At 42.7% G+C, this 68533-nt stretch overlaps 2 protein-coding genes across 4 annotated transcripts; both read left to right on the top strand.

The window, feature by feature from the left end:
• The first annotated feature begins 8324 nt into the window (after nt 1-8324).
• On the top strand, nt 8325-34258 carry helz2a (helicase with zinc finger 2a). Of its 3 annotated transcripts, XM_021610645.2 has the most exons (20): nt 8325-8566; nt 13912-14530; nt 16649-16835; nt 19503-19610; nt 20455-20966; nt 21095-21748; nt 22071-22863; nt 22979-23054; nt 23158-26701; nt 26807-26889; nt 27807-27947; nt 28038-28199; nt 28571-28715; nt 28930-29046; nt 29195-29384; nt 29478-29612; nt 29800-30012; nt 30101-30257; nt 30369-30536; nt 33663-34258. In XM_021610645.2, exons 2-20 carry the CDS (start codon nt 13932-13934, stop codon nt 33836-33838), a joined length of 8160 nt encoding a protein of 2719 aa, XP_021466320.2. In that variant the 5' UTR covers nt 8325-8566; nt 13912-13931; the 3' UTR covers nt 33839-34258. The 3 variants fall into 3 exon arrangements, with proteins under 3 accessions (XP_021466320.2, XP_036840001.1, XP_021466321.2); XM_021610646.2 differs by lacking the exons at nt 8325-8566; nt 16649-16835; XM_036984106.1 differs by lacking the exons at nt 22071-22863; nt 22979-23054; nt 23158-26701.
• Nucleotides 34259-53144: 18886 nt separating this feature from the next.
• On the top strand, nt 53145-66150 carry LOC110529033 (serine/threonine-protein kinase 35). The gene is made up of 3 exons (XM_021611174.2): nt 53145-53871; nt 56005-56778; nt 63478-66150. Exons 1-2 carry the CDS (start codon nt 53379-53381, stop codon nt 56724-56726), a joined length of 1215 nt encoding a protein of 404 aa, XP_021466849.1. The 5' UTR covers nt 53145-53378; the 3' UTR covers nt 56727-56778; nt 63478-66150.
• The last annotated feature ends 2383 nt before the right edge of the window (nt 66151-68533 follow it).

Genomic DNA, 68533 nt, shown 5'->3' with positions numbered 1-68533 from the left:
TCAGAGAGAATTTTGACAATTTCAGAGTAATCAATTAACCACACTCTACAATAGCCTGTCATTCCCAGCAGTGACAACATCTGTTATTTTGTACTTGGTTTAGGAACCCTGTCCGTAGCCAGACTCCTGCCCCCTGGTGTAATCACATGGCCTAAATACTTAACAGTTTGTTGGATACATTGACATTCGTTGTTTTTTTTTTCAGGCCTTGTGGCCATTATTAGCTAGGAAATTTTAGCAGTGCAACAGTATCAATTTATGATTATTTGTCAGGAGAGCAAAGGAGGAGTTTGTCAATGTACTGAACAAGAGTGCTCCCTTTAGGGGGCACAAATGGCAGCAAGTTGGCGCTCATTGTGGAGGGGCTTGCAACGTAACCTTGGGGCAGAACCGCCCACTGATAGCGCTGTCTTTGAAAAGAAAACACAAACTAGTACTGAGAATCTGGGTGCACAAGAATGCTAAAAAAGGTATTAGCCAAATCAACAACAACAAATCAACAACTGTAAACCAATTTGAACCTGGCGGGACAGAAGAAAGGATAGTGGCTGGACTGGGGCCCTGGTGTACACTACATCGTTAACAGCTCTAAAATCTTGTACCATTCTCCATTCACCAGATGCTTTTCTAACAGGTCAAATTGGCATGTTGCAAGGTGATGACGTACAGGTGACAACAGCCCTCCTGCTCAGAAGAGAGGTGAGGATTTTTGCCAATGCCTGCCTCTGCCTACTTATGCAAGGGGTACTACGCTGTGTGGGGTCAATATGTGCCTTTAGGAGAGACGGTCACAGGCGTTGCTCCTCTCATCTTCCCTGTGTCATATTCCTCCTTTGCCCATAAACAGTCCGGAACCTGAGACAACAGTGCGCTGTCAGGGGCTGGTTAGGTGCAAGGGGAACAGGAACTTTATTGTCCCATCTGTGCACTGCCTGCGTGCCCCAACCACAGAGGAGAATTCTCTCCCATCTGGCTGAGCCTCCCAATGCATTGCCAACCTCAAGCCCCTCACCCATGTACCGAATTCTTCCCATTTGGTATCCTTTATCTTGGAGATAGAGATACGGGGAACTGATTTGGGGCACAGAGAAAAACTGTTGCAGTTCAATGGTTACATCAGCTACCACACCCAAAGTTCCTTCATATAAATAACATATTTTCAACTCTTCCTGCTCTTTCTCATAATGGCAAAGCGATTCAAACAAATGGCCCTTCGACCATGACTAAATTTGGCAGTGCAGTGTAAGTGTTCCCACTTAGTTTGGCCTGGTCGAGCAAATGCATTCAGTGGGTCAAAGGGGTCAGGAAAGTCCCATGAATAATACCAATGGTGGCCTGGTACTTCCAGCGTGGTATAGACACCGATGCTTGGAGTTACAACCAGGTCCTCCTCACTGCAAGAAATGCTAACTCCTAATTTACTCAATAGGTCTCTTCCCATTAGATATACAGGGCAGGTAGGACAATAAACAAAAGTTTTATCACCAAGTTTGACCAAGAGAGGTTTAGTAAGGTTCTCTACCATTGGATTGCCAGATGCCCCAATGGTCTTAATTACATATTTTGACATCAGAACTTTTAAATTGTTACATTTAGATCAAATAGAAATGGTTGGCCCTGAATCGATCAGGAAGGAAATATTCACACCGCCCACACACACATTCCTATTAGGTGAATCTGCACTGTGGCATTGTTGGCTGTCTTTTCCTTCTACTTCCTCCTCATCCTACCTCGAGTTTCCCCCTCTACCCTGCGGGTTAGATGCTGTCACATGTGGTGGTGATGGATAGCAGGTATCATTGTCCTCAGCTTCATCATAACCACCCATAGCACCCCTGTTCTGGGGGCAATTTCTTGAAATGTGGCCAGGCTGTTGACAATTATAACACCTCCATGGCCCTCTTCCTCCTTCACCTCTTCCTCCTCCACGGCCCCTTCCTTTTCTTGCTCTTCCAGCCCCCCTTCCTCTTCCTTTGTCTCCCAAGTTCCCTATGTTCCCTTCCTCATAAAACATCAGCTGGGCACTTGCCAGTTTCTTCTGTTGTTCCTCCCTTCCTGCAGCTTGTGTACAGCATGAGGCCAGACTGTAGTCTGGGGATGAGATTATGGTGGAAAACTGGGTCCACCATTGTGCCCCTCTATGAGGGGGAGGGGGAAGATCCTTCATGATGTCCATCCTTTCTCCAATTTCCCAATTCGGCTGGACTAGGATGGTTGGAGCGGCGTTCGCCTCATGACCCGCCAATGGATGTGGTATTTGACGGGAAACAGTGCGGCAGAGGTTGGTGTGAAAACAGGAGGGGGAGGGGTTGTAAATCTGGATAGAGTTCACAAGTCATTTCGGTGACTAGTCGCTCAGGGGGCTTAGGGTCTTGACAGGGGCGGTCCTGAGGTGTCGGAATTCTACTCTGGAACTCAAGTGTGTATGGTGGTCAGAGGTGTGTGCTGGGGGTCCATGTTGTGGAGGTGGTAGCTGTTGTTGAGGTGGGGAAGCGTAGGGTGTTGGACGATATTGATACAGTTCTTATTTACGTATGTTCCTACTTGCTTTGCCTTTCTTCAGCTTTCATCATTACCTCTGCACCCTTCTATGCACGTTTCCTCTCTCTCTGTCCTTGTCTCTGCTTCAACTTCCTACTTTCTAAAATGATCCCATCGTATATTATTTTTCTTGCCTTTCCCTAGTTTTTCCAACTGTTCTCTGACTAATTTCAACTTAACGACACTGAGGGTGCCTTCTTCTGGAAAGTCTCCATTCGTTAAGCAGGGCCATTGCGACACATCCTCGGCAACACTCAAACCCCACTCAAACCCTGTTGAACCACTGGAGAGCTAGTCCAAATTGGTATCGTGCCTACATAAAAAGTAAACACAGTTTTTCTATGATACTTAGTTTCTTTCAACTGTCCCTAATCTGATATTCTGTTCTAACATTTTCAGTGTATTAAACCGTATAGCCGTATAGATTTGATGATGTTTAATTGTTTAAGTTAAAATGGTGCTGGAATAGAGGAGGCAGTGCTCCTGATGTCTTTGTGCTGACTTGCGGTAACTCTGTGGTTCTAAATCAGTAGTTTAGTAAACTGTCAAACATTAACCATGATGCAGGTCTGTTACATGCAATATTTGCTTTGTGGACAAATGTTCTTCTCCGGTTTTGTGATGAAACAAACATATGTGCAGTTGAATTTATTCCACCACTGTGTGACTGTTGTCTTTTTGTTTCACAGCCTTATTGTCTTTCACGTGGGCTTGTGAACGAATGGGTTATTGAGCAACAACGCAAATACCACAATATGTTTTTTTTACTGGCTTGCCTTCCCCAGTGATTTTACCCAGACACCACTACTACATACATGACCGAAGACATCACAAGGGTCTTAATACGGTACACAAGATGAGATATTCATTTGACAGACATAAATTATGAATATTCCTATGGGAATTCAAATAGGTTGTGCATTCAATTCAATACAACTGTATCAAACCAGTCATGGCAATTATGGTGGCATTGTCAGAGCATCCAATCTTATACTGTACACAATGACATTAATATATTCAACTCAAACCTACTCATACAACTCAAGCTGTGTCTACACTTGACACTCACATGCGACTTCTGCTCTCAGAATACAAAGACCGCGTTGAAAAGACAGGTCTAGACGCACAAGGTTGCATTGTGGATGGATTGTGCTCAGATTTGGCTGACCACTTCAGAAGGTGATCAGGGATGCATTGTGTGCAGATTCATCCTCAATCTGGAAGCAATCAGGCTACCGAAAGCTCATACAGTGGGAAACCTGGTCTCAGAGCATTTTGTATGATTCTGTATGTAAATCTGGAGACACTCCATTTAGTATGATACACTCTTAGAAAAAAAGGTGCTATCTAGAATCTAAATGTTTGTCCGCCACTGTCGTCGTACCTGGAGGAGAGCCCGGTCGGCACTCATCAAGACCACCTCCAGGTATCAACGACAAGCGGGTCGCCATTGGACGCCGGCTGCCCGGTGTCGTCTTGAGTAAAAGGAATGGCTATCCACCCGGGACCTACCCCTCCGGATGGAAACCCGCAAACTCTCCTCCCGGTTTATCGGCTTCTTCCCCATCTCCAAGATCATTACCCTCTGCTGTCCGTCTTCTGTTGCCCCGTATCCTTCGTATACATCCCACCTTTCATGTGTCCAGAGTCAAACCCATGTCTCACAGCTCTTTGTCTCCCATTTCCAGCTCCTGCTTTTTCCAGTCTCTCTTTCCTCGCCCTCCTGGTTGTGACCCTTGCCCTTCCTGACTCCGAGCCCGCATGCCTGACCACTCTGCCTGCCCCTGTTGGTATAGTAAACTATTGTTTATTCCATGTGATCTGCATCTGGGTCTTACTGTAACGGATCTCGTCCTCCTCTTCTGAGGAGGAGTAGCGAGAAGGATCGGAGGACCAATGCGCAGCGTGGTAAGTGTCCATAATGTTTAATGAAACACAACAGAACACTGGAACAAAACAATAAACGTGAATAAACGAAACAGTCCCGTGTGGTAACAAATACTGACACGGAAGACAAACACCCACAACTCAAAAGTGAAACCAGGCTAACTAAGTATGATTCTCAATCAGGGACAACGATTGACAGCTGCCTCTGATTGAGAACCATACTAGGCCGAACCCAGAAATCCCAAATTATAGAAAAACGAACATAGACAATCCACCCAACTCACGCCCTGACCATACTAAAACAAAGACATAACAAAGGAACTAAGGTCAGAACGTGACACTTACCTTCATACCTGATAAATACAACTTATTATGTGACTTGTTAAGCAGCTTTTTACTCTTGAAGTTAGTTAGGCTCGCCATAACAAAGTGGTTGAATTGAATTGAATTGACTCAAAACATTTCATATTTACATTTTTTATTAATTTTGTATTAATTTGTAAAACATAATTCCACTTTGGCCTCCCGAGTGGTGCTGCGGTCTAGGGCACTGCATCAGTAGAGACCGGGGTTCGATCCCAAGCCGTGACCGTGAGACCCATGAGGCGGCGCACAATGGGCCAGTGTCGTCTGGTTTAGGGGAGTGTTTGGCTGGCCAGGGTTTCCTTGTCCCATCGCGCTCTAGCAACTCCTTGTGCTGGGCCGGACACATTGGTGCGGCTGGCTTCCGGGTTAAGCGAGCAGTGTGTCAAGAAGCAGTGCGGCTTGGCTTAGTCGTATTTCGGAGGACGCAAGGCTCTAGACCTTCCCCTCTCCTGAGTCCGTAAGGGACTTGCAGCGATGAGACAAGACTAACTATCAATTAAATATAACGAAATTGTGGAGAAAAGAAAAATCCACTGTGGCATTTTGGGGGTATTGTGTTTAGGCAAGTGACAAATTAATTTTTTTATCAAAATGCTTTCTTTGGAGACGCTTCTGTCTATTTGGGCTGGTAATCCTGTCTAGCACAGCTTCATATATATATATATATATATATATATATATATATTGATAAGTGTTGCTTTCCACTTTCTGGAGGACCGAGTTTTGAAATCAGTGAAATTAGAGTATGATAGCTAAGGAGATTGAGAAAAAATACCGGTCTCCAGATTATATCTTCAAACTAAGGGCAACCATGGAATCCGTGACAGGGAGAAGCATCCATCCATGATGTATACGGGTATGTGTAACGGTTTTCTTGAGTTGAAGGAAAGGCGGACCAAAACGCAGCGTGGTTATTATTCATGGTTCTTTAATAAAGAAACTATACATGAATAGACTAACAAAACAATAAATGTGAGAAAACCTAAACAGCCTATCTGGTGAAAACAGAGACAGGAACAATCACCCACAAAACCCAACACCAAACAGGCTACCTAAATATGGTTCCCAATCAGAGACAATGACTAACACCTGCCTCTGATTGAGAACCATATCAGGCCAAACATAGAAATAGACAAACTAGACATGTAACATAGAATGCCCACTCAGATCACACCCTGACCAAACAAAACATAGAAACATACAAAGCAAACTATGGTCAGGGTGTGACAGTAAGATAGTCCAGCTTGCCACATTTTCAGATATTACACGTTTCTAATTTTGACAATGTCGTTTTCATTTCAAGTTAAAAGTGTACTGTTAGCTAGCTAGCTAACATTAGCTGGCTGGCTCGCTAGCTAACATTACGTGTATGAACTTATGATTCATATCTCAGAGCCATTTGCTCTGCTAGTTATAGCCTAATGTCAGTTAGCTAACATTGAACCTGGTTGGTTAGCGACCTACAGATACATGCAGGGTAGTAAGGTCATGAGTTGGGATTATGGTTCATTGTTTAGCTAGATGTCTTAACAAAAGACTCCAATATGCAAGTAACCATTTCAATAGAATGTCTCTGCGACAACTGTTGATAGACTTAGCTGGTAAATTCGCTCTGGCTATCTACTCTGATTTCAGAGTACTCTCACTGGTATTGCCAGAGCTCAGAAAAACTGACGAAATTATGAACACTCACGAATATGGCCGGTGTCAGTAAGCGTAAATTGTTGCCAGCAGCACAGTTGCAGTCACCAACAGCCTAACCAGCTCTGCTAGGGTGAGTAAAGTGGTCAGTGAGCTGTTTTCTCATTTGTGTCTGGAAGTAGCTAGCAAGCTAGCCAACTTAAGCCAGTTAGCTGGGTGCTTGAATGTTTTGGTACCTACTGGAGAGGTCTGTCAAGGCTGTGGGTAACTGGTGAAAGGAGTCAGGCGCAGGAGAGCTGAGATTTGTGGACAAGGTATTTAATACAAGATAACACCAGTATAAACACAACATTACGATGCGGGAAAAATACCGGTACCACAAAATAACAAAACCCGGCAACAAAATACCAGCCGTCAGTAACAGCCTGAACAATAGAACAAACATGCACACAAACATGGGGGAAACCAGAGGGTTAAATCATTAACATGTAAAGGGGAAATTGAAACCAGGTGAGTAGAAAACAAAGACTAAACAAATGGAAAATGAAAAGTGGATCGGCAATGGCTAGAAGGCCGGTGATGTCGACCGCCGAACGCTGCTCGAACAAGGAGATGGACCGACTCTGGCAGAAGTCGTGACAAGCTCTTCTTTGTCTAAAACCATACAGTATTGTTCACACCCTCTTAAGCTTTAGCCTGTTGTGGCATTGGTAAATAAGATGTTTTATTCATTTTCATAAGTATGCTTATGTGGGAAAAGTTACTTGGGGCCCAGAGAGGTGATAGGTCAGGTTTGTCTTATCTGTGAATGTGTCTGTAACTATTCCTAAACCATGTGAAGGGATGGTGTGATTAATGGGGAACCAGTTAGATGGCTCCACAATCTCTGTGTGCCAGTCACTCCTCTCCGTAAGCTTGTCCAGGAGTGGTTGTATTTTTTATGGGAGTGTCTAGAATTGACAATTGATATATGCCATTGGATAATGTTTTGGTCCTAAGTGGTACCAAGAACGAGATAAGAGCTTAGTCTAAGAGGGCAAACTAAATGATAATTTATAGCCAATGCTGTCTGGCTATGGGATACTCACTCCTCTCTGAAGTAAAATCTTTCTTTGTGTAATGTTCCTAAGATCTGTTATTTGTCATGTGAGTTTAGATGGGTGTGTCTTTGCTATAAAGCATCTCAGTTGCCATTATGTTGACACTCTCAGATAATTAATTTATAGACACTGAATTGATCTGAGAGTCACAGGGCTATGGTGAAGCTCATATAATTAAATATGGACTTTATGATAACTCTGACGTGTGTGTGGTTTGCTCTCTCATGATTTGGTAATACAGGAAATTTCCACAACAAGCCCTGCCCATCTCTTTAAGGATTGATCCGAGCAATCTGCCCTAACAAAAGCAGTCAAGGCCGTTTTCTCAAAAGTTTATCAGCTTCCAACGCAGAATTACTTCCCCATTGCTCCTCAAATGCAGTGTATGATATACCATTGTGTAGCTCTGTCACTGCTTTTATCCAATGTAAAAAACACAATTTCAAATGTTGCTACATAAGACCGAATCAAGGCGGTCGGTCACAAATGTGGAAAAAGTCAAGGGGTGTGAATATTTTCTGAAGGCACCTGATACCACAATGTTATCATGCTGACTTTATGGTTTAATAACAGTGCCTATTTTGCATGTCAGCAAAGTATGACCTCACAATACGTCACTGTTAGACCTTGGTGTGTGCATTCCTTCCTGATAAATGAAACCTGATTTCCCTGCAAAGCCATCCTCCAGCTGTGGTGGTCAGTTATCTCAACAGTTCATCTATGTTCTACGCCCACTTCATAGTGAAACCTACAGTATGTTTTAGGTTTCATTTCAGCATAAAAACGAAACTGACAGAGTAGTGTTGTAATGTTGTTGTTGTTACTAGGGAGGGATCTAGTGGTTGTTGACATACACCATAAATACTGCAGCACTTCCTGAAGTGTTTCTAATCCAATACAAGACATTATGACATTCAGCCTAGAAGTGTGTCGGAACTGTAGTGTAACATGAGCTTATGAATAACTTCACAGATTTTATTTCAAGAGGACAACACATCATAGCCATGGTACATTTCACATTTTCCTAAGAGGCAAGTACATTTTTATATTCCTGTTGTTGTTCATTATGTTGATAGTGGAAAGGTAAATGGTTCATACACATGAAGTAATATAGACAGATGGCCTAATGATGTCTATAACATGTTTTTTAATACTTCATTGAGATTGCTCTGCATTCATGTGTCATACCACATCCAGCTGTAGATGTTGTCAGACAGTGTACAAATTAATCAATTGGCAGTTAATGTTACTATTTTCTTGCTCGCTTAGTGTGACTTACAGTATACCTACAGAGATTTGAATTGAATATCTCAGGAGTCACAGAATGTTTTTTAATGAGATAGGGGGATACCTAGTCAGTTGTACAACTGAATGCATTCAACTGAAATGTGTCTTCTGCATTTAACCCAACCCCTCTGAATCAGAGAGGTGCAAATGGCTGCCTTAATCAACATCAACAGTGCCAGAACGACAGATTTTACCTTGTCAGCTCTGGGATTCAATCCAGCAACCGCCCAATGCACTAACCACACACCTGCAGTTCATAGCTATATCTGTATTGCTTAATGTTAATGTTGTCTGCAATTGGTTAATTGAGACCAGTTAGCCTGTTGAATTGAGAATAGCTTTATAGCTATATTAATTAACAAAAAATATATATGTATACATATTTCTTAATCATATATTTTGCTATTTAGAGGATATTGTTTTGAAGAAACTTTTATTGAGATCATTTGATCATTTTGGTGACAGGTGCAAAGCAAGGTCCAAGTCAAGCAGAGTAAACTTATAGATATTTCTGGTTACAGCCAGTCCTATTTTACAGATACTATAACAATTAAAGGTGCAATATGCAGAAATCGCACCGCCATTTCCTGGTTGCTAAAATTCCATTAGTTTGCCTAATTTCAGTTTATGTGACAAAACAAGCAATGTATAGTGTAGATATTCAATTGCTTCCGGCGCCGACAGAGATGGCCGCCTCGCTTTGCGTTCCTAGGAAACTATGCAGTTTTTTGTTTTTTTACGTGTTATTTCTTACATTAGTACCCCAGGTCATCTTAGGTTTCATTACATACAGTCGAGAAGAACTACTGAATATAAGATCAGCGTCAACTCACCATCAGTACGACCAAGAATATGTTTTTCGCGACGCGGATCCTGTGTTCTGCCTTACAAACAGGACAACGGAGCGGATCCCATGCAGCGACCCAAAAAAACGACTCAGAAAAAGAGGGAAACGAGGCGGTCTTCTGGTCAGACTCCGGAGACGGGCACACCGTGCACCACTCCCTAGCATTCTTCTTGCCAATGTCCAGTCTCTTGACAACAAGGTTGATGAAATCCGAGCAAGGTTAGCATTCCAGAGGGACATCAGAGACTGTGACGTTCTTTGCTTCACGGAAACGTGGCTCACTGGAGAGAAGCTATCCGAGGCGGTGCAGCCAACGGGTTTCTCCACGCATCGCGCAGACAGAAACAAACATCTTTCTGGTAAGAAGAGGGGCGGGGGCGTATGCCTTATGGCTAACGTGACATGGTGTGATGAAAGAAACATACAGGAACTCAAATCCTTCTGTTCACCTGATTTAGAATTCCTCACAATCAAATGTAGACCGCATTATCTACCAAGAGAATTCTCTTCGATTATAATCACAGCCGTATATATCCCCCCCCAAGCAGACACATCGATGGCTCTGAATGAACTTTATTTGACTCTTTGCAAACTGGAAACCATTTATCCGGAGGCTGCATTCATTGTAGCTGGGGATTTTAACAAGGCTAATCTGAAAACAAGACTCCCTACATTTTATCAGCATATCGATTGCGCAACCAGGGGTGGAAAGACCTTGGATCATTGTTACTCTAACTTCCGCGACGCATATAAGGCCCTGCCCCGCCCCCCTTTCGGAAAAGCTGACCACGACTCCATTTTGTTGATCCCTGCCTACAGACAGAAACTAAAACAAGAGGCTCCCACGCTGAGGTCTGTCCAACGCTGGTCCGACCAAGCTGACTCCACACTCCAAGACTGCTTCCATCACGCGGACTGGGACATGTTTCGTATTGCGTCAGACAACAACATTGACGAATACGCTGATTCGGTGTGCGAGTTCATTAGAACGTGCGTTGAAGATGACGTTCCCATAGCAACGATTAAAACATTCCCTAACCAGAAACCGTGGATTGATGGCAGCATTCGCGTGAAACTGAAAGCGCGAACCACTGCTTTTAATCAGGGCAAGGTGTCTGGTAACATGACCGAATACAAACAGTGCAGCTATTCCCTCCGCAAGGTTATCAAACAAGCTAAGCGTCAGTACAGAGACAAAGTAGAATCTCAATTCAACGGCTCAGACACAAGAGGCATGTGGCAGGGTCTACAGTCAATCACGGACTACAGGAAGAAATCCAGCCCAGTCACGGACCAGGATGTCCTGCTCCCAGGCAGACTAAATAACTTTTTTGCCCGCTTTGAGGACAATACAGTGCCACTGACACGGCCTGCAATGAAAACATGCGGTCTCTCCTTCACTGCAGCCGAGGTGAGTAAGACATTTAAACGTGTTAACCCTCGCAAGGCTGCAGGCCCAGACGGCATCCCCAGCCGCGCCCTCAGAGCATGCGCAGGCCAGCTGGTCGGTGTGTTTACGGACATATTCAATCAATCCCTATACCAGTCTGCTGTTCCCACATGCTTCAAGAGGGCCACCATTGTTCCTGTTCCCAAGAAAGCTAAGGTAACTGAGCCAAACAACTACCGCCCCGTAGCACTCACTTCCGTCATCATGAAGTGCTTTGAGAGACTAGTCAAGGACCATATCACCTCCACCCTACCTGACACCCTAGACCCACTCCAATTTGCTTACCGCCCAAATAGGTCCACAGACGATGCAATCTCAACCACACTGCACACTGCCCTAACCCATCTGGACAAGAGGAATACCTATGTGAGAATGCTGTTCATTGACTACAGCTCGGCATTCAACACCATAGTACCCTCCAAGCTCGTCATCAAGCTCGAGACCCTGGGTCTCAACCCCGCCCTGTGCAACTGGGTACTGGACTTCCTGACGGGCCGCCCCCAGGTGGTGAGGGTAGGCAACAACATCTCCTCCCCGCTGATCCTCAACACTGGGGCCCCACAAGGGTGCGTTCTGAGCCCTCTCCTGTACTCCCTGTTCATCCACGACTGCGTGGCCACGCACGCCTCCAACTCATCCTGGCGGGCTGTATCACCGCCTGGTACGGCAACTGCTCCGCCCTCAACCGTAAGGCTCTCCAGAGGGTAGTGAGGTCTGCACAACGCATCACCGGGGGCAAACTACCTGCCCTCCAGGACACCTACACCACCCGATGTCACAGGAAGGCCATAAAGATCATCAAGGACATCAACCACCCGAGCCACTGCCTGTTCACCCCGCTATCATCCAGAAGGCGAGGTCAGTACAGGTGCATCAAAGCTGGGACCGAGAGACTGAAAAACAGCTTCTATCTCAAGGCCATCAGACTGTTAAACAGCCACCACTAACATTGAGTGGCTGCTGCCAACACACTGACACTGACTCAACTCCAGCCACTTTAATAATGGGAATTGATGGGAAATTATGTAAATATATCACTAGCCACTTTAAACAATGCTACCTTATATAATGTTACTTACCCTACATTATTCATCTCATATGCATACGTATATACTGTACTCTATATCATCGACTGTATCCTTATGTAATACATGTATCACTAGCCACTTTAACTATGCCACTTTGTTTACATACTCATCTCATATGTATATACTGTACTCGATACCATCTACTGTATCTTGCCTATGCTGCTCTGTACCATCACTCATTCATATATCCTTATGTACATATTCTTTATCCCCTTACACTGTGTATAAGACAGTAGTTTTGGAATTGTTAGTTAGATTACTTGTTGGTTATTACTACATTGTCGGAACTTGAAGCACAAGCATTTCGCTACACTCATATTAACATCTGCTAACCATGTGTATGTGACAAATAAAATTTGATTTGATTTAGAGAATCATTCTACCATCTAAACCTCTGTGAAAAGTATTTTCAATAACAATGTATAGTGTAGAGAATCATTCTACCATCTAAACCTCTGTGAAAAGTATTTTCAATAACCAAAAATATTGTATTTTCAGCTGTTTGAAGCTGGTGTGCAAAACCGAAAGTAAAAGATCCAAAACTAAACTAAAGAAAGGGAAGCATAGAAATACTGCACAATAGAACAGATCTACCACTTCTTAGACTTGCTTTCAATGAGAATGACTGATCTATAAATAGCGAACACAGGACAGATCTACCGCTTCTTAGACTTGCACTTTGGCAAAGGTTAAAGGCTACAAAACATAGTACACACTGCTCATAACCGATTTTTTGTTTTGGAAACAGAAAACTAAGGTCAAAAGTTTAATCTATGCGAAAATTAGCAGAATGTCGGCCGAGTTTCAGCTTGCTCCATCTTATCCTACTTGCGGTCACTGGTGGGGAGTGGAAGCCCCCACCGTATGCTTCAGATCTTTACCCCTTGTGACACATTTGAGTTTCCCCTTTTATCTGTTGGGAAACAGCTATGGAAACTCCAACTTTATTTGCTATAATGTGCCTCTATGAAAGTAATATAAAGCTAAAGGCACTATTACCTTCTGTTTGCATGATAATTAAATGTGCAGCTAGTGTTAGCCGAGTTACATGGACCAGTAGAAGGAATGTTGCTGGTTCACACTTCAAAGCAATTTTCTAAGCATTTTCACTAGTTTTTGGATCACACTACTCAAATTGCTGTGATTAATTATTAATGTACTTATTACAAGAAAGGTTAAGACATAACTAAACTATCTCTTTAGTAAAAGCTTAGATATGCATGATATCAAGGACTGAAGTGTCACACAACCATTTGCCTCTATTAATAATCAATAATGGACTAAATGAATATTGTCACGCCCTGACCTTAGAGATCCCTGTTTATTCTCTATATTTTGGTTAGGTCAGGGTGTGATTAGGGTGGGTACTCTAGTTTTTGTATATCTATGTTTTCTTTTTCTTTGTTGGCCTAGTAGGGTTCCAAATCAGAGGCAGCCGTCTATCGTTGTCTCTGATTGGGGATCAGACGTAGGCAGCCCTTTTTCCCACCTTCTGTTGTGGGATCTTGTCTTTGTTTGGTTGCATGTGTTTTGCACGACAAAGCTTTTCGTTCGTTGTAAATGTTTTTGTTTTTTTGCTGGTTCACATTTTAAATAAATATGATGAACCCAAATCACGCTGCGCCTTGGTCTCCTTCCAACAACGGACGTTACAAATATTGATATATGTGCAAAAACCTGTCATGCTTTGTCTTTTAATTTCAGAGAAAACCTGGGATCACGCTATGACTACGAAAGAGAGAATTCAGCGCCAGTTCCCTGGCACGTTCATGGAACTCTGCGAAACTTGCTTGCATCACAGACCACAGCAGTTCTCCTGTAAGGGCATCAACTTGAAGTGCAATTCCAGACACAGGCATGTTTGGAAGGCAACTCTAGTTCTTTATGACAAGAAAAATACACGGTTGTATGAGGAAGTCAGGCCGCTGCCCATCCTGCCCCACTTGAACATCAGCTCATGGCTGTACTGTAAGTACGTTGTGAATGGTGAGCCATGCTTGCATGGCGCCCATCGATGCTGGTTTGCACACAGTGAGGTAGAGATGACCGTGTGGACAGCTGAGAGCCAGGAGGGGTTTGTTCGGGCTGAGCTGCTTCAGGCTGTACAGAAACATCAGCCGGTGGTGGCAGCAGCTTCTCGGTCTCTGCCCCAGCATTATTGCAAAGCCTGCGATCTATGGTTTCCATCATGGGGAGATTTCCAGAACCACCTCAACACGTTCAATCACATCAAAAGGACCAACGAGTATAACAATGAGACAACAACTGAGTGGAAGTATCGAGACCCACCTCAAACCAACCAAGCCTACAAATTGTGTGAAAGGTACATTACACCCAGTCAGTATCACACAACACATACATTGAGTATACCAAACATTAGGAACACCTCCCCACCCGCCCCCTTTTTGCCCTCAGAACAGCCTCAATTCGTCGGGGCATGGACTCTACAAGGTGTCAAAAGCGTTCCACAGGGATGCTGGCCCATGTTGACTCCAGTGCTCCCCACAGTACTGTAACCCTTATTTCTTGTTGTAGGTATTTAACCATATCTCAATCGGAGGACTTGTGGGTTCAGCAGAACTTTTTTTAACATGGGTTATAACAGAAAAATATTGCTTGTAGTTTAATTTCTCCTGGACCAAGAGATATAGCCAAGCAGTCTCCTTCCCCCTCTCTCAAAATTCGCAGGTGCTCCTATGAATACTATTGCTTTCACAATAAAAGTCTCCAGGGTACAAAATAACAGTGCCTCAATACATTTAGGCAAAATAAAAGTCATAACAAAAGTAAGGCTGGAGTTGTCAACATAGCTGGATGTCCTTTGGGTGGTGGACCATTCTTGATACAGACAGGAAACTGTTAAGCATGAGAAACCCAGCAGGGATTCAGTTCTTGACACAAACCGGTGCACCTGGCACCTACTACCATACCCCGTTCAAAGGCACTTAAATATTTATCTTGCCCATTTACCGTCTGAATGGCACACATACACAATCTCTCTCTCAATTGTTTCAAGGCTTAAACATCCTTCTTTACCCTGTCTCCTCCCCTTCATCTACACTGTTTGAAGCTGATTTAACCTCTCTGGTACAAGTGGGACGGTAGCGTCCCACCTCGACAACAGCGAGTGAAATTGCAGGGCGCCAAATTCAAAAGAACAGAAATCCCATAATTAAAATTCCTCAAACATACAAGTATTATGCACCATTTTAAAGATAAACTTCTTGTAAATCCAACCACAGTGTCTGTTTTCAAAAAGGCGTTACTGCGAAAGCACACCATGCGATTATGTTAGGTCAGCACCTAGTCACAGAAAACCATACAGCCATTTTCCAGCCAAGGAGAGGGCTCACAAAAGTCAGAATTAATCACTAACCTTTGATGATCTTCATCAGATGGCACTCATAGGACTTCATGTTACACAATACATGTATGTTTTGTTCGATAAAGTTCATATTTATGTCCAAATACCTCCTTTTTGTTCACGTGTTTAGTCCAGTAATCAAAATGCACAAGGCGCGACCACAAAGTCTAGACGAAAAGTCAAAAAAGTTCTATTACAGTTTGTAGAAACATGTCAAACGATGTATAGAATCAATCTTTAGGATGTTTTTTTTAATCATAAATCTGAAATAATATTCCAACCAGACAATTCCTTTGTCTTTAGAAATGAAAAAGAACGGAGCTTGCGCTCAAGGCCGCGCGTGTGACTAAACTAATGGCTTTCAGCCAGACCCCTGATTCAAACAGCTCTTATTTGCTCCCCCTTCATAGTAGAAGCCTGAGACAAAGTTCTAAAGACTGTTGACATCTAGTGTAAGCCTTAGGAAGTGCAATATGAACACATGGACACTATATATTGGATATAAAATCACATGAAAAAGATTTCCCACTTCCTTGTTCGATTTTTCTCAGGTTTTTGCCTGCCAAATGAGTTCTGTTATACTCACAGACATCATTCAAACAGTTTTAAAAACTTCAGAGTGTTTTCTATCCAAATCTACTAATAATATGCATATCCTAGCCTCTGGGCCTAAGTAGCAGGCAGTTTACTCTGGGCACGCTTTTCATCCGGACGTGAAAATACTGCCCCCTACACCAAATAAGTTTTAACAAGGGACATCAATTAGGGATCATAACTTTGACCTGGATTCAGTCTATGTCATGGAAAGAGCAGGTATTCCTAATGTTTTGTATACTAAATGTATATTCCACAGTAGGCCTATATAGCAAACAAATTAGTAAGTAGACAGCACACTGAAAATAAGACAATGCCGTTTTTCAACACAATATACACTAAGTCTCCTCTGACTAGATCACAGCCCAGCATAACCGTGCCAGTGATAAAATGAGTCTGATCCTATTCTTCAGACACTTATAGTTGGATATCTAATGCGATTCATATTTCTAAAACATTAAATGTAATGTAATTTATCCATAGGAGGGCCTCTACATGTGAGCTTGGGAGCAACTGTGTTGATGCTCACTCAGCGGAAGAACTACAGGAGTGGCGCACAAGAGACAAGACTGATCGGAAGACAGTTATTGCTGCTGAAGAGCAGGGTTTACTTTCATACCAGGGCAATCTACTGAGAGAGTACAAGGATATAATTAAAAAGGCTGATATTGTAAGGCCATTTCTATTAAATATATATAAATATATATTTACACTACCGTTCAAAAAATGTCCTTGTTTTTCAAAGAAAAATAAATAATAAATCCATTAAAAAAAAAAAAAAATTGATCAGAAATACAGTGTAGACATTGTTAATGTTGTAAATTACTATTGTAGCTGGACTATTGTAGCTGATTTTTAATGGAATATCTACATAGGCATACATAGGCCCATTATCAGCAACCATCACTCCTGTGTTCCAATGGCACGTTGTGTTAGCTAATCCAAGTTTATCATTTTAAAAGTCTAATTGATCATTAGAAACCCTTTTGCAATTATGTTAGCACAGCTGAAAACTTTTGTGCTGATTAAAGAGGCAATACAACTGGCCTTCTTTAGACTAGTTGAGTATCAGGAGCATCAGCATTTGTGAGTTCGATTACAGGCTCGAACCTCTTTAGTCTATTCTCGTTCTGAGAAATGAAGACTATTCCATGCGATAAATTACCAAGAAATTGAAGATCTCGTAGAACGCTATGTACTACTCCCTTCACAGAACAGCGCAAACGGCCTCTAACCAGAATAGAAAGGAGTGGGAGGCCCCGGTGCACAACTGAGCAAGATGACAAGTACATTAGAGTGTCTAATTTGAGAAACAGATGCCTCACAAGTTCTCAACTGGCAGCTTCATTAAATTGTACCCTCAAAACACCAATCTCAACGTCAACAGTGAAGAGGCGACTCATGACATGCCATTGGAACACAGGAGTGATGGTTGCTGATAATGGACCTATGTACGCCTATGTAGATATTCCATTATAAATCAGCTGTTTCCAGCTACAATAGTAATTTATAACATTAACAATGTCTACACTGTATTTCTGATACATTTTATGTTATTTTAATGGAGAAAAAAGGTGCTTTTCTAAACAAACATTTCAAATTGACTCAACTTTTGAACGGTAGTGTACATTGTTCTGATTATGATTTATGTGTATTTTATTTCTTTGTTTATTCGGTTTTTGTTCATCCGACACTGTGATTGGTTTATACAAAGGGGTGACAACGCATTGAAGTGGGGAAGGACACAACTTGAGTGAAGTCATGATTTTTTTCTTGCACAACTGAACAGTTGTAACACAAATCATAGGAAAGTTATTAGAATCTTATCAACCTACCACATTCAATAAATTATCTAGCTAATGTTGTCAATAGCTAACACAAAGATAGGCCTACTATTGGTTAGCCAGTTTTTTATATTAGTAAAATAATCATTAGCTATCTCAACAAGTTAGCCTACTAGTTGTCAAATCAGATCTAGCCTACTCACCAGCCAGCTAGCTAGATTCAGTTGTTGAGAGATGTGCATTTGCAAGCACTAATTAGTGTTAGCTACATTAGGTAATTTTTCGTGTGAAACATAGCTACTATGAACTAACTTTCTAGACTAGGTATAAAAATGGGCCAACCAAGAACAACACATTGTCTCTGTCGGAAGAAAACCTTGTATCTCCAAAATTGAAATTGTTTTGTAAATTGGATAAAAATGAGCACACAAATTCGAAACTTCAAACACTTTTTTAAATACATGTTCTTTGTCCTAGAATCATGAAATGTGCAGGGTACATTGAGGGGAGGTACTGGGAATTAAGAGATTTTCTTCCGACAGCAACCTTAACATTAGCTAGATTGACTTAGCTAGATAGGTAGGCTGCTTAGTCCAAGAAAGCATGGCTTATTTTCTCTGTACTGCTTTGTATCAACTAATCACAGTGTAGTCAAATAAAATAAATTGAAAAAATTGCTATTTAATAACCTGTTTAATGTTAATATTAATATTAAGTGGTTGGCCATATAAAACATATCTATCTTCATGAGAGGGCCATGAACAGTACCTAGTAATGCCTTATACTCCTAGAAATCTTTACATTTTTATTTGTTAAATATATTATTTATCGATGATTTCTATGGACTTCCAGCTAGCACATTTGGTTCCTTGGACTTATATTTGTGGTGTCCCATTGGTTCTGGGAACAAAGCCATACGTTTCCTGACCGTAAAAGCTATTTTTTTTTTACCCCATTTTTCTCCCAAATTTCATGATATTCAATTGCTAGTTACGATCTTGTCTCACCACTGCAACGGACATGGGAGAGACATGCGTCCTCAGAAACATGACCCGTCAAGCCACACTGCTTCTTAACACACTGCTCGGTTAAACCGAAAGCCAGCCGCACCAATGTGTCAGAGGAAATACTGTTCGACTGATGACCAAAGTCAGCTTGCAGGCACCTGGCCCGCCACAAAGAGCCGCTAGAGCGCGATGAGCCAAGGAAAGCCCCCTCTGCCAAACCCTCCCCTAACCCAGATGGCGCTGGGCTAATTGTGTGCCACCCTATGGGGCTCCCGGTCATGGCCAGCTATGACACAGTCTTGAATCGAACCCAAGGCTGTAGTGGCGCCTCAGCACTGGACCGCTAGACTGCTTCGCCTGGAATGACCCCGGAGTCATTCCAGGTCAACTGATTTGAAGCATGGAAGGGATTTGGTCCAACAGAAGTTGATTTTTAAGCAAATTACCTTGATACAATAATTACATCAACACTGTATAAAATATTGCCAGCTTTTTAACACAAACTGAAACATTCTGTGCCATTGTGATTATACCTTCCATTTTCAGATGTCTGAGGCAGTGTCTGGTGTCAATATCAGCTGTGACAAGGACATGATGATTTCAGGTCAAAGAGAAAATGTGCCGCTGACATGGAAGTTCAGAATACAGTCGGAGGTAAGGCTAACATACCATTATTAACTTGTTGTACTTCAAAGAGTACTCCATGCAAAGTCGCCACTCAGTGCTACAGTACAACTACAGTTATTCTGCAATTACTGCGTCCAAAATACCACAGTTGACTGCATTTACTGCACTTTTACTGCATCTAGGTTGCTCAGTGTTGTCATCGTCGTAGTTGCATTGCATCGCAAGAGATAGAAATCCATCCTATTTCACAGAAATGACTGTATGCAATGTCCAGTCAGCAGGAAAAGGTTTACATGACTCGTCATATCGTTCTGATCGGAACTCTGACCCAGTTGTCATGTCAACACAACTGTCAGTGCTGCTGTAAACCCTGACCAAAGATACATGGCAAAAAAATTATAGACACCATGGCTAGTCATGGTTCATGTACATAGTCTGGCAGTCAATACATTTAATTTGAAAAGTGAACCCAGACCTTTCTCTGTCCAGTTTTAACTGACATTGTTCAACATCAACTGCACTAGCTAGCAAGCTTAGCTCGTCGGTCGCTTGATTAACTAGCTAGCTTGTGAAAACATGATTGGCAATTAGGCAACATTTTGGCTATCTAACTAAATTGTACAGCCAGCATTTTGTCTATATTGATGGTGTTACAATTATCAAATGTTTGGATAAACAAATAATTTATGATACCATGATGTGATGTTGCATGCAATTTCCATTGCATTTGAATTGCTTTGTGTAGCTGCAAAGTTGCTTGAGATGATGTCACTTGCAACTTCCATCTGCAACAGGAATTGTGTCCAAATTGCTTAACTCACAATATTGTAGTAGTGGCACCTAATGAATTGTGTCCAATGCTTTTTTACAGAAACTACTTGCACATGTATCACTACTGAAACAGGAACCTGGAGCCTCTTTCTCCCTGGATGAAAACAGTCCTGAGCCCTGCACTTACTCCACGGGTGAATCGTTCTGTAACTCAGACATGACCTATGACATCACCGTGTCCTTCAAGTCCAACAACCCGGGTCTTTACGAACAGTGGTTGGTGTTCGACTTTGACACAAGGCCAGTGCTCCTGCAGAAACTCAAAGTTAATGTTGGAAAAGAGCCTTCCATTCAGCTAGTGGTGCCACCAGAGGACGACATCCATCCATCTTTAAATCAAGAACGCTGGCATCAGGGGAACAGGGACATCATCCCATATATGGAGAAGACAAAGGCACAGGAAAAGCTGCTTACGGAATACGAGCCTCAGATTTGTACGCCATATGAACCACTTGATGACCGCAACATGCCCATAAATCACCAGAACTACAAAGAGAGAATGCACAGCTTCCTGTACACAGAGGAGCAGGCAGAAGATCAGGTGGTTTCAAGGTAATGAGAGCAATTATAGTATTTATTGAGTACTATATAGTGAAACATTTACAATGGTAAATATACATGAGTTAAAATGGCAATCAACCTACTACAGTAACTCTCTCCACATTCTAATACCTTTTTAGACTCAACGTTCAAACAACCATCACTTTGTCGGTCACCCTAGAGGCCACTGTAGACGACCCTCAGTTTGGGATGAAGATAGCTCCTCTGGGGGAACTATTCTGTGCTGTCTCAGTTCCTTATAATCTCAGCCCAGACACCCCAGAGGGTTTGATGCTGAGACGAAGCATCCAATCAGCTCTCATAGCACCAGTATCTTCAGATAATCAAAGTCACAAGGTCTACGAAGCCATCATCCTCAAAGACGCCACAAGTAAGAATAAAATGCACTTGAAGCTGTCTGAAAGATGCTGCTCTGACCTGAAACTCCAAAACAATGAAACATGTGAAATGGAAGTTCAGTTCCAGCTGAATCGTCTGAGGTTTTGTGAGATGCACAAAGCCATAGATCTCCTTCCAGACACAGAGAGAGTGTTACCAGACTTCAGGAACTGCATTGTCCCTGTGAGCAAAACACAGAAAAATTACAACCTCAATGCAAAGCAGCAAGCAGCTATGGAATTTATCATTGGAGACACTGATGGAGCAGGAAGTGTGTCACCACTCCTCATTTATGGACCGTTTGGAACTGGGAAAACCCTTACTCTAGCTACGGCAGCTAAAGAGCTGGTACGGCAGCCTCACAATAGAGTACTGATCTGCACCCTTACAAACAGGTAGGAGATGATTTGATGTAAGTCACTCTTGATAAGACCTTGTGCTAAATTACTCAAATATAAATGTAATGTAAGTATAATATTGGTTATTCAATGGGTTGAATATACACTATGTGGCCTCCAAATGTTCAATATGTTTATAATCATAACAAGTATTTGTAATTAGAGCCTGTAATAGTACAGTAGAAGTTATGAAAAGTAATAGTATTTTGTATAGTTGGAACATGGTATCCTTATTAAAACCTGGTGAATTATTATTGTTGCAACAAAAGTACATAGCAGGTGAAACCATAGAAGACATTACACTCATTATTTTCTTCAGTTCTGCAGATTTATATGTGAAAGGTCATTTCCATGAGTCTGTCAACTCTGGAGATCTTGAAATCAAACCTCTTAGAATAAAGGCAGAGGAATCATCGGTACAATCTACTGATGTGATCACCTTACAGTACTGTCATCGTTCCAAAAACGGACAATTCTTCTCCCTACCTGACAAAGATACAGTCGACTCCTGTAGGGTGGTCATAACAACCACCTCAATGGCAAGGCACTTACATGACCTGAAGCTCCCTGGCGGCTACTTCACCCACATCCTGATTGACGAAGCGTCCCAGATGCTTGAATGTGAAGCTCTGATGGCCCTTGGTCTGGCTGGGCCAGTAACTCGAGTGGTTCTAGCTGGAGATCACATGCAGATGGGACCAAAGCTCTTTTCAGTGGACGATGACCAACGCTCCAATCATACCTTGCTGAACCGTCTGTTCCACTACTATCAAGCCCAAGAGAGTAGTGCAGCTTTGAAAAGCAGAATCATTTTCAACGAGAACTATCGCTCCACCAAAGAGATAGTAGAATTCGTGTCCACTAACTTCTATGTTGGCAAGTCTGATGCCATCAAGGCTGTAGGTAATGTCCCAGCTCATCCGAACTGCCACCCCCTGAGGTTCCACCATATCAGAGGAGAATCTCACCTGGACAACACATCCATGTCGTGGTTTAATCGTGAAGAGGTTGCATCCGTGGTTGAAGTAGTGCAAAATCTGCTCAGAGATTGGCCACCTGCATGGGGAAATCAGGATCAAAGCTCAATTTGTGTCCTGTCTGAAGGATGCCAGGTAAATTGTCCTTTGAACATACCACCATTTTTATAATGTATATCTTGAGCAAATGATAAACTATCAATAATATTGTATTTGAAGCCTTACATGTCGTAATTTTATTGGTTGATAGGTTTCACTGATCAGGAAAGAGCTTCGGAAAAAAAGACATGGCCAAGTGACTGTGGAAAATATAGCCAATGTTCAAGGTATATTTTTGACTGTAATTTTGACTTTCATATAATCTTTTCCTTGAACATAATAATGGGTTGTATACTTTAAAAACATTGACATATTTTCATTTCTTAACAGGCAAACAGTTCAGGGCAATAGTATTGACAGCCGTTCAAACCCGTGACAGCCTTCTTTCCTCTGACTCACTTTGTCACGAGTTTTTCAACGATGCTCGCGTACTGAACACGGTCATGACTAGGGCTCAATCCCAGGTTGTTGTGGTTGGAGATGCTGCTGCTCTCTGCTACTTTGGGAAAAGCTCAAGGATATGGAAAGCCTACATAGACCACTGCATCAGCAAAAACAGTGCAGATCCACAAACCCTTACTGAAGATTACTTGAAACAAGAAGTAAGAGAGATTTCAAGATTTGTCAAAGGGGACGAGGAGGACAACAGTGATAGTGAGTCATCCATATCTGAGATACCCGACATAGATGACCCAATACTGAGGGAGCTTCTTGACGAGGGTAAAGATGTACGAGTCACTGTAACAGCTGACGGCCTGTTGGGTATCACCCAGGGGGAGCCAATTGTCAACCCATTAAATGGACTTGAGATGAACACAAGCCAAGACAGCTCCCCTTTGTACCTTCAGGCATTGATAAACAGAGACCCGAGTATCTACAAACACTGTCACTTGAGTTTGGAGAGGTTTGACTCAGGCTACGCCATACCTCTTGAAGAGCCCTCCCTCCGCATTTCTATCAAAGGTAGAAAGAATATTGGTCGTTCTTTTCCTGGAGATCAGGTTGTTGTGGAGATCTTGGACAATGAGTGTCATCCCCCAAATGGGAAAGTGCTAGATGTGGTGAAGGATGAAAATGCCTCCTTGGTGTTTGTCTGTACCATTGATAACTATGACAACCAGGTGATGACACCCATCAACAACTGCATCTCCAAAATTTACACCCCAGTTTGGAGGGACAAGCCAAACTACATTGCCGTGCGAAAACTGGAGGATCTGAGAGTTGAAAAATTTGTGAAGATAAATGAGGAATCCAAAAGAAACAATCTCTTTGTTGTCAAAGTCTTGAAGTGGCGAGAGCAATTTCGATACCCTTTAGGAGTTGTCGTAAAAGTCCTTCCCAAAGTGGCCTCTTTAGATAGTGGACTAGAAGTATTGGACATAGAGTATCAACTGACAAGGGCCACTTCTGTTGAGAATGACCAGGAAATTCTCAAGGAACTGAACACAGATACGCAAAAACGAAGGTGTTATCAAGAATTCATAACATTTACAATTGACCCAGCACATTCCAAGGATCTTGATGATGCCATCAGTGTAAGAGATTTAGGTCAACACTACGAGATTGGAGTTCACATTGCTGATGTTGCAAGCCGTGTGACCAAGGGCAGCCTATTGGACAAAGATGCACAACAGAATGGAAGTGCTTTTTATCCCCCTGGAAAGGAGCCTGTTTATATGTTCCCACTTTGTCTGAGCACCGAGCATTTCAGTCTACTCCCTGGATGTGAACGAAATGCCATATCACTGATGGTGCAAATTGACAAGAAAACAGACCGCATCAAGACAAGTAAGTTTAGCCTATCTAAAATAAAGTCTGATAGAAAGTTGTCATATGAGGAAGCTGAAAACATCATCCAAAACTCTGATGATAATGGCCAACGATATGACACTTTAGAGGGCTGCCTCGCCAAAGCATGTCACTTTTCTGAGGTTCACAGAAAGGACAGGAAACAGGAAGACTGGCACTATAAATCCCCTGATGATGATGTAATCGTTGGTAGAAGACGGTCTCATAAGATGGTGGAAGAGCTCATGGTTATGTTTAACCACGCTGTCACTGAACTGTTGCTCAAAGATGCAAAGACAGTCAGCTGCACCCCAGTCAGATGCCAAGACAAGCCAAACACAGAGAAGCTTTGTCAACTAAAAGATAAATACAGTTCTCTGATTCCCCTGTCCATTCATTTCTGCCACTGCATTGATCAGATTGGTAACGTTGATGATAACCAGAGGGATGCGGTTTCTAAACCTTACCCAGATGTGTCCAATCAGATGCTTGCAACGAGAACAGAGAATAAAGACCATCATGGTCAAGTTGTCCAGCCATCTGAGACATTCTCTCTATTAACATCCATTGTGAGGAGTCTTGAGTCAGCATTTCAAGACAAGGATATCCCTAGAATTGTGGACCTGATAGCAACTGATGACATTCATCCCCAGCTACTGCCTTTGATCATTGAACTCAAGAAGACGATCCATAGAGCATATGTTCTACGCTCTAACTCAACATACCTATCTAGAGTTGGCCACTATGACCTTCAGCTTGAAAGCTACACTTGGGCTTCCTCGCCCATTCGTCGGTACGTGGACGTTATTGTTCAGAGGCTCCTGCACTCAGTTCTTGAAAATAAAGCAGTCAGGTACACTTCTCTGGAAATTGACCATGCGTGTCTGAGTTTTTCGAGAAAATCTGAAAAGCAAAAAATGTATGAGAGGAAAGCACGTTGCTTGAGTTTTGCATCGCAGCTGAACAATCAAAGTGCCCAGAAGATAGCCTTTGTCATTGATGCCTCCTCAGCTGGAAACAGTTTAAGAGTGTATTTTCCATTTAATCGATCCTCCATGCCAGAAAATATCCTTATCATGTATAGGGATCTGCAGTTGACAGACCAACCAGAGTTCAATGAACATGACAACCATGTGGTTCTGAAATGGAAGAGAAGAGTATACTCCTTCACAAATGAGAACATCCATGCTGAACTGCAACAACAGTCACCTCATCCATTTGTGACATCAGTGCCAACAGACTTGTGGAAAGGGATGCTGTCAGCTCTGAAGGAGGAGAATTTGGACATCATGTTCCAATCCCTACAGACCATCAGCTCAAGTGTCAAAGATAACCAACAGGTCTGCTCAGGTCTGCTCCAATATACACCAACGGCCAGAACCAATCCAAATCCAGGTCATTACATTGAATTGCCATTGAGGGTAAAGTCTGGTGAAACACTGGAGGTGCAACTGGGCACTGACACACAACGGGGATTATTAGTACCTGTGGTTCAGATGCTGGTTGTACGTAAAAAGTTTGAGATTTGCTTGGAGCACTCAAAAGACCCAACTCTGTGTTTCTCCAAGTATGCATTCCATTCATCGAAGAAAACATACACCACTTACCAGGAGTATCAGAAGATATGGAAACCATTGTGTGAGATGGAGTCAGCCTCCAACGCTGTAACAGAAAATGACAGCATTGTCCTTGAAGATGTGCCTTTGACATGGAAACAGATACAGAAGGAGAGTCAACTCGGTGGATTCTTCCAGTTGTCACTTGAGAAGATGAAACAGTGGGCCATTGAGTATGGTCTCAAACACAGCTTTCTGTGTATCCGCATGAGGTACCAAAATCGAGTGGATTTGCCAAACAATGGCGCTGATGATGATCAGCATGTGGACCTCAGCAATATCCCATCTCTCATTTGGGTTGCTCATGGAATAACCACTGGGGTCACTGATGAGGATGAGGCTAAAAACCTCTCCTATGTCCAGATAGACTTCCGGATTAATCACATGTGCATGGCCAAGATTCCAGACAGGGTCTTCGGGAAAGATACAAGATTCACAGTAGAATTAATTCCAAAGCTGTTACCTGATATGTAAGTATTTGGACTATTTAATATTCAAATACAAATGTGTTTTTTAGAGTCGAAAGAAGATAAAATGTGAAATTTAATGAATTAATGATTCTGTGTTATTTTCAGGCGTAAAGAGGCTGCCGTCGACAACCTCACTCAGGCTAATGAACTTGTGAAGAACATTGCTCTTGGCAAGAGGACAAACTCTGGTAAATACAACTACAGTGCCTTGCAAAAGTATTCATCCCCCTTGGTGTTTTTCCAATTTTGTTGTATTACAACCTGTAATTGAAATTGATTTTTATTTGGATTTCATGTAATGTACATAGACAAAATAGTCCAAATTGGTGTAGTGAAATTAAAAGTATAACTCATTTTAAAAAAATCAAAAAAATTAAAAACAGAAAAGTGGTGTGTGCATATGTAGTCACCCCCTTTGCTATACATGTCTTGGAATGGCCTAGTCAAAGCACAGACCTCAATCCAATTTATGAATCTGTGGTATGACTTAAAGATTGCTGTACACCAGCGGAACCCATCCAACTTGAAAGAGCTGGAGCAGTTTTGCCTTGAAGAATGGGCAAAAATCCCAGTGGCTAGATGTGCCAAGCTTATAGAGACATACCCCAAGAGACTTGCAGCTGTAATTGCTGCAAAAGAAGGCTCTACAAAGTATTGCCTTTGGGGGGGGGCGGGGGGGGGGGGGGGGGGGGTGAATAGTTATGTACGCTCAAGTTTTCCGTTTTTAGGGGGGTCTAATTTCTTGTTGTGGTATATAGGTATATATATAGGTATGTAGTGGTATATGTTGTGTAAATCAAATGATACAAACCCTCCAAAAATCTATTTTTAATTCCAGGTTGTAAGACAACAAAATAGGAAAAATGCCAAGGGGTTGAATACTTTCACAAGCCACTGTAACACATTTTATTTCAGAACACAACACTAGACAAGCCACCATCTACAGTATACCAGCAAATTAGATTTAAGCGCAAATTCAATTTCCGTTGAATTTTTACACATTTTAGTTTTAACTTTGACAAATAGATTCATGGTAAATTCATGTCTCATGTCTGTTGGTAATAAGTGAGGTTGTGAGGATGTTATGTGGTAATATTTTACACAGCACCTGTAACTAAAGAGCTGAGACCTGCCAGGTTTGAGATCAAACTTCCTTCCTCCAAGTTTCCTGATCTGAATATTAGTCAAACCAAAGCTATTAAAGAGGCCCTCGACAACCGATTCACTCTCATTCAGGGGCCACCAGGTAAGCACTTTGATGTTTTACAAAGCCTATATTACCTTTCTCCTCATGAAGTTCAGTTAGAATCTTAATACATTCTAATCATTTTCTTAGGCACTGGGAAGACGGTGGTTGGAGTCCACCTTGTTTATTGGTTCTTTCTGCAAAACCAAAAAGACCCAAACCACCTAAGGCCTAAAGCTGCTGGGGGGTCTTCAAAGAGGAGGTGCATTCTATATTGCGGACCCTCTAATAAATCGGTGGACGTTGTAGCTGGTAAGAATTTACCCCCCTTCTCCTTATCCTTAGATGATGTTAGGTATGCCTGCATCTGCTATTTCAATGTGGGCCTGTGTCGCTGTCTCTTTTTATGAGGTCCCATTGAGTCAGATACATCTGCAGTCAGATTGCCATACCACTGTCACAGCACCAGTACTAAGCTTTGGCAGGTGCTTACCGGAGCTGACTACCGGCACCTCAAATTGTTTTGAGTTCCTGCACCTCTTATAGAATATTAGCTCAGAAGTAGAGGAGTTCCTGCACCAAAATATAAACAGTACTGACACCCAAAATGAGTAACGGCATCCATTTCAGTATAAGTCAAGCACTGCATAGCATTAAAACTTGTCTCATCATATTTGTCAAAGGTCAACTTCTGAAACTCCGGAAGGTGTTGAAGCCACTTCGTGTTTACAGTGAGCAGATGGAGATGTTGGAGTTTCCCTACCCTGGCAGCAACCTGAAGCTATCACGCAGGTCAATCAGGGAGGAGAGACCCAAGAGAGAGCTCAGGTCAGCTAACTTTTATCTAAGTGCAGAGAAAGAACTGTCAGTGTTTATTTTGGTTGTGCCAAGGAAGTGGGACTATAATGAAATTTGAGGCTTTATATTTGCATTGCGCAACTATTTGTTTTATTACTGATCATTACTTGGAATAAACAGTTATGACATGAAGTCAGCATATGCATGTGTAAAGTATGGTTTGCTTTTTTAAAATTGTTTTCAGTTCCATCACATTGCATCATCTTATTCGGATGGCTGAGAACCCATTCTCCAATGAAATTAGAAATTTTGATGCAAGAATTAAAAGGGGAGAGGAACTCACAGACATGGAGATTGAGAGGTAACTTACTTTCATGTAAATAAATAACCACATAGGATTTTATTTGAAGAGAAAACGTTTACCTAATTCATGTATAATTATGAAATACATTTTATGATTTTTCTATCAATTTGGTGTTTTATTTTCCCATATACCTTTTAACTTTAAGCTACAAAGACCTCCTAAGTCAAGCTCGGAATCATGAGTTGATGAGGCATGATGTCATTCTCTGCACTTGTACTGCGGCGTCAAATCCCAACTTCTACAAACTGGACTTGAAACAGATTATCATTGATGAGTGTGCCATGGCAACTGAGCCTGAAGCCTTCATCCCCCTTGTGACACATAAACCTGAACAGGTAATTGATAATCAATTGCTAATTCGTTTCTCAATTTGCAAGCAGGGAAAGGTTATATATAACCTATTTTATGATTATGCATTCTCCTTTCAGATTGTTTTACTCGGCGATCACAAGCAATTGCAGCCCATCACGCACAGTGATCTTTCAGCAAGGTTGGGCATGAGGAAATCTCTGTTTGAGCGTTACATGGAAAAGGCGTTGATGCTTGATACGCAGTACAGAATGGTATGAAGCATGGATTGGTTTGGGAAATATTTCCATGTTCTATTGTAGAAGTTGTGTGGTTTGATTCTTCTCTAACATTCCACATCTGATTAGAAACTTGCACAAACATTCTCTATTCTCTTTGTCATCGTTTGCATTTTGTTCATATAGAACTAGGGAAGCACTCACTGCAATTTTGTCTTTTCAGCAAGAGCGCATTTGTGAGTTTCCTTCAAAGGAGTTCTACAATGGTATTCTCAAGACTGGAGCAACTCGGAAAGACAGTGTCCTGCTCGCTCAGTCTCATCGTCTGACGCCCATCCTTTTTGGACACGTTTACGGAAAAGAGATCAGTCTTGTGGTCTCCACCGAACGGGGGAATGAAAACTCAAAGGCCAACTCGGCAGAGGCTGAGGAATCGGTGAGCAACCACCACCAAGCAATGTTTGGAAACACTGTCAATGCATAATTCCGTGGTAACAGTGAAACATAAACATTTTGTTTGTCAGGTTCGCATCGCCTCTCTGTTGATCAAGCGTGCTGGGGTGGCGGCTAGCGACATAGCTATTCTGACACCATACAATGCCCAGGTAGCCAAGGTGAACGAAACCCTGGAAATGAACCATATCCAGAACGTCAACGTGAATACCATCACAAAGAGTCAAGGTACAGTTATTTTGACCATGAGGCACAAAGTTACAGTATAAAAAAAATACAATATATGGAAGGGAAGGAAAACTGAACTCCAGCTGAGTGTTTATACTTTTTTTTCTACAGGAAGTGAATGGCGTTATGTCATCTTGTCTACTGTGCGCTCTTGTCCCAAGTCGGAAATTGAAACAGAGCCAACCAAAGCATGGCTCACCAAGAAGCTTGGTTTTGTCATGGACCCAAACCAAGTCAATGTGGGCATCACTCGGGCTCAGGAGGGACTGTGCATTATTGGTAAGAAACTGTTCCAGGTGGTATTATATGGCCAATGTCTCTCTGCTCACCTTGTTGACTCATATCAGGCACCTCTGTAGCACACAAAGAGACAATATCCCAGACAGATTTAGTCTAGTCGTGTACTAAAAAGCATTTTAATGAATAAACTCTATTGAACATGCTATTCGGGACTAGCTTTGATCTGTTGCCAGGAAACCGGCCCTTAGAGTCTAAATTAAGATAATAGTGTGCACTGAAAATGTTAAATGTGCAACCAAAGCATGTTAAATGTGCAACCAGGGCCTCCCGGGTGGCGCAGTGGCTCATATTGTACTGTACTGGCACTGTACTGCAGCGCCAGCTGTGCCATCAGAGTCCCTGGGTTCGCGCCCAGGCTCTGTCGTAACCGGCCGCGACCGTGAGGTCCGTGGGGCGACGCACAATTGGCCTAGCGTCGTCCGGGTTAGGGAGGGATTGGTCGGTAGGGATCTCCTTGTCTCATCGCGCACCAGCGACTCCTGTGGTGGGCCGGGCGCAGTGCGCGCTAGCCAAGGTTGCCAGGTGCACGGTGTAGCCTCCGACACATTGGTGCGGCTGGCTTCCGGGTTGGATGCGCCCTGTGTTAAGAAGCAGTACGGCTGGTTGGGTTGTGTATCGGAGGACGCATGACATTCAGCCTTCGTCTCTCCTGAGCCCGTACGGGAGTTGTAGCAATGAGACAAGATAGTAGCTACTACAACAATTGGATACCACGAAATTGGGGAGAAAAAGGGGTAAAATTAAAAAAAAATTAAAAAATGAAAAATAAATAAATTGTGCAACCAGAGCATGTTAAATGTGCAACCAGAGGGGAAAAAACTCTAGACCACCTTTACTCCACACACAGACGCGTACAAAGCTCTCCCTCGCCCTCCATTTGGCAAATCTGACCATAATTCGATGCTCCTGATTCCTGCTTACAAGGAAACATTTAAGCAGGACGCACCTGTGACTCGGTCTATAAAAAACTGGTCAGATGAAGCAGATGATAAACTACAGCACTGTTTTGCTATCATAGACTGGAATATGTTACAGGATTCTTCCGATGGCTTTACCAACAAGTGCATCGATGACGTTGTCCATACAGTGACTGTACGTACATACCCCAACCAGAAGCCATGGATTACTGGCAGCATTCGCACTGAGCTAAAGGCTTGAACTGCAGCTTTCAAGGAGCGGGACTCTAACCCAGAAGTGTATAAGAAATCCCTATATGCCCTCCGATGAGCCATCAAACAGGCAAAGCGTAAATACAGGACTAAGATCGAGTCGTACTACACCGGCTCTAATGCTCGTCGGATGTGGCAGGGCTTGCAAACCATTACAGACTACAAAGGGAAGCACAGCTGAGAGCTGCCCAGTGACCTGAGCCTACCAGACAAGTTAAACAACTTCTATGCTCGCTTCGAGGCAAATAACACTGAAACATGCATGAGAGCACCAGCTGTACCGGAAGACTGTGTGATCACGCTCTCCGCAGCCGATGTGAGTAAGACCTATAGACAGGTCAACATTCACAAGGCCGCAGGGTTAGACGGATTACCAGGATGTGTACTGCGAGCATGGGCTGACCAACTAGCAAGTGTCTTCACTGACATTTTCAACCTCTCCCTGTCTGAGTCTGTAATATCAACATGTTTTAAGTAGACCACCATAGTGCCTGTGCCCAAGAACACTAAGGTAACCTGCCTAAATGACAACCGACCCGTAGCACTCACGTCTGTAGCAATGAAGTGCTTTGAAAGGCTGGCCATTGCTCACATCAACACCATCATCCCAGAAACCCTAGACCCACTCCAATTTGCATACCGCCACAACAGATCCACAGATGATGCAGTCTCTATTGCACTCCACACTGCCCTTTCCCACATGGACAAAAGGAACACCTATGTAAGAATGCTATTCATTGACTACAGCTCAGTGTTAAACACCATAGTGCCCTCAAAGCTCATCAATATGCTAACATCCCTGGGACTAAACACCTCCCTCTGCAACTGGATCCTGGACTTCCTGACGGGCCGCCCCCAGTTGGTAAGGGTAGGTAACAAAACATCCGCCACGCTGATCATCAACACAGGGGCCGCTCAGGGGTGCGTGCTCAGTCCCCTCCTGTACTCCCTGTTCACTCATGACTGCACGACACCAACACCATCATTACATTTGCTGATGACACAACAGTGGTAGGCCTGATCACCGACAACAATGAGACAGCCTATAGGGAGGAGGTCATAGGGAGGAGACCTGGCCGTGTGGTGCCAGGACCGCAACCTCTCCCCAACGTGATCAAGACAAAGGAGATGATTGTGGACTACAGGAAAAAGAGGACCGAGCACACCCCCATTCTCATCGACGGGGCTGTAGTGGAGCAGGTTGAGCGCTTCAAGTTCCTTGGTGTCCACATCACCAACAAACTAACATGGACCAAGACAGTTGGGAAGTGGGCACGACAAAACCTCCCCCTCAGGACACTGAAAAGATTTGTCATGGGTCCTCAGCTGTAGGTTTCTACAGCTGCACCGCACGGCAAGCGGTACCGGAGCGCCAAGTCTAGGTCCAAGAGGCTTCTAAACAGCTTCTACCCCCAAGCCATAAGACTCCTGAACATCTAGTCAAATGGTTACCCAAACCATTTGCATTGCCCCCCCCCCCCCCCAATTCTGTTTTTGTCTTTGCATTGTCACTTTAATAACTCTATCTACAAGTACATATTACCTCAATTACCTCGACACCGGTGCCCCTGCACATTGACTCTGTACCGGTACCCCCTGTATATAGCCTCGCTATTGTTATTTTATTGCTGCTCTTTAATTATTTGTTACCTTTATCTCTTTTTGGGGGGTATTTTCTGAAAACTGCATTGTTGGTTAAGGGCTTGTAAATAAGCATTTCACGGCGCATGTGACAAATTAAATTGGATTTGAAGTGAATTAACAATCTTCCCATGTCTATTGTTAGATTCTCATTCTGTTACATTGTTTTGTACACTTGAATTGAGAAGACTGTAGAACGGGACAAATGTGTTTTATTTTCTAATTCCTCATTCCTTACTGGCAGTGCTTTAACATGCAAATTGGCGGTTTAAATTTGCTCTTCGTTTCCTTTTAGGAAACCAAGAGTTGCTGAGGTGCAGCTCACTGTGGAAGAGTCTGCTGGTTCATTACCAGCAATGTGGCTGTGTGGTGGATCCTGCTAAGGACATTCAAGTTCAAAACCCACACGTCAAAACCAAATCAAAGGACAAAAGAGCCTCAAAGTTTCAAAACAGAAAAAGAAAATGCTAGAGATTCTGCAGTACCCATAATTGACTGCTGGGGATCAGTTAGAAAATTGAGATATGCATTGCTATGGTGCCGCTTGAAATCTTGATCTTTAACGCTTCTGAGAAACTGAAGACTTTTGCACTACTGATGAGAGCTAATGAATTTTTGACAAATGAACATAATATGTACTGTTACACATACAATGTTATTGTAATGATATTTCAGAACTATGTATAAAAGAAAAGCAACAATCATTGCACTGGTAATACAAGACATTTAATATATATTTCTACATGTTTGTTGCTAACCTTGACATTTTACACATTTTTTATTCGCTTTTTAAGTGTCAGACGTGCTTTATACTCAGTCAGATGTTTTGTATGTTTTAGAATGGTTGTGAAATGTTTTAATCATTGTATATTAAACTAGCCATACTATGTATTTACTGTATATTTCACTTCATTATTTACTACTAGAAGGAGATAAGACCTCAGCACACTATATTTTCACCATATCACCCTGAGCCATTATTCATAAGTATACTGCATGTGTGGATGGGAGTGAATGGGAGTTCAACTGTAACCTCACTGACACTCAATTTGATAGAGGCAATGATTCAACTACAGTGATGTCGATCTTGTAGGGATAGTTGAAGATATATATATATATATATATATATATATATATATATATATATATATATATATATATATATATATATATATATATATATATATATATATAGATATACATTCCTCTATCACACATTTGATTTGTAGTAGTTAAAGTCATGCCATGATTAATTTAATAATACACAAAGTTATACATTTTATTGCAATACTAATTACCAATACCATGTACTGTCTGGGTCAACCAACAAGAGCCAAGGCAAGTACAAAATCATGTACAATTTATTATCTGTTAACTATCCCTTTAAGACTGTAGCCTACTTGTATGTGAAGGTATAAGTGTTCTGTTAAGAGGTCTGAAGCTTTATGGCACAGGTGCACTCCCCTTGGCTGTTTCCAGCCCCACTCTGGCTGTTCCCAGACCCACTCTGGCTGTTTCCAGCCCCACTCTGGCTGTTCCCAGCACCACTCTGGCTGTTCCCAGCCCCACTCTGGCTGTTCCCAGACCCACTCTGGCTGTTTCCAGCCCCACTCTGGCTGTTCCCAGCCCCACTCTGGCTGTTCCCAGCCCCACTCTGGCTGTTCCCCTCTCTACACTCTTAGAAAAAAAGGTGCTATCGAGAACCTTAAAGAGTTCTCCGGCTGTCCCCATTAGGATAACCCTTTTAAGAAGCCTTTTTGGTTGCAGGTAGAACCCTTTCTAGAGAGAGTTCTCCATGGAGTCCAAAAGGCTTCTACCTGGAACCAAAAGGGTTATTCTATGGGTATAGCCGAATAACCCTCTTTGAACCCTTTTTTCTAAGAGTGTATCGCTGCTACTACACTCGCTTTTCTAAGAACATAGGACAGTATATAGCATTTAGTTACAAGATACAGACACAATTCACAGAAATAATAATGTTACTGAATAAGATTCAACAAATTATACAAAAGAATAGTCCTGACCACTGTTGACATTTGTTGTAATGCATATTTTAAAACAGAAACAATGGAGCTCAGAGTAACCAATGTCTAGATATAATTTTGTCTCAACACTGATTATGGTGTTCCCCTCACATAGGGAAGAACAGGAAACCACTGAATAAACAGCCATTATCGCTATCGCCATAGAGACTGAAGCTTGAGGGGAGGCGCGTGTAGACCAAGTCTCCCTCTATCTCTAGAATCACTCCATTGGATACACTCACAACATTTCTGTTACTGTTCCACGGATGAGGCCACATTATACTCTGGTCAATCTTGAACAAGCATACTCTCAGGTATTGCGATTTGCGCTTATCTATGGCACTGACCCTGAAGTAGTATACTCCTCTCACTGGTGCTGTGAAGACACCTGCATTAGAGGAAAGGCAGGGTGAGATCAACACTGTTCATCTCTCATAGACGCTGGAGCAGCCTCTTATAGTGATGGTGGACTCTATAGTTGGCCCCTGTGGACACTTGTGTTATACTATATCGAGTGGTGTGTGATCAGTACCTGTAATTGGACTGTAGGCTTATGTGGGTGAGGACTTTGGGGTCAAACAGAGCGGTATCAGTATTGAAGGGTCCAACATTAATACCTTAACCAGCAGAGAATGCCACCTTTGGCCTCTCTGTGAACACATTTTTGTTATTGAACACACTGTACTGCATGCATGCCATCCCCTAGTGCTAAACATTTCAGAACTACACTATATATACAAAAGTATGTGGACACCCCTTGTAATTAGTGGATGTGGCTATTTCAGCCACACCTGTTGCTGACAGGTGTGTAAAATTGAGCACACAGTCATACAATCTCCATAGACAAACATTGGCAGTAGAATGGCCTTACTGAAGAGCTCAGTGACTTTCAACGTGGCACCGTCATAGGATGCCACCTTTCCAACAAGTCAGTTCATCAAATTTCTGTCCTGCTAGAGCTGCCCCGGGCAACTGTGTTGTTATAATGAAGTGGAAACATCTAGGAGCAAGTGGTAGGCCACAAAAGCTCACAGAACGGGACCGCCGAATGCAGAAGCGCATAAATATTGTCTGTCCTTGGTTGCAACACTCACTCCCGAGTTCCAAACTGCCCCTGGAAGCAACGTCAGCACAAGAACTGTTTGCAGGGAGCTTCATGAAATGGGTTTCCATTGCCGAGCAGCCGGACACAAGCCTAAGATCACCATGCGCAATGCAAAGCGTTGGCTGGAGTGGTGTAAAGCTCGCCGCCATGGGACTCTGGAGCAGTGGAAACACGTTCTCTGGAGTGATGAATCACACTTCACCATCTGCCAGTCAGACGGATGAATCTGGGTTCGGTGGAAGCCAGGAAAACAGTACTTGCCCCAATGCACAGTGCCAACTGTAAAGTTTGGTGGAGGAGGAATAATGGTCTGGGGCTGTTTTTCATGGTTCAGGCTAGGCCACTTAGTTCCAGTGAAGGGAAATCTTAACATTACAGCATACAATGACATTCTAGACATTTCTGTGCTTCCAGCTTTGTGGCAACAGTTTGGGGAAGGCCCTTTCTTGTTTCAGCATTCATTTATTTATATTTTTATAGGTAGTTACAGTCTTGTCTCATCGCTGCAACTCCTGTACGGACTCAGGAGAGGCGAAGGTCGTGAGCGAAACACAACCCAACCAAGCCGCACTGCTTCTTGATACAATGCCCACTTAACCCGGAAGCCAGCCGCAACAATGTGTTTGAGGAAACACCGTACACCTGGCGACCGTGTCAGCGTGCACTGCGCCCGGCCCACCACAGGAGTCGCTAGTGCACGATGGGACAAGGACATCCCTGCTGGCTAAACCCTCCCCTAACCCGGACGACGCTGGGCCAATTGTGCGCTGCCCCATGTTTTTCCCAGTTGCGGCCGGCTGCATCAGAGTCTGGACTTTAACCCAGAATCTCTAGTGGCCCTAGTGCCTTAGACCACTGCACCACTCGGGAGGCCCTGGAATGAGATGTTTGACGAGCAGGTGTCCACATACTTTGGTAATGTAGTGTATATTGATCATTGTCTAATATGCTACATTGGAAGAAATAAAATCATAAAATTATTCAATTTTTCTATGTACAAATGTTTGACAACACGTTACATAGTAACAAACTTGACTATTATAATAACAGTATATTATGTAATTAATGTATAGTTAAGAAAAAATAGTAAATGGATTACAAAGCTTAGAATGTCTATTTTCTTATCTGTATTCTCTCTCGTCAGCTCCTCCACCTCTCTTCACTGGCTGTCACTCTGACCCCCATGGCAGACAGTTCTACTAATTCAGCTGGAAAAATACATACAAGAAAAAAGTCTAGAGCACTCAGCCTGATCAAATGATCAATAAAACCCTATTTTATACTTTCATATCCATACCATACCTGCATTCTCTCTCTTCAGCTCTTCCACCTGGCTCTCACTGGCTGTCATGACGTGCCCAAATGTCTATCCTCTGCTTCACTCCATGTTCACCCACGACTGCGTGGCTTTGCACGGCACCAACTCCATCATCAAGTTTGCTGAACAAAACCACAGTTGTAGGCCTGATAACCAACAACAACGAGTCAGCCCATAGGGAGGAGCTGAGTTTACTGGCATTGTGGTGACATGACAACAACCTCTCACTCAACGTCAGCAAAACAGCGAAGTTGATTGTTGACTTCAGGAAGAAGAGGAGAGAACACGTCCGATCCACATCAACGGGACTGCAGTAGAGAGTCATGAGTTTTAAGTTCCTCAGCGTCCACATCACAGAGACTTGTCATGGACCAACACCACCACCACTCTTGTCAACAGGGCACAACAGAGTCTCTACTTCCTAAGGCGGCTGAAGGAATTTGGCATGCTGCCTCTCCAAATATTACCGCTGTACCATTGAGAGCATCCTGACCGGTTGCATCACAGCCTGGTACCGGAATTGCTCCATCCATGACTGCAAGGGCCTCCAGCGAGCATTGAAGATGGCCCAGTATTTCACTGGGACCATGTATCCCACCCATCCAGGACAACCACTCTAAACGGTGCCTGAGGAAGGCACGGATCATCATCAAGGACCTTAAACACCCCAGCCACGGGCTGTTCTCTCCCTTAACGTCAGGCAGATGGTATCGGAGCATGAGGTCTGACACCAACAGTTTCTATCTACAAGCCATCAGACTGTTGAACACTGTTGAACTGGACAGATCACCTGCTCTGATTCTCCACACCTTAGCATACATGCACTCACTCATGCACTCCTCCACACACACACATATACATTCATGCTACACACACACATCACAACTGCTGCTACCAGACTCTTATTATACGGCTCAATTTATACACTTACCCCCCATCCCCAAAACACATGTAAATATTGGACAATATATTGTACCTTCCTGTATTATACTGATGCTAAAATGTTTAATCTATCCTACTAAGGCATTTACTTTATGTTCGTATTCTTATCTTTTATTATTTCTCATTGTTGTTGCATTGTTGAGAAGGAACCTGCAAGAAGGCATTTTGTTGGGCAATGTATCCCATACATACCACTAATAAGACTTAATGAAAACCACTAATAAAACTGACCCTCTGGCCTCCATGGCTGACAGTTCGGCTGCTTGGGCTGAGAAAACATGTATGTCACCTTTGTAAGGTTTGTATACATGCTTTTGTTAGTCTCTTCTCATTTTTGACCTCTTATCTTATTTTAAGAATGTCATAAAAAGCTAGCTGCTGCTATTTATTTTTTGTTCAGCAAGACCAGCTACAGTAGTATTAGGCCTTTCAATTTACAATGAACTGACTGGGGTGACTATGGTGACTGGTGACAGGGGTTACTCTGGATGCAGTTCTTTTGAAGTACACAGGGGGGCATCAAGACCCAATAAGTAGGCTACCATCTCAGTTGGTGAGTGGAACAACAAAGCAAAATATTATTGTTTCAATACCAACGTCGAAGAGGAGATCTGTATGATGTACAACAAAAGAATGAGTCATGTTTAATGAGGATATATTTGAAGACTAATGATATTTTAGCATTTGTATATCTGTCCAATTGCGAGCAAGAACACAAATTAGTGTAGTAGACAAGAATGAACTCCAGGGCCTGTCTACAATCAAAATAATTTGCTATGTTTAGTGCAATAAAATGTAGGTTACGTTGCTTTGTATCACCATGTCAACATGATTTAGCATATTTCCTAATAACTACTAATAACTAGTGATTGCAGGAACAATGTTATGTGAATTGAAATTTAACCAAAATTGGGCCAGTTCAAATAAATGCCTCCTTATTCTGGGAATAATGGGTAGTTTGTTTCCCTCCCTCCCCCCCCCCCCCCCCCCGAGACATTCTCTCACCAGAGACTCATCAGGGTGGAGGGTTGTGGTCATCTGTGGCCATCTTATTTTTGTTTTATAGAGGCTGATGTCAGCAGTGTATAAGGCAAGGCTGTTTTCTAATGAATTACTTCAGCAACCCACATGAAGTTATTGCAGACACGAAGAGGCACATGGGAAATGGGATGGGTTGACTAACCACAGTTCTGCCTTCAACCTACAGGATGGCTGTATTATTATGAATGAATAGTTCTAATCCAAAACATTATTGAAATGTCAGCTAAACATTTTTAATCATTTCCCTAAAATGTACTGTTGCCTTATTTTAAAAGTCAGTGCAGGTTTGATTTTAGCAGGATAGTACCTAATGGCTTCATTGGTCCATATGGAAGAAGCGTTCCCAGTTAAAGGTTTCCCCAACATGCTGTCATATAGCTGTGATATAACTCAACCTTGGTTTCTGGAAATTGAATGTGTATCTGACAGCACAACTGTACTTTGGCCAGTTTGTCACTATACACAGGTACACTCTTAGAAAAAGGGTTGCAAAAAGGTTCTTTGGCTGTCCCCTTAGGAGAACCCTTTTTGGTTCCAAGAAGAACAATTTTAGGTTCCACTTAGAACCCTCTGTGGAAAGGATTCTACATGGATACAAAAATAGTTATATCTGGAATCAAAAAGGGTTCTTCAAAGAGTTATCCTATGGGGCCAGCCAAAGAACCCTTTAAGGTTCTAGATAGCACCTTTTTTTCTAAGAGTGTAGGCCTAACTGTAAGTTTCAGAGAACCCGAATTTGCAGCAACAGGCGGGTCACAAATATGTGCCACCAGAGGGAAAAAAATTCTAGATCACCTGTACTCCACACACAGAGATGCGTACAAAGCTCTCCCTCGCGCTCCATTTAGTAAATCCAACCACAACTCTATCCTCCTGACTCCTGCTTACATGCAAAAATTAAACAGACTGGAACATGTTCCGGGATTCTTCTGATGGCATTGAGGAATACACCACATCAGTCACTGGCTTTATCAATAAGTGCATCGAGGACGTCGTCCCCACAGTGACTGTACGTACATACCCCAACCAGAAGCCATGGATTATAGGCAACATCTGCACTGAGCTAAAGGGTAGAGCTGCCGCTTTCATGGTGCAGGACTCTAACCCGGAAGCTTACAAAAAATCCTACTATGCCCTGCTACGAACCATCAAACAGGCAAAGCGTCAATAGAGGGCTCCGACGCTCGTCTTATGTGGCAGGGCTTGCAAACTATTACAGACTACAAAGGGAGGCACAGCCGATAGCTGCCCAGTGACACGAGCCTACCAGATGAGCTAAATCACTTCTATGCTCGCTTTGAGGCAAGCAACACTGAGGCATGCATGAGAGCATCAGCTGTTCCGGACAACTGTGTGATCATGCTCTCCGTAGCCAACGTGGGTAAGACCTTCAAACAGGCCAACATACACAAGGCTGCGGGGCCAGACAGATTACCAGGACGTGTGCTCCGGGCATGTGCTGACCAACTGGCAGGTGTCTTCACTGACATTTTTAACATGTCCCTGATTGAGTCTGTTATGCCAACATGTTTCAAGCAGACCACCATAGTCCCTGTGCCCAAGAACATACAGGCAACCTGCCTAAATGACTACAGACCCGTAGCACTCACGTCCGTAGCCATGAAGTGCTTTGAAAGGTTGGTAATGGCTCACATCAACACAATTATCCCAGAAACCCTAGACCCACTCAATTTGCATACCGCCCAAACAGATTCACAGATGATGCAATCTCTATTGCACTCCCACACTGCCCTTTCCCACCTGTACAAAAGGAACATTTATGTGAGAATGCTATTCATTGAGTACAGCTCAGCGTTCAACACCATAGTACACTCAAAGCTCATCACTAAGCTAAGGATCCTGGGACTAAACACCTCCCTCTGCAACTGGATCCTGGGCTTCCTGATGGGCCGCTCCCAGGTAGTGAGGGTAGGTAGCAACACATCTGCCACGCTGATCCTCAACACTGGAGCACCCCAGGGGTGCGTGCTCAGCCCCCTCCTGTACTCTCTGTTCACCCACGACTCCAACACCATCATTAAGTTTGCAGATGACAACAGTGGTAGGCCTGATCACCGACAATGACGAGACAGCCTATACGGAGGAGGTCAGAGACCTGGCCATGTGGTGCCAGAATAACAACCTATCCCTCAACGTAACCAAGACTAAGGAGATGATTGTTGACTACAGGAAAAGGAGGACCGAGCACGCCCCCATTCTCATCGACGGGGCTGTAGTGGAGCAGGTTGAGAGCTTCAAGTTCCTTGGTGTCCACATCAACAAAAACTAGAATGTTCCAAACACACCAAGACAGTCGTGAAGAGGGCACAACAAAGCCTATTCCCCCTCAGGAAACTAAAAAGATTTGGCAACATCGAGAGCATCCTGACTGGTTACATCACTGCCTGGTATGGCAATTGCTCGGCCTCTGACCGAAAGGGGGTACGCACTACAGAGGGTAGTGCGTACGGCCCAGTACATCACTGGGGCTAAGCTGCCTGCCATTCTGGACCTCTACACCAGGCGGTGTGGGAAGAAGGCCCTAAAAATTGTCAAAGACTCCAGCCACCCCAGTCATAGACTGTTCTCTCTACTACCGCATGGCAAGCGGTACCGGAATGCCAAGTCTAGGACAAGAAGGCTTCTCAACAGTTTTTACCCCCAAGCCATAAGACTCCTGAACAGGTAATCCAATGGCTACCCGGACTATTTGCATTGTGTCCCCCCCCAACCCCTCTTTTTACACTGCTGCTACTCTCTGTTTATCATATATGCATAGTCGCTTTAACTATACATTCATGTACATACTTCCTCAATTGGGCCGACCAACCGGTGCTCCTGCACATTGGCTAACCGGGCTATCTGCATTGTGTCCCGCCATCCACCATCCACCAACCCCTCTTTTACGCTACTGTTCCTCTCTGTTCATCATATATGAATAGTCACTTTAACCATATCTACATATCTACATACTACCTCAATCAGCCTGACTAACCGGTGTCTGTATATAGCCTTGCTATTTTTATAGCCTCGCTCTGTATATAGCCTGTCTTTTTACTGTAGTTTTATTTCTTTACTTACCTATTGTTCACCCAATACCTTTTTGCACTATTGGTTAGAGCCTGTAAGTAAGCATTTCACTGTAAGGTCTGTTGTATTTGGCCCATGTGACAAATAAACTTTGATTTGTACTGTATTTTATTGCACATTACAACAACAACAAAAAGTTGTCATGGTTTTCAAAACAGTCTTTCCAAAATAGCCTATTATTTCTGTATCATAACACAGACACAAACATACTTCCACATACGTTGCTACAGTCTTATCTATCCTGTTGCCTAGTCACTTTACTCCTACCTACAGTCTATTATCTATCCTGTTGCCTAGTCACTCAATTAGAAGCAGCTGTTTATCGTTGTCTCTGATTGGGGACCATATTTAGGCAGCCATCTTCTTTGGGTATTTTGTGTGTTATTGTCTATGTGATGTTGCCAGCCAGCCAGCCAGCCAGCCAGCCAGCCAGCCAGCCAGCCAGCCAGCCAGCCAGCCAGCCAGCCAGCCAGCCAGCCAGCCAGCCAGCCAGCCAGCCAGCCAGCCAGCCAGCCAGCCAGCCAGCCAGTCTGTCTGTCTTAGTGTATTTCGTGTTCATCAAATCATGCATTCACACCACGCTGCGCTTTGGTCCGCTTCTTACAACGACCGTGACAGAGTCAATACATGTTAGAATCACCTTTGGCAAGGATTACGGCTGTGATTCTTTCTGGGTAAATCTAAACTTTGCACACCTGGAATGTACAATATTTCCTCATTATTCTTTTCAAAATTCTTCAAGCTCTGTCAAATTGGTTGTTGATCATTGCTAGACAACCATTTACAGGTCTTGCCATAGATTTTCAAAGTTAAAGTCAAAACTTTAACTCGGCCACTCAGGAACATTCACTGTCTTCTTGGTAAGTGCAGACTTGACCTTGTTTTGGATTTTGTCCTGGTCTGGTGGAAAGCAGACAGAACCAGATTTTCCTCTAGGACTTTGCCTGTGCCTAGCTCCATTCTGTTTATTTTTTTATCCTGAAAAACTCCCCAGTCAATAATGATTACAAGCATACCCATAACATGATACAGCCACCACTTTGCTTGAAAATATGGAGAGTGGTACACAGTAATGTGATGTATTGGATTTGCCCCAAACATAGTACTTTGTATTCAGGACAAAAAGTGAATTTCTTTGCCACATTTTTTTTTGCAGTATTACTTTAGTGCCTTGTTCCAAACAGGATGTATGTTTTGGAATATTTTTTTATTCTGTACAGACTTTCTTCTTTTTACTCTGTCGAAAAAGCCTTGGTTTCATGCATGTCAACATCAGAAGCCTCCTCCCTAAGTGTGTCTTACTCACTGCTCTAGCACACTCTGCTAACCCTGATGTCCTTGCCGTGTCTGAATCCTGGCTCAGGAAGGCCACCAAAAATTCTGAGATTTCCATACCCAACTATAACATCTTCCGTCAAGATAGAACTGCCAAAGGGGGAGGAGTTGCAGTCTACTGCAGAGATAGCCTGCAAAGTAATGTCATACTCTCCAGGTCCATACCCAAACAGTTCGAACTACTAATTTTGAAAATTACTCTCTCCAGAAATAAGTCTCTCACTGTTGCCGCCTGCTACCGACCCCCCTCAGCTCCCAGCTGTGCCCTGGACACCATTTGTGAATTGATCGCCCCCCATCTAGCTTCAGAGTTTGTTCTGTTAGGTGACCTAAACTGGGATATGCTTAACACCCCGGCAGTCCTACAATCTAAGCTAGATGCCCTCAATCTCACTCAAATCATCAAGGAACCCACCAGGTACAACCCTAACTCTGTAAACAAGGGCACCCTCATTGACGTCATCCTGACCAACTGGCCCTCCAAATACACCTCCGCTGTCTACAACCAGGATCTCAGCGATCACTGCCTCATTGCCTGTATCCGCTACGGAGCCGCAGTCAAACGACCACCCCTCATCACTGTCAAACGCTCCCTAAAACACTTCTGTGAGCAGGCCTTTCTAATCGACCTGGCCCGGGTATCCTGGAAGGACATTGACCTCATCCCGTCAGTTGAGGATGCCTGGTCTTTCTTTAAAAGTAACTTCCTCACCATTTTAGATAAGCATGCTCCGTTCAAAAAATGCAGAACTAAGAACAGATATAGCCCCTGGTTCACTCCAGACCTGACTGCCCTCGACCAGCACAAAAACATCCTGTGGCGGACTGCGCTAACATCGAATAGTCCCCGCGATATGCAACTGTTCAGGGAAGTCAGGAACCAATACACACAGTCAGTCAGGAAAGCTAAAGCCAACTTCTTCAGGCAGAAGTTTGCATCCTGTAGCTCCAACTCCAAAAAGTTCTGGGACACTGTGAAGTCCATGGAGAACAAGAGCACCTCCTCCCAGCTGCCCACTGCACTGAGACTAGGTAACATGGTCACCACCGATAAATCCATGATTATCGAAAACTTCAACAAGCATTTCTCAACGGCTGGCCATGCCTTCCGCCTGGCTACTCCAACCTCGGACAACAGCTCCCCCCCCCCCGCAGCTACTCGCCCAAGCCTCTCCAGGTTCTCCTTTACCCAAATCCAGATAGCAGATGTCCTGAAAGAGCTGCAAAACCTGGACCCGTACAAATCAGCTGGGCTGGACAATCTGGACCCTCTATTCCTGAAACTATCCGCCGCCATTGTCGCAACCCCTATTACCAGCCTGTTCAACCTCTCTTTCATATCGTCTGAGATCCCCAAGGATTGGAAAGCTGCCGCAGTCATCCCCCTCTTCAAATGGGGCGACACCCTGGACCCAAACTGTTACAGACCTATATCCATCCTGCCCTGCCTATCTAAGGTCTTCGAAAGCCAAGTCAACAAACAGGTCACTGACCATCTTGAATCCCACCGTACCTTCTCCGCTGTGCAATCTGGTTTCCGAGCCGGTCACGGGTGTACCTCAGCCACGCTCAAGGTACTAAACGATATCATAACCGCCATCGATAAAAGACAGTACTGTGCAGCCGTCTTCATAGACCTTGCCAAGGCTTTCGACTCTGTCAATCACCGTATTCTTATCGGCAGACTCAGTAGCCTCGGTTTTTCGGATGACTGCCTTGCCTGGTTCACCAATTACTTTGCAGACAGTTCAGTGTGTCAAATCGGAGGGCATGCTGTCCGGTCCTCTGGCAGTCTCTATGGGGGTGCCACAGGGTTCAATTCTCGGGCCGACTCTTTTCTCTGTATATATCAATGATGTTTCTCATGCTGCGGGCGATTCCCTGATCCACCTCTACGCAGACGACACCATTCTATATACTTCCGGCCCGTCCTTGGACACTGTGCTATCTAACCTCCAAACGAGCTTCAATGCCATACAGCACTCCTTCCGTGGCCTCCAACTGCTCTTAAACGCTAGTAAAACCAAATGCATGCTTTTCAACCGTTCGCTGCCTGCACCCGCACGCCTGACCAGCATCACCACCCTGGATGGTTCCGACCTTGAATATGTGGACATCTATAAGTACCTAGGTGTCTGGCTAGACTCTAAACTCTCCTTCCAGACCCATATCAAACATCTCCAATCGAAAATCAAATCAAGAGTCGGCTTTCTATTCCGCAACAAAGCCTCCTTCACTCACGCCGCCAAACTTACCCTAGTAAAACTGACTATACTACCGATCCTCGACTTCGGCGACGTCATCTACAAAATTGCTTCCAACACTCTACTCAGCAAACTGGATGCAGTTTATCACAGTGCCATCCGTTTTGTCACTAAAGCACCTTATACCACCCACCACTGCGACTTGTATGCTCTAGTCGGCTGGCCCTCGCTACATATTCGTCGCCAGACCCACTGGCTCCAGGTCATCTACAAGTCCATGCTAGGTAAAGCTCCGCCTTATCTCAGCTCACTGGTTACGATGGCAACACCCATCCGTAGCACGCGCTCCAGCAGGTGTATCTCACTGATCATCCCTAAAGCCAACACCTCATTTGGCCGCCTTTCGTTCCAGTTCTCTGCTGCCTGTGACTGGAACGAATTGCAAAAATCGCTGAAGTTGGAGACTTTTATCTCCCTCACCAACTTCAAACATCTGCTATCCGAGCAGCTAACCGATCGCTGCAGCTGTACATAGTCTATTGGTAAATAGCCCACCCATTTTCACCTACCTCATCCCCATACTGTTTTTATTTATTTATTTTTATTTTTCTGCTCTTTTGCACACCAATCTCTACCTGTACATCACCATCTGATCATTTATCACTCCAGTGTTAATCTGCATAATTGTAATTATTTGCCTACCTTCTCATGCCTTTTGCACACAATGTATATATAGACTCCCCTTTTTTTCTACTGTGTTATTGACTTGTTAATAGTTTACTCCATGTGTAACTCTGTGTTGTCTGTTCACACTGCTATGCTTTATCTTGGCCAGGTCGCAGTTGCAAATGAGAACTTGTTCTCAACTAGCCTACCTGGTTAAATAAAGGTGAAATAAAAAAAAATAAAAAAAAAATTAGGTTAGTATTGTGGAGTAACTACAATGTTGTTCATCAATCCACAGTTTTCCCCTATCACAGCCACAGGGTTGGGCATGTTACTTTCTGAATGTAATCCGTTACATTTACTAGTTACCTGTCCAAAATTGTAATCTGTAACGTAACTTTTGGATTACTTAAACTCAAAGTAATCTGATTACATTTAGTTACTTCTAGATTACTTTCCCCTTAAAAGGCATTAGAAGAAGACAAAAATGTATGTTGCCAAATGATAAATCTATATATTGCAGGATAAATCAATGTTAAAGTTTACATAGCTGGCAATACATGGATGTTCAATTTTACTTTATGGGTTTGTTATGTAGTCTTCTTCTAAACCATCACTTTCTAATACATTTAATAATACAATTAAATTATGTCTTTAAATTAATTAATTATTCTATAATTTAGAAATCCAAAAATGGATGTAGCAACTACAGATTGCCCCTTTAAGTATATCAAAAGTGTGTGTGTTTGAGCATGTGTCCATTAGGTCTATGGATGTATTTTTTTATCAACATGAATTAGATTGAGAAATAAAAGCCCTACTTTAATTCCATAGGCACTATACAAGTGTTGCAAGAGAGCATTTTTCACTGGCTGTCCACTGGTTTCAAAAACAATGATTGATAGGCAGCTTAAATTTCTTGAAATCAACCATTATTGGGTTCAAATATACATTTAGATTTGTGAACAGACATCCATAACAAGCACAATCCGTAAGGTGCAAATAGCTAAATGAGAGAGCAGCAGTGTGATTCACATCAATGCGCTATGTAGTTATCAATAATAAGTGATATCCTTATTGCCATAGACTACACCATTGCTGTCATCCTTATCTGCAAGCGTTTTTTCAAGTTGGACAATCTTTGGAATGCCGACAGCAGTCACACCATTGGAAGACATGGCTTGGACTGTAGCCTACAAAAGCCCATTCCTGCTCTTTTCCCATGATCCATCAAACACATTTGGTGTGTCATCATAATGTTCTCTGACTTGTGGTCAGACTCATTCCGTGGGAACAAACTTAAATTTGTGCCTTTTTTCAATGCTGATTTGAATGTCATTGAGAAAACATAGAAGTGTCAAATACTTTTTTTGCAAACATCCTTTCTGAATTTAAAAGTAATCCTCGAAGTAATCATCTAGTTTTTCAAAAGTATCTGTAATCTGTTAAGAAGCCTTTTGGACCTAGACTTGGCACTCCAGTACCGCTTGCCGTGCAGTAGCAGAGAGAACTGTCTATGACTAGGGTGGCTGGAGTCTTTGACCATTTTTAGGGCCTTCCTCTGACACCGCCTGGAATAGAGGTCCTGGATGGCAGAAAGCTTGGCCACAGTGATGTACTGGGCCCTACGCACTACCCTCTGTAGTGCCTTGCAACAAGTCAGGATGCTCTCGATGGTGCAGCTGTCGAAACTTTTGAGGATCTGAGGTCTGAGGCCAAGTCTTTTCAGTCTCCTGAGGGGGAATAGGTTTTGTCGTGCCCTCTTCATGACTGTCTTGGTGTGCTTGGATCATGTTAGTTTGTTGGTGATGTGGACACCAACGTGTTCGCTCAACCTGCTCCACTACAGCCCATCGATGAGAATGGGGGCATGCTCGGTCCTCCTTTTCCTGTAGTCCACAATCATCTCCTTTGTCTTGATTACGTTGTGGGAGAGGTTGTTATTCTGGCACCACCCAACCAGGTCTCTGACCTCCTCCCTACAAGCTGTCTCGTTGTTGTCTGTGATCAGGCCTACCACTGTTGCGTCATCTGCAAGCTTAATGATGGTGTTGGAGTTGTACCTGGCCATGCAGTTGCGGGTGAACAGGGAATATAGGAGGGGACTGAGCACACACCCCTGAGGGGCTCAAATGTTGAGGATCAGCGTGGAAGATGTGTTCCTACCTACCCTCACCACCTGGGGGCGGCCCATCAGGAAGTCCAGGATCCAGTTGCAGAGGGAGGTGCTTAGTCCCAGGATCGTTAGCTTAGTGATGAGCTTTGAGGGTACTATGGTGTTGAACGCTGAGCTGTAGTCAATGAATAGCATTCTCACATTGGTGTTCCTTTTGTCCAGGTGGGAAAGGGCAGTGTGGAGTGCAGTAGAGATGTCATCATCTGTGGATCTGTTTGAGCGGTATGCAAATTGGAGTGGGTCTAGAGTTTCCGGGATAATGGTGTTATGCGAGCCATTACCAGCCTTTCAAAGCACTTCAAATAAAGTTTAAATAATAAATAAAATTTTAAAATGTCAGTGAAGACACTTGCCAGTTGGTCACTGCATGCTCACAGTACACGTCCTGGTAATCCATCTTGCCCTGCGGGCTTGTGAATGTGACCTGTTTAAAGGTCTTACTCACATCGGCTGCAGAGAGCTTGATCACACAGTCGTCCGGAATAGCTGGTGCTCTCATGTATGTTTTAGTGTTGTTTGCCTCGAAGCGAGCATAGATGTAGTTTAGCTCATATGGTAGGCTCATGTCACTGGGCAGCTCTTGCCTGTGCTTTCCTTTGTAGTCTGTAATAGTTTGCAAGCCCTGCCACATCCAACGAGCTTCGGAGCCGTTGTAGTACGATTTGATCTTAGTCTTGTATTGCCTGTTTGATGGTTCATCGGAGGGCATAGCGGGATTTCTTATAATTTTCCAGGTTAGAGTCCCTCACCTTGAAAGTAGCTCAGTGCGGATGTTGCCTATAATCCATGGCTTCTGGTTGGGGTATGAACATATGGTCACTGTGGGGATGATGTCATTGATGCACTTATTGATGAAGCCAATGACTGATGTGGTGTACTCCTCAATGCCATCAGAAGAATCCCGGAACATGCCAGTTTGTGCTAGCAAAAAAGTCCTGTAGATTAGCCTCTGCTTCATCTGACCACTTTTTTGTTGACTGAGTCACTGATGCTTCCTGCTTCAATTTTTGCTTGTAGGCAGGAATCAGGAGGATAGAATTATAGTCAGATTTGACAAATGGAGGGCAAGGGAGAGCTTTGTACGCATCTCTCTGTGTGGAGTATAAGTGGTCCAGAGTTATTTTCCCTCTGGTTGCACATTTAACATGCTGATAGAAATTTGGTAAAACTCATTTAAGGTTCCCGGAATTAAAGTCCCCAGCCACTAGGAGTGCCGCCTCTGGATAGGCATTTTCCTGTTTGCTTATGGTGGAATACAGCTCATTGAGTGCAGTCTTAGTGCCAACATCGGTCTGTGGTGGTATGTAGACAGCTACGAAAATTACAGATGAAAACTCTCTAGGTAGATATTGTGGTCTACAGCTTATCATGAGATACTCTACCTCAGGCAAGCAAAACCTTGAGACTTCCTTAGATATCGTGAATCAGCTGTTGTTTACAAATATACATAGTCCGCCCCCCTTGTCTTACCAGACACTGCTGTTCTATCCTGCTGATACAGCATATAACCAGCCAGCTGTATGTTGATAATGTCGTTGTTCATTACGACTCTGTGTAGCATAAGATATTACAGTTTTAATGTCCCTTTGGTAGTTTAATCTTCCTCGCAGGTGATTGCATGTTAGCTAGAAGAACGGAATGCAGTGGGGGGGGGGTTATTTGATTGCCTACGAATTCTCAGAAGCCAGCCAGACCTTCGTCATCTTTTTCTCCATCGTCTTTTTACGCAAATGACAGGGATTTGAGCCTGTTCCCGGTATTCACGTCGGACTCGTTAAAGGAACAAAAAGCTTCTGCCAGTTCGTGGTGAGTAATCGCTCTTCTGATGTCCAGAAGTTATTTTCGGTCATAAGAGACGGTGGCAGCAACATTATGTACAGAATAAGTAAAAAAATAAGTTACAAACAACGCAAAAAAAACCCACAATCGGTTAGGAGCACGTAAAACTTCAGCCATCTTCTTCGGCACCATGATACGAGCAGTTTCCTTCCTCTTCGGGAACTGAGTAAGGAAGGATGCCTGTATCTTTGTAGTGACTGCGTGTATTGATATACTATCCAAAGTGTAATTCATAACTTTCCCATGCTCAAAGGGATATTAAATATCTGCGTTTTTTTACCCATCTACCAATAGGTGGCCATCTTTGTGTTTAATTGGAAAACCTCCCAGGTCTTTGTGGTTGAATCTGTGTTTGAAATGTACTGCTTGACTGAGGGACCTTACAGATAATTGTATGTGTGGGGTACAGAGATGAGGTAGTCATTCAAAAATCATGTTAAACACTATTATTGCACACAGAGTGAGTCCATGCAACTTATTATGTGAGTAGTTAAGCACATTTCTACTCCTGAACTTATTTAGGCTTGCCATAACAAAAGGGGTTGAGATGAGTTTATTTTTACAGGGACAGTTCACATTAATCAACGTTTCAGTGAAAGTGCAGGTTGAATACTTATTAACTCAAGAAATTTCAGCTTTAACAGTATGTGGTATTGTGTGTAGGTCAGTGACAAAAAAAATCTAAATTGAATCCATTATAAATTCAGTCTGTAACACAACAACATTTGGAAAAAGTTATCTGAAGGCATTGTAGCCATGTTGTTTTCTACTCCCTATACAGTATATAGCCATGTTGTTTTCTACTCCCTATACAGTATATAGCCATGTTGTTTTCTACTCCCTATACAGTATATAGCCATGTTTTCTACTCCCTATACAGTATATAGCCATGTTGTTTTCTACTCCCTATACAGTATATAGCCATGTTGTTTTCTACTCCCTATACAGTATATAGCCATGTTATTTTTGCAAATTATTTTTATTCGTTATTCACTATGTATATATTCCTTGTATCACTATTTCAATGATTATTCTTTTTTTTATTGGATAATTTTTTTGGGGGGGGGACTTTTTGTCTTATACAACTCTGCATTGTTGAAAAGGGGCCCATCAGTAAGCGTTTCACTGTTAGTCTACAATCTAAGAAGCATGTAACAAATAACATTTGTCACTACCAGGCTCCAGAGTGGTGCAGCAGCCTAAGGCACTGCCTCTCAGAGCTAGAGGTGTCACTACAGACCCAGGTTCGATTCCAGGCTGTATCACAACCAGCTGTGATTGGGAGTCCCATAGGGTGAAGCACAATTGGCCCAGCGTCGTTAGGGTTTGACCGTCCATTGTAAATAAGAATTTGTTCTTAACTGACTTGCTTAGTTAAAGAAAGGTTAAAAAACAACCCACTTTATATTTGTAAATACATCCCATTATTATATGTATACTACCTCTTCTATTTACTTATATTAGGCCTACTTGTTATTTTGTATTTTACTATTTTACTTATTATTGAAATTGATCAACTGCACTGTACCACAACTCAAATTTGATTTGATTTCCTGTCCAGCTACCCTGGGGCAGGGCTGCGTGTGCTCCCTCACGTGTTCTCCTGCAAGGAGATGCACCCACGTTGAAGACCATGCTGGAAGGAAGAAGCCATATGGGGAAAAGATGAGGGGGGAGAAAAGTACATACATGTGTCCAGGACACTTGGAAAAATGTAAGATTGTCCCGGATGTGCACGCAATTTTCATCCAAAGTATGAGTTCTATTGCGTAATTTAATTGTTGATAAAAGTAGGCTGTTTTAAAGGCATTGGACCTATTTCAAGAAGCCGAATTGAAGAAAGGGCCTCCTGTTAGCAACGCCAGCATCATTCTTATCAATTATAAATAACGTTTGCTGTTGCGCAATTTGTTATGTAGGCCTAGTTTATTGGAGGTTTTATACTGGAAATGCATTCACTGGCAAATGTTGAAACCAGCAACAGTAGAGAAAGCATTGTGTTAATTTCCCATAACCTCATTCCTACACCCCTACTTTAAGAGAATGGTATAGTCTTTAGATTTGCCCTCCCCTCCTTGAATTTTTGCTCCGCTAGGCTCAAATATTGATTGTGTGTGATAACGCCATTGAGCAGTGTAATCAAATCATCCTCACAAACATTGGAAGGTGTATAAATAACAAGCGCTCGTTTGCTTTTTAGTCGAAAGGTATGAAAGGAAAGCAGTGTATACCTCATTTCCTCGTGTATTCGCTTTTAACGTGAAGACATCCATGGATACAGGTGACAACAAACGTAGACGGGCGAGGAGTGTGAGAGGCAAAATAACTGGTACGCAAGATGCGTCTGCGAAAAGGGAAAATGCAAACGTCCTAAGATCTTTGAGTGTTGGGAATACAGACGACAATGATGCCATGGAGGATGACGCTGGCTTTATCAAAAATTGGAGTTTGGAGCGAAAGGTCATGGCTCCGCGGTACAGTTTACTCCGTGAGGTCGGAAGGGGCAGCTATGGCGTGGTCTATGAAGCGATTGCACGGAGGTCGGGTGCAAGCGTTGCAGTAAAGAAACTTCGATGCGATGCACCAGAAAATGTCGAGCTTGCCTTGGCAGAATTCTGGGCCCTGGCTAGCCTTGAGAAACGACACGAGAATGTGGTGCAATTGGAAGAATGTGTGCTACAAAGAAACGGTATGGCTCAGAAAATGAGTCATGGGAACAAGAGATCCAAACAATACTTGCGTTTGGTGGAGACGTCATTAAAAGGTATGCTGCCTATGATTGTGTGGAAATCAAAGTTCCATATAGTTATATATATCAATTCACGTTACGTCATTTCTCTATGCCGGCAGCTGTCTTGTGGTATATGGTGGGCATTTTGTGTCGGTTCCATTGTCTATTCAGTTCAACGAAAGTGTAAAATGAAACCAATGCGTGGAAGCGATTATTTATTTTTGTCCTCCATTGATGACGTAACCTAATTTAGATGTATTATATTGGCCTCTTTTTGTCAAGCCATTGATTATCATATCCACTAGACTGGGACGTTTTAATATTCTAGTAGTATGAACACCGTAGATTTTGACGCTCGCCGGTAATTTTCAAGATCAGTCGAGACGATATAGCCTAGGTCAGGTTGAAGTGAAATGCTTGGAAACGATGTTACAATGAAGCAGCAATTGCATCAGTTATTGTCCGGTCTTGGGAGCTGTTTTTTTTACGTGAATACTTCAGTCTGAATGCTTTTGAGCAAAGCCATTTGAGATACGTGAGTTGGTGTCACGTACCAGCTCTCATTGGGGGTCTTTGTGAGTGTCGTCATCTTGGCTCACTGAATGGAAGCCTCTTTAATGGCTGTGTCGCCCTCTTGTCACAATACTGGCCCTCTCTGTTATGCAAGTGCTATTAGCCAGGCCATACCATACTCGGTAAGCCCTAGGGTTCACCCTGAAATATTTGTTTTCATTACAGTATAGAATGTCGATTTGCTTTTTGTTTTGAAGCCTTACGTTTACTTGCGTACAGTTTTATACCACTTGATTTGGTGATGGAATCAGTATTCAAAATACTTATTCGAGTGGGATAATTTATCCACAGAGGACAGACAATGATTGAGGTTCTCATTCTTCGCACGTAGATAATTGGATCCTGTTTTCAGGTAGGACCAGGACGATACCAGTAATCGCGATACTCATTAGTATTGTGGTAAGGAAATAAAACATGAACAGGTTTTAACAACCGCCCTAATGTTGTAAATAAACATTAATTATGGTGTCATCTAGTCACATTTATTTATTGTCCCCAGGTAGGGCACACAATATTTAGCATGTATCAGGTTTTAAAGGACTAAAGAATAAGGTCTGCTTCAAGAATATCGCAATAAGGCTATTGTCACAGCCCTAGTTTCTGGTAGGCATAATTCCTGTATTTTATAGTGGGTCAAGGTCTTGACAGTTTGCTATGAGTGCATTCTGTACCACTCTTTCCACTCACAAGTTCAACAGCCTTGTCATGTGAAGTAGTTTCTCTTGTTTGTATTCAAATTAGTACCTATGATAGTTTCACAGTTCGCCTGATTTGATTGCCTCAGTAATGTTGTGTTTAACCTTTTCACCCAGCCCGTTTGTCTTTAAATGGGTATCCATTTGATAAACATTCCTTCTGATTTCTTGAGGTCTTGCTTTGTTACAAAGCTTTGCATAAAGTTGCTCAAGGTTAGATTGTTGTTCAAGTAACAGAGGCATAGTGAAGAAAGCATTTGCAGATATCACTGTCTATAATATAGCCTAGGTTAATATGTATTAATGTGGGCCCAGGTTAATATGTATTAATGTGGGCCCAGGTTAATATGTATTAATGTGGGCCTAGGTAATATTAGGCATATAAAAAGTTTGTGTAGCACCATAGTCATATCTGTACCTGTTAGACGGCATTGTGTTGACAGTATACAAACGAGAACATTCAAGCTACTCCAAACCAGTTTTTTTTAACAGCCTAGCCCACTTGTAATTCCTATAGTTGCAGCTTGTCACAACCTTTTTTCCTGGAACACACACACACACACTAGATAATGGGAGTTGGATTAACTGAGGGTATAGACTGAAATGTCCAATATGACTTCCTTGGCGATGCTGCGGCGATGGATTTTGTAATTAAAGCATCTTATGTGTACATTTTGTAATATTATCCCGTTTGGGTATTAAAGTGTGATCAGAAAAGAAAACCTCTTCATTACCTAGTCATGATTGTCTTTTTGTCAAGCAAATCATTCATCTGTTTATAATTTCCTTTATTTTTCACAGTATTGGCTCATTTGGTATCCATGGTTCTGTAAGGTCGGGGTTCATTTTACTGTTTAGTACTGCTGCACTTTTTTTGATTCATGTCCATCCATTGCAGGTGAGAGAGTGCTGAGCCACCCAGAGGAGCCCTGCTACCTTTGGTTCGTCATGGAGTTCTGTGAAGGTGGAGACCTGAACCAGTTCATCCTGTCGCGACGACCTGACCCGCTGACCAACAACAGTTTCATGCTCCAGCTCACCAGTGCCGTGGCCTTCCTGCATGAAAACAACATTGTCCACCGAGACCTCAAGCCTGACAACATCCTCATCTCTGAAAAGTCGGGGACACCAGTTCTCAAAGTCGCCGATTTCGGCCTCAGCAAGGTGTGTGCTGGCCTAGGGGGCGCTGGGAAGGACAACGAGGGTGAAGACAAGAACAAAAACGTTGTCAACGTCAACAAGTTCTGGTTGTCGTCGGCATGCGGCTCAGACTTCTACATGGCACCCGAGGTGTGGGAGGGCCACTACACAGCCAAGGCGGACATCTTCGCCCTTGGCATCATCATCTGGGCAATGCTGGAGCGGATCACCTTTATCGACGCTGAGTCCAAGCGCGAGCTGCTGGGAACTTACGTGAGGCAGGGCGCCGACATCGTGCCAGTTGGCGAGGCACTGCTAGAGAACCCAAAGATGGTACTGAACATCCCGCAGAAGCGCAAGTCCTCCATGTCAGATGGGGTGAAGAAACTTCTGCAGGACATGCTGTCGGTCAACCCGCAGGACCGGCCCGATGCGCTTGAGCTACACAACAGGATGGACCAGCTCACATGTGCTGCGTGACCCCCCCCCCCCCCCCCCCCCCCGAGCATCGGAACTAGAACTCTTTCCCCAGGTACTTATCCATACATTTCAATCAATGGTTGTCTCACGCTGGTTGTTTTGTCTAGATGTACTTTATTATCCACAAGCACTGTTCTGTTGACAGATTGGCTTTGAAAGATGTCTCCGTAGCCCAGTAGCGAGGTATGCTTAGTGACAGAAGGTTCTGGTCAGGGCATCGGCTCATAAGTTCCAAATGTTTGTGCTGCCTGCTCCCCAGATGTTTTCAACTGAATTCCTTTAGCTCCAGCAGTTTAAACTGGTTGAGGAGTCCAGGGCTTTCTTCCTCATCCCAGCTGAAGGGCAGAGTTGTTTCTATGTAGAGAGACACTAGTGAAAACATAAGTGCAAGCCAGCAAAGAGATTAATTAATGGAAAATGTAATACATTTTTTATAATCAAGGCACGTCTTGCATATAACTGCCAGAAGCATCCTTGATTTGTTTTGTTCATAACACCACTTAGGAAAAAGTGTTATCAGAACAGGAAACACAAACTGCTGTTAAGTCAATGCTCCCTATGGGAAACGGCTTGGATTATGTCAGGGCTTGACTGAACAGCGTGTACTGTAAGTCCTCCATAGGTGTATCCATGTGTAGAGAAGAGCGCTGTTCTCAGTAGATATAGACCGTGTTTGTGTGAGGGTCATTTCCATGACCACCAACATGTGAAGTTCATAGGAGCATGGAGCGCAGGTAGTGGTTAGAGTGTTGGGCCAGTAACCGAAAGGTTGCTGGATCGAATCCCGAGCTGACAAGGTGACAAATCTGTCGTTCTGCCCCTGAACAAGGCAGTTAATCCAGTAGTCCTTCATTGTAAATAAGAATTTGTTCTTAACTGACTTGCCTAGTTAAATATAGGTTCAATTAAAAAATCTCCATGGACAGAGAACTGAGGCTTTAAATCCCCTTTAAACCAGTTACATAACAGGTTGGTGAGAAATAGGACAGCATCAGTAGGCAAGAATCTGCCACTGGCAGCCAAACAATGACAATCTGCATACAGTCCTCAGTGGTAAACGCAATGAATTTCAAATAACTGCAGAATATATGGAATACTAAAATTACTCTGTGGATTGATTCATGGGGATCCTAATAAAATACTAAAATATTATAGAACCTAGGCCTTCCTTCAGCAAAGGACCATGTGGATTTAAATCTCTCATGAGTCTTAATAATTCACATACAAGCGACTGTACTCCGACTGTAGAATTCGGCCAGTGTATAAATCTACCCTCCCCATCTGCCTAATTGTCAAATGTGACCCGGTGGAGCTCCTGTCACTAAAGTTCAAGTATAATTTTCCTATTCCTTTTTGATGTATATGTCATGTTTTATAGAAGGGTTCAGACTTTTCCATTTTTGGGGGGGTGGGGGTCTTGTTTTTCAGAAACAATGAACTTACTCGTGTAGTATCAAGGCATGTAAAATACATGAATAAAAAACACCCAGATACGTCCTTTTAGAAACGTCACTCGGTATAGTGATGGTCTTTAGATGTATTATGCATGAAATCACAAGCCGTTTCCTCTACCAGCTGTGCTGCGTGGGCTGTGTCTGTACTATAAAGACACACTCGGTATAGTGATGGTCTTTAGATGTATTATACATGAAATCACAAGCCGTTTCCTCTACCAGCTGTGCTGCGTGGGCTGTGTCTGTACTATAAAGACACACTCGGTATAGTGATGGTCTTTAGATGTATTATACATGAAATCACAAGCCGTTTCCTCTACCAGCTGTGCTGCGTGGGCTGTGTCTGTACTATAAAGACACACTCGGTATAGTGATGGTCTTTAGATGTATTATACATGAAATCACAAGCCGTTTCCTCTACCAGCTGTGCTGCGTGGGCTGTGTCTGTACTATAAAGACACACTCGGTATAGTGATGGTCTTTAGATGTATTATACATGAAATCACAAGCCGTTTCCTCTACCAGCTGTGCTGCGTGGGCTGTGTCTGTACTATAAAGACACACTCGGTATAGTGATGGTCTTTAGATGTATTATACATGAAATCACAAGCCGTTTCCTCTACCAGCTGTGCTGCGTGGGCTGTGTCTGTACTATAAAGACACACTCGGTATAGTGATGGTCTTTAGATGTATTATACATGAAATCACAAGCCGTTTCCTCTACCAGCTGTGCTGCGTGGGCTGTGTCTGTACTATAAAGACACACTCGGTATAGTGATGGTCTTTAGATGTATTATACATGAAATCACAAGCCGTTTCCTCTACCAGCTGTGCTGCGTGGGCTGTGTCTGTACTTTAAAGACACACTCGGTATAGTGATGGTCTTTAGATGTATTATACATGAAATCACAAGCCGTTTCCTCTACCAGCTGTGCTGCGTGGGCTGTGTCTGTACTATAAAGACACACTCGGTATAGTGATGGTCTTTAGATGTATTATACATGAAATCACAAGCCGTTTCCTCTACCAGCTGTGCTGCGTGGGCTGTGTCTGTACTATAAAGACACACTCGGTATAGTGATGGTCTTTAGATGTATTATACATGAAATCACAAGCCGTTTCCTCTACCAGCTGTGCTGCGTGGGCTGTGTCTGTACTTTAAAGACACACTCGGTATAGTGATGGTCTTTAGATGTATTATACATGAAATCACAAGCCGTTTCCTCTACCAGCTGTGCTGCGTGGGCTGTGTCTGTACTATAAAGACACACTCGGTATAGTGATGGTCTTTAGATGTATTATACATGAAATCACAAGCCGTTTCCTCTACCAGCTGTGCTGCGTGGGCTGTGTCTGTACTATAAAGACACACTCGGTATAGTGATGGTCTTTAGATGTATTATACATGAAATCACAAGCCGTTTCCTCTACCAGCTGTGCTGCGTGGGCTGTGTCTGTACTATAAAGACACACTCGGTATAGTGATGGTCTTTAGATGTATTATACATGAAATCACAAGCCGTTTCCTCTACCAGCTGTGCTGCGTGGGCTGTGTCTGTACTTTAAAGACACACTCGGTATAGTGATGGTCTTTAGATGTATTATACATGAAATCACAAGCCGTTTCCTCTACCAGCTGTGCTGCGTGGGCTGTGTCTGTACTTTAAAGACACACTCGGTATAGTGATGGTCTTTAGATGTATTATACATGAAATCACAAGCCGTTTCCTCTACCAGCTGTGCTGCGTGGGCTGTGTCTGTACTTTAAAGACACACTCGGTATAGTGATGGTCTTTAGATGTATTATACATGAAATCACAAGCCGTTTCCTCTACCAGCTGTGCTGCGTGGGCTGTGTCTGTACTTTAAAGACACACTCGGTATAGTGATGGTCTTTAGATGTATTATACATGAAATCACAAGCCGTTTCCTCTACCAGCTGTGCTGCGTGGGCTGTGTCTGTACTTTAAAGACACACTCGGTATAGTGATGGTCTTTAGATGTATTATACATGAAATCACAAGCCGTTTCCTCTACCAGCTGTGCTGCGTGGGCTGTGTCTGTACTATAAAGACACACTCGGTATAGTGATGGTCTTTAGATGTATTATACATGAAATCACAAGCCGTTTCCTCTACCAGCTGTGCTGCGTGGGCTGTGTCTGTACTATAAAGACACACTCGGTATAGTGATGGTCTTTAGATGTATTATACATGAAATCACAAGCCGTTTCCTCTACCAGCTGTGCTGCGTGGGCTGTGTCTGTACTATAAAGACACACTCGGTATAGTGATGGTCTTTAGATGTATTATACATGAAATCACAAGCCGTTTCCTCTACCAGCTGTGCTGCGTGGGCTGTGTCTGTACTATAAAGACACACTCGGTATAGTGATGGTCTTTAGATGTATTATACATGAAATCACAAGCCGTTTCCTCTACCAGCTGTGCTGCGTGGGCTGTGTCTGTACTATAAAGACACACTCGGTATAGTGATGGTCTTTAGATGTATTATACATGAAATCACAAGCCGTTTCCTCTACCAGCTGTGCTGCGTGGGCTGTGTCTGTACTTTAAAGACACACTCGGTATAGTGATGGTCTTTAGATGTATTATACATGAAATCACAAGCCGTTTCCTCTACCAGCTGTGCTGCGTGGGCTGTGTCTGTACTATAAAGACACACTCGGTATAGTGATGGTCTTTAGATGTATTATACATGAAATCACAAGCCGTTTCCTCTACCAGCTGTGCTGCGTGGGCTGTGTCTGTACTTTAAAGACACACTCGGTATAGTGATGGTCTTTAGATGTATTATACATGAAATCACAAGCCGTTTCCTCTACCAGCTGTGCTGCGTGGGCTGTGTCTGTACTATAAAGACACACTCGGTATAGTGATGGTCTTTAGATGTATTATACATGAAATCACAAGCCGTTTCCTCTACCAGCTGTGCTGCGTGGGCTGTGTCTGTACTATAAAGACACACTCGGTATAGTGATGGTCTTTAGATGTATTATACATGAAATCACAAGCCGTTTCCTCTACCAGCTGTGCTGCGTGGGCTGTGTCTGTACTATAAAGACACACTCGGTATAGTGATGGTCTTTAGATGTATTATACATGAAATCACAAGCCGTTTCCTCTACCAGCTGTGCTGCGTGGGCTGTGTCTGTACTATAAAGACACACTCGGTATAGTGATGGTCTTTAGATGTATTATACATGAAATCACAAGCCGTTTCCTCTACCAGCTGTGCTGCGTGGGCTGTGTCTGTACTATAAAGACACACTCGGTATAGTGATGGTCTTTAGATGTATTATACATGAAATCACAAGCCGTTTCCTCTACCAGCTGTGCTGCGTGGGCTGTGTCTGTACTATAAAGACACACTCGGTATAGTGATGGTCTTTAGATGTATTATACATGAAATCACAAGCCGTTTCCTCTACCAGCTGTGCTGCGTGGGCTGTGTCTGTACTATAAAGACACACTCGGTATAGTGATGGTCTTTAGATGTATTATACATGAAATCACAAGCCGTTTCCTCTACCAGCTGTGCTGCGTGGGCTGTGTCTGTACTATAAAGACACACTCGGTATAGTGATGGTCTTTAGATGTATTATACATGAAATCACAAGCCGTTTCCTCTACCAGCTGTGCTGCGTGGGCTGTGTCTGTACTATAAAGACACACTCGGTATAGTGATGGTCTTTAGATGTATTATACATGAAATCACAAGCCGTTTCCTCTACCAGCTGTGCTGCGTGGGCTGTGTCTGTACTTTAAAGACACACTCGGCCTCCACAACTGCGTGGGGGAAACGACTCAACCAAAATTGATTTATAACGTTGCGGATAAAGTTTGTAATGACACAATTTAATGTTTACAACATCTAAAGACTTGCATCACTATACTGAGAGTGTGTCCGTTTCGAAAAGGATGGTGGGTGTTTTTTGTTCCATGTCTTTTGTGTGTCCTGATACCGCACAACAAGCAATCAGGAAGTGATTCGCAGCTGGGCAAAGTTTCCACACAAAAAAACAAACAAAAAATCACACAAAAAAAAGAGTCTGGACCCTTCTATAACAAGCCATTTACATCAAAAATAGAGGTTTTCTTCAGAAAAAGGCAAATTCTCCTTTAACCCGTTCCTTATTCCTTTTATAGTACCTTCTATCAGGAAGCCAGGCTTTAGAAGAAGCAAGGTTGTCATGTCTGGAAAATGGTATCTGTAATCAATTTAATAAAAATTCCAGTGCAGTGCCTAACTAACAAAATCACACTGTCACAAACTAGCTTCTTCATATTTAAGGCGATGTCACATACAACCCAAATATGACCCTATTACCGGGTTGTGTTTTTGCTGAGTAATGATATGATAAACAGTGCTATTGCGTCTTCGTGTCATGTTAGGGACAAATTTCAGTCAGCTGGGGTTTGTGGCTCAGACCCAGACAATGGTCCCACTGCAGTGGCTGCTGCAGATGAGTGGGACATGTAGGTAGTAGCCTGGTAATGGTCTGCAGCAGGACGGACCACTGCTGCATTGACTCAGCAATACTAAACACTGACCTAGGCCACACAAGTCTGGTTTTGTAGGCTATAGTAAGATGAATGTATTTATTGTAGTGAATATGGCTGTTTATCAATCTGTTTTTACACAGTCCATACCTGTCTTTCAGACTATGTAAACGAACTGGTGAGTGTATAGCCCCTCAGACTAGCTGGTGGTTTGACCAGTTCAGATGTCCTCCGTATGGCCAGTGTGAAAGACCTGGGTGTTTGTTTACCCTGGCCCGCATTCAGAGAAGGATTTCTGTGTGCAGTGTTAAGAGCCTCTAGTGTTTTAATATCTCACGCTAGCTGCCGCTGACCCATTTGCGCTTAAGCCACACATTTAGGTCATGCAACCCATTTAGGTTATGCAACTGAAAAAGTCAGCTGGCTTGACATAACAGTAGGTTTTTTAATAGCTTAGTCATTGAGATTAAATTGTTTATGGTTAGGTGTGAATGCTCTCAATTGTAGTTTTAGATTGTGTTCTTTTGTCTTGGCCCTGAACTCCTCCTCCTGCCACCCACACAACCTCGTGATGGAGAGGTTGGAAGGCCTAGCTACAAGGCTACATCTCTTTTTCCTGCGCCCCTTTGTTTTTTTGTGTTTTTTTTAACAATCTTGCTTAATACAATATTTGGATCGAATATATCCACTTTTTTGTTTTAACTGAACATTCTTTGCATGTTAGCTCTGACTTAAATTATGCATTTCATTTTTTTCCCCCCCTTGTCTCCTCAGGTACCACTTTCAAACTTCCTGGACCCAATGAATCAGTGAAAGTACACTTTACTTTGGAAGACTGTGAAATATCTACCGTGAGAAAAGAAAAGGGAAGCATTCGAGCCAACTGCTAATTGATACCGCAAATGGAATTAGTATTCTATCAGTACAGTTCTCTCAACCTATATTGTTACAGGGAATGTTTTACATGGCCTGAAATTAATTGTAGAATAATGATTACACATGTACTCCATTTGTATTGATATACCTGTTATATCTGCTGCTTTGTAGTAGGATGGCCATGTTTGTTTGTTTGTTTGTCCTGAATGTGTCTGTTTTGGGTTCACCCTGTGAACCGGTGGCACTGTGTATCAAGACACGTTTGATATATGTTCAACACCTCGGCCACTTTGTGTGCATGCTTCACTGACACCCTACCATCTTGCCCCATCTTCCATTGACAAACTACATTATCCTACTGACAGCTTTTCATCCCGTTTCACTTTACCTTGTCCATCACTTGAAGGCATGACATAAAATGGTGAGCAAATTGTTGATTTGAAACCAGTGGACTGAAAATATATATTTTTTACAGATGGTCTGTGCACCTTTTGCTTAAATGATTTAAATCCAAGTAGCCTTTTTTATTATGCCCCACCGTGCCTTGATAATCATCTGAAAGTGGGATTGAAATTACCATTTTAACTGTGTTCTTTCATTTGAAATTTGACCTTTTTTTTTTGGTTTGGAAAGTGTGCATTTAAAGCCGATGGGTGCCATTTGAGATGTGATGAGATCGATGCTGTGGATATGGTGACATCACCCATAGGGATATTCTTTGATTTAGACTGAGCCCAGTCGTTGGTAAAAAGAAAAAGCTGTTTAAGGTGTACTGTGTTTTTAAACTATTGGATTGCTCCTAAGAGACTGGCTACCACCCTATATCTCCTCTCAACTCAGTATATTGACTGGTCATGTATTTTTGTGAATTGTTTTTGCCATCTCACACTTTACATAAGAGCAGCATATTGATCTGTTTGATTCTGTTTTAAGATTGTTTGTTCTAAAAAAAATGTTTTTAATGATTTTCTTTTTGAGCCATTTTGTTGAAGGGTATTTTATCTTTGAGCTTCCCAAACACCTGGTAGGATCTTACATATCGCAAATGTGTGACAAACACGGGATGGCACAGTTTTTTTTTTATTCGGGATAGTGATCGTTGACTATTACTGAGAATCTTGATCACATTTAGAGAAATTTGATCGGAGGAAATTACGACTGAAATTCTTTAGTTAAATTATTTTAGTTCAAAGTTAATTTTAACTACCTAACAAAACTACAATCTCAGATTTTTGTTGTTGCTTTGTAAATCGTTGCCATTAATTGAGATCACTTTTAGTTCTGCATCGAAGTGTTTTCCTCTTTTGTGGTTTAGTCACTAAGCAGCCATATAGACTTGTTTCCAATCCTCCTTTGTGTATTATGCTACCTCATTTGCCTGCACGTTTGCAGAGACTTTCCTCAACTGAGCCATCATGTTTGTCTGTGTATATATATTTTTTCTGATTCTTTGGGAAGGGCAAGGTTGCGAATCCCATTGCTATCAGAACTAAGTTTATGTAAGTTGTCTGTTCTATTCAACAGTATTTTTCATATGTGTTGCTTAATTTTCATTTAAGCAAAGAAAATGGGTCATTTCTTGTTTAACCTTAAGATCTAAAGGGTTATCCAAATTACACAACTTCTGTCATTTTACACAAGTGGAACGGGTCAGTTAGGTTTTTTTTTTTGTCTGTACCCATTTTGAGTTTGGTTTGCATTTAGCTGAAGCTTACTTTTTAAGGCAGGCAGTTATCTTTCTAATACAATTGTCATCTTTCTCTTATGGTTTCTGCCATGTTTTGATCACCCTTCCCTTGAGAAATATACCTCATGTTCCACTACTTGTTTTCTGCCCGGGGTTGGTAAACTGTATGACCTGTCAGCAAGCTCAAGGTCAGAATTGTTGTTTTTTGAGATACCTAATTTAACGAAAGGGACCATGGAGACAAGTATAAGAGACTGTATTTTTTTTTTTTAAAGAATCTTATTTATACTACTTTAATTCAGTCTATTTCAAGCTCTTCATGCAATCTTTTTACTCAACTGAAAATATTCCTGTAGTGTACTGTGGCAGGTTTGCTGTACAAGAGGTGACACCAAATATCCCAATAGTCTCAGATGTACAGTAAAACTAACTCTTCTTTTGCTGCTGGGTTTGGTAAATTACAGATCTACCTGTCGATGTTTAGTAACGTGTGGTTTGCTGCTGATTTAGAGACGCACTTTCGTCTCATGTTCTTTACTTTCTCAATCATGCAGAGATGGAGTATTTTAGAGTTCCATTTGGTGATTCACACAACAGGCTTCTATGCAACCGTCCCTCACTAAAAACACTGTGCAACGAAGCAGGTTCGACCTGTTCTAATTTTTTGCTATTTTAATTGCTTGTCATCTTTCTCTGAGGGTTTTTAGAGGAGGAATCTCCATATTATCGTGATGTGAATTATGCTTCCTATCATTTCAATGGAATTCACTGTCCTTGGTCTGGTCTTAGAGCGTACTAGAGATGTTAGCTTCAGTGAAGACTTCTCTTTGGTATTGTTGTACATCTTTTGGTTTCTCTTCCAATAAAGTCTATGAACAAAAATACTTTTTTTTTGTCCTTTCTGTAAGAGTTCTAGGAAGTGTGTAGTCTGCCTGGTGAGACTGCAGTAAAACAGTTCCGACCAAAGCACTTTGGCATTGGTTTTTACAACAGTTAGATGATGCCTGTGCTTGTTTAAACATGCCTTAAGCCCAATACCCAAAGGATATTTTCACATTATCATTATCGCCTAGTTAAGTAAAGATGAAATATAAAATTAGCTGGGAAGGGGCAAGTCTTTTACAAAGAGAAGCTGTCTCCCTTGAGGCTTGTCTTTTTTGTATTTATTATGGATCCCCATTGGTTCCTGCCAAGGCGCCAGCTACTCTTCCTGGGATCCAGTGAAATTAAGACAGTTATACAATTTTAAAAACATTTCACAACACATTGTGCCCCCTCAGGCCACTACTCTACCACATATCTACTACAAAAATCTGTGTGTGTGTGCATGTGTCTGTGCATGTGTGTGTGTGAATGCATGTGTCTGTCTGTGCATGTGTCTCCACAGTCCTCGCTGTTCCATAACGTGTTTTTATTTTTTAAATGTATTTTTTATTTTTACTGCTTGCATGAGTTACTTGACGTGGAATAGAGTTCCATGTAGTCATGGCTCTATGTAGTACTCTGCATCTCCCATAGTTTGTTCTGGACTTGGGGATTGTGAAGAGACCTCTGGTGGCATGTATTGTGGGGTATGTATGGGTGTCCAAGCTGTGTGCTATTAGTTTAAACAAACAGCTTAGTGCATTCAACATGTCAGTACCTCTCAAAAACACAAGTAGTGATGAAGTCTATCTCTCCTATACTTTGAGCCAGGAGAGATTGACATGCATATTATTGTTAGCTCTTCGTATACATTTAAGGGCCAGTCATTCTGCCCTGTCCTGGGCAAATTGTACTTTTCCTAAGTCCCTCTGTGGCACCTAACCACACGACTGAACAGTAGTCCAGGTGCGACAAAACGAGGGCCTGTAGGACCTGCCTTGTTGTTAGTGCTGTTTAGACAGTGCTTTATTATGGACAGACTTCTCCCCATCATAGCTACTGTTGTATCAATATGTTTTGGCCATGACAGTTTACAATCCAGGGTTACTCCAAACTGTTGAGTCTCAACTTGCTCAATTACCAAATTATTCATTACAAGATTTAGTTGAATGAATGATTTGTCCCAAATAAAATGCTTTTAGTTTTGGAAATATTCAAATCAAATTTTAATTGTCACATGCGCCGAAAATAGCAGGTTTAGACCTTACCGTGAAATGCTTAGTTACAAGCACTTAATGACCAATGCAGTTCAAGAAATAAGAGTTAAGAAAAGATTTACTAAATAAACTAAAGTAAAAAATACAATAAAAAGTAAACCAATAAAATAATAACGAGGCTTTACACGGGGGTACCGCGGTACCAAGTCAATGTGCAGGGGTACAGGTTAGTCAAGGTAATTTGTACATGTAAGTAGGGGTAAAGTTAGTCCTAACTTACCCATTCTGAATGCAGCTCTTAAGTGTTGTAGTGGTTTCACCTGCTGTGATAGCTGGTGTGTATAGTGTTGAGTCATCAGCATAACTGTTGATTCTCATGAAATACTGGTTTTGTTCATTCTAGAATAACCCCCCATCACAACAGATGGGCCTTTGGCGCTGCGATGTCAAATGGCCGTCTCCCTCTAAGCAAGTTCAACAGAGGGAGTCTTGTGTGACTTCCACAAACACTGCATTCACACAACAGAAGTACAGTATGTAGCTATTCAAACGTGCTATTGGCACCTCTGACTGCACAATTCAAATTGAAATGCAGCGAACCCAGAGAGTCTGAGAGTCTCAGAATCTAACACCCTAAAAAAATGTAACATTAAAAAGATATGATAGAACCAAATCATTGCAGGCAGGGCGCAGTGGATCTGCGGATTTCAAAGAGATGTTAGAAGGTGCCAGACTGACAGTAATGATGTCAACAAGCCCACTCATATTACGCTTAATTAGAATCACCTCATGAAAATCATCTCGTAAAGAACACGGGTAACATGTCACAACACATCCCAAGTCAAGTCACACCAGGTGAATTCCCCTCAGGGGTGATGCTGTATTCATATGAAAAGGAGGAAAAACAAGACAGAATAACACAACTGCCGTTTTGTGTCAGGAAGAGGAAACCCCTCTCCAACGGTCTTAAGAACTCTCCATCCTGGCAACTGAAAAGAAAAGGTGATATATAATGAAGAAAATACAACTGTAAAAATAATGCATGGTTTAGGTGAAATTGCCATGGGCCACTGCCTCAAAAAAAAAAATAAATGGTGGGGGGTCAGGAGGGCGGAGGGCCACAGATTGTATATGAACACGTCATTGTGTCGAAATGTGAAGAATTGCAGAGAATTTGCTTTAAAGT

The sequence above is a fragment of the Oncorhynchus mykiss genome, chromosome 7, assembly GCF_013265735.2.
Source record: "Oncorhynchus mykiss isolate Arlee chromosome 7, USDA_OmykA_1.1, whole genome shotgun sequence".
Lineage (NCBI taxonomy): Eukaryota > Metazoa > Chordata > Actinopteri > Salmoniformes > Salmonidae > Oncorhynchus > Oncorhynchus mykiss.
Note: the sequence above shows the minus strand (reverse complement) of the source record. Positions and strands in the feature narration are given on the sequence as shown.

What these genes read in the sequence shown, in the direction of transcription:
- helz2a (XM_021610645.2), top strand. Translation starts at nt 13,932, where the DNA reads ATGACTACGAAAGAGAGAATTCAGCGCCAGTTCCCTGGCACGTTCATG. An exon ending in TAATTAAAAAGGCTGATATT is followed by an intron (nt 16,836 to 19,502) that starts GTAAGGCCATTT and finishes TTCCATTTTCAG; the next exon opens with ATGTCTGAGGCAGTGTCTGG. An exon ending in ACAGACATGGAGATTGAGAG is followed by an intron (nt 29,047 to 29,194) that starts GTAACTTACTTT and finishes TTTAACTTTAAG; the next exon opens with CTACAAAGACCTCCTAAGTC.
- LOC110529033 (XM_021611174.2), top strand. Translation starts at nt 53,379, where the DNA reads ATGGATACAGGTGACAACAAACGTAGACGGGCGAGGAGTGTGAGAGGC. An exon ending in GGTGGAGACGTCATTAAAAG is followed by an intron (nt 53,872 to 56,004) that starts GTATGCTGCCTA and finishes CATCCATTGCAG; the next exon opens with GTGAGAGAGTGCTGAGCCAC.